The sequence below is a fragment of the Gracilinanus agilis genome, chromosome 2 (assembly GCF_016433145.1).
Source record: "Gracilinanus agilis isolate LMUSP501 chromosome 2, AgileGrace, whole genome shotgun sequence".
NCBI classification, from domain to species: Eukaryota; Metazoa; Chordata; class Mammalia; order Didelphimorphia; family Didelphidae; genus Gracilinanus; species Gracilinanus agilis.
Window position 1 is genome coordinate 401,700,614 of NC_058131.1, and position 64,400 is coordinate 401,765,013.

Genomic DNA, 64,400 nt, shown 5'->3' on the forward strand with positions numbered 1-64,400 from the left:
GAATTTTCCTTGCAATCTCCCTTACATATATTGATCCATCCTTCATTTGAAAACCTCCACAAGTGAGTATTTCATTAAGCATCCCATTTGACATTTGAGCAGCTCAAAGTGTTGGAGTGTTTTTCCTTAACTTGAGTCAATAATCAGTACATATAACCTCAGTCTTCACTGTGGTTGTGAGAAAGTAGAAATGGGAGTTAAGAAGATGGGATGTGGAGGGGAAAAGGAGGAGGGAGTTTGACTGGGCTATACATGGTGGAAATTCATGACAGAGAAGACACTCTCTTGAATGCATTAAAGGATTCTTTAACAAGATATCTTATGGAGGGAAGATACCAAGTTAAGAGAAAAAAATCATGGATCATATTCATAAAGGAGATTGATCAAACTCCTGAATCATATGCCTACCTTCTTATTTTTATGTAAAAATTTTGAGAATGAATTACACATATTTTGGATGATATCACAGATGAAAATATGGGAAAGGAACAGTCAAGCACTTGCAAATGACTGTCTATGGAAAAACTGTGACTTTACTGTCATAAAACTGACTGAAATAGTGTAGAGAATACAAGATCTCATAATTGTTTGCTAATTACTAAAAAAAGCATTTGACTCATTAGAACAAAGTGTATCCTTAGAATCTGTCCTTCAAAGAGAAATCTCTAATATATCTGTTGAGATTATATAAGATTTCTTGAGAATCTATTTGCCAAGACAAACATGATTACATCTCTAATATATCTGTTAAGATTATATAAGATTTGGGGGCAGCTGGGTAGCTCAGTGGATTGAGAGACAGGCCTAGAGACAGGATCCTGGTCCTAGGTTCAAATCTGATCTCAGACACTTCCCAGCTGTGTGACTCTGGGCAAGTCACTTGACCCCCATTGCCTAACCTTACCACTCTTCTGCCTTGGAGCCAGTACACAGTGTTGACTCCAAGACAGAAGATAAGGGTTTAAAAATTATATAAGATTTCTTGAGAATCTATTTGCCTAGACAGGCATGATTACAAAACACTTGTCACACAAATAAAGTGAAAGCTAAACAATTAGAGAGATTAATTGCTCATGGATAGGCTGAGCTAATGTAATAAAAATGACAATCCTACCTAAATTAATTTACGTATCAGATCCATATCAATCAAACTACATAAAATTATTTATGGAACTAGAAAAAAATAATAACAAAATTCATCTGGAAGAACAAAAGAGCAAGAATATCCACAGAATTAATGGTAAAAAATGTGAAGGAACGTGGCCTAGCAATACCAGATCTCAAACTGTACTATAAAGCAGTAATCATCAAAACAATTTGGTACTGGCTAAAAAATAGAATGGCAGATCAATGGAGTTGATTGGGGGTAAATCACCTTAGCAATCTAGTATTTGATAAACCCCCAAATCTCAGCTTTTGGGATAGGAATTCACTATTTGACAAAAAAAAAAACTGCTAGAAAAAATGTGAAACAGTATAGCAGAAACTAGGTATAGACCAATATCTCACACCCTATAACAAGATCAGATCAAAATAGATATATGATTTAGACAATAAAGGGTGATATCATAAGTAAATCAGGAGAACATAGAATACTTTACTCATCAGTTCTATGGAGAAGGAAAAAATTTATGGCCAAATAAGAGATAGAGAACATTATAAGATGTAAAATGAATAATTTTGATTGTTAACTTAAACGGTTTATTGTGCAAACAAAACCAATGTAATCAAGATTAGAAGGGAAACAAACTGAGAAAAAATTTTATATCCAATTTCTCTAACAAAGGTTTCATTTCTCAAAATATATAGAGAACTAAGTCAAATGTATAAAGAATACAAGCCATCCCTCAACTGACAAATGTCAAAGGATCTGAACAAGCAGTTTTCCAGTGAAAAAATCAAAACTATCAGTAGTCATATAAAAATATTCTAAATAACTCTTTATTAGAGATATTCAAATTAAAACAACTCTGAGGCACCACCTTATACCTATCAGATTGGCTAATATGATAGAAAAGGAAAGTGATAAGTATTGGAAAGGATGTGGCAAAATTGGGACATTAAACCATTTTTGGTGGAATTCTAAAGTGATCCAATCATTCTGGAGGGCAACTTGGAACTATGCCCAAAGGACTATAAAACTGTGCATACCCTTTGAGTCAGTAATAGTACTAAAAGACCTATATCCCCAAAAGATTTTTAAAAAGAGCAGGGAGTGGCTTACTTGTGAAAAAATATTTATAGCAGCCCTTTTTTTGGTGGTAAAGAATTGGAAATTATGGGGATATCCATCGGTTGAGGAATGGCTGAACAAATTGTGCTTTAAGATGATGATGGAATACTACTGTGCTATAAGAAATGATAAACAAGATGATTTCAGAAAGAGCTGGAAAGACCTAAATGAACTGATGCAGAAGAAGATAAGCAGACCCAAAAGAATATTGTACACAGTGACAGCAATATTGTACAATCATCAACTTTGAAAACTTGGCTACTCTCAGCAGTGCAATGATCCAGGACAACACTGAAGGACTTAAGACAAAGAATGCCATCGACCTCCACAAGAAGAACTTTGGAGTCAGAATGCAGATCAAAGAATACAATTTCTCATGCTAGTTTATTTGTTTTTTTATTTGGGGAGGTTTGATTTTTTATGAGTATTCTCTTACAAAAATGAACAATATGTTTTGCATGATAATACACGTATAACCCAGATCAAATTGCCCACCATCTCTAAGAAGGAGAACAGAATGGAGGGAGGGAGACAATTTGGATCTTGTTACTTTAGAAAATTTATATGGAACATTGTTATTACATGTAATTGGTAAAATAAAATATCTTTAAAATGTTAAACAAGATTTCTTGACATATTAATTAAAAATGTTATCTGTCCAACCATTCTGGAGGGCAATTTGGAATTATGCCCAAAGGGCTTTAAAAGAATGCATACCCTTTGATCCAACCATACCACTGCTGGGTTTATACGCCAAAGAAATAATAAGGAAAAATATTGTACAAAAATATTCATAGCTTCACTCTTTGAGGTGACAAAAAATTGGAAAATGTGGGGGTGTCCATTGATTGGGAAATTGTTGAACAAATTGTGGTATCTGATAGTGATGGAATACTATTGTGCTGAAAGGAATGATGAACTGGAGGAAGGAAAGACCTCTAGGAATTGATGCAGACCCAAAGGAGCAGAACCAGGAGAACACTACACAGAAACTAATGCACTGTGGAACAATCGAATGTAATAGACTTTTCTACTAGCAGCAATGCAATGATCCAGGTCAATTCTGAGAAAGAATGCTGTCCACAACTAGAGAAAGAATTGTGGGAGCAGAAATGCAGAAAGAAAAAAAAACATGATCTATCACGTGGTTCGATGGGGATCTGATTGGGGTATTAGCGCTACAAGATCACTCTCTTGCAAATATGAATAACATGGAAATAGGTTTTGAACAATGATATACCCAGTGGAATTGCTTGTCAGCTCTGGGAGGGGGAAGGGAAGAGGGGTGGGGAAAATCATGAATCACGTAACCATGGAAAAATATTCTAAATAAATAAAATAAAATAAAAATAGTATCTGTTTAATACCTAATTACTAACATCAAATGATACATAAAACAATGAGACATCATACTGGGGAGTGGTGAAACAAAGTGTGGCATGTGTATTTAATTGAATACTATTGAACCATAAGAAAAAAAACAACTATGCAAAATTAAGAGAACCAAAAGAAGACATAAGAACTGAGGTAGGCAGAAGAAAGCAAAACCAAGAAAATAATATGCATAATAACTACAACATAAAATAAAAGCACAATACTGTGAAAGTTTTGTGTTATTATAATGATCAAGTTAAAATCTCATCAAAGATGATAAAATGTATTTCTCTTCTTTCATTGGAGAGGTGGAAGACACAAATTGAGAATATTGCATATGTTGGCAGATAGTGTTTATGTGTTGTTTGGTTATTCTGAAATTTTTTAAATTGTTAAAATGGGAGCTTCTATGGGTAGAGAAAGCATATGATTCAAAATATATTTAATATAAAACAAAACTGAGGCTTTTAAAAATATAGTAGGTACTCAATTAAAAATAAATTTAAAAAGAACACAAAGAAATGTATGCTTCCAAATGCCCAACTGTCAGAGGATATTCTACACAAAATCCATATAAAAGAAGCATTCTTCTTAAAAAAAAGGAAGGTCTTTATATACTTCTATTTTGAGAGAATATTGTGCTGTTTGAATCAAGAACCTGAAAATTACAGTGAGAACCCCACAGTAAGAACCCCCAAATAATCTACCAATCCATACAGGAAAAACTAAATGGATGAAAAGTATCTATTGTTCAGTTATGCAGTTAGATAGCCAGCCAACTCAATGTAATTAGTTTCTTGGGCAGGTAATAGCAATGGATTATAAATTGGCCCTAGGACTGAAGGGAAAGCAGCATTGCATTTTTTTAAACCCTTGTACTTCGGTATATTGTCTCATAGGTGGAAGAGTGGTAAGGGTGGGCAATGGGGGTCAAGTGACTTGCCCAGGGTCACACAGCTGGGAAGTGGCTGAGGCCGGGTTAGCAGCATTGCATTTTGAAAATTATACAGAGCTTTCCTTTGACACTGCAACCACTCTGGTGCAGGCCCCTATAACTGCAGGCCTACACTCTTGTTTATTGGTTGGTCTTCCTCCCTCAAGTTTCTCGTCACTTTAGTACATTCTCCCAACCATTTTCAAATCGATCTTCCTAAAACCCATGTCTGACCATATCACTCCTGGCACCCCCATTCAACAAACTCCAATGTTTCTCTATTATCTTCAGGTTCAACTATACAATCATCTGTTTTTTTCTGTTAACCCTTACTTTCTGAATTAGTAACAAATCTGAGACAGAAGGACAAAGGCTAGGCAAATGGGATTTAGTGACTTTCTCAGGATCATACAACTAGGAAGTAACAGTTTTTAAAGCCCTTTATAAACTTCTTTCTGTCTTTCCAATCTTTCATCTAATTCTTCTCCATGTTTTTTGTGATCTGGTGACACTGATCCCCCTTGCTATTCTTTGAATACGCTTCTCCCTCTCCTGATTCAGAGCATTTTTATTGGCTGCCCTCCATAACTGGAACACTCTCCTCATCTCCACTTCCAACCTCCCCAGCTTCCTTCAAGTCTCAGTTGAAGTTTCATCTTCTGCAAGGACCTATACAAGACTATTCCCTTTTGTTACTCATATGCTATTTCTGCCTTCATGTTGCCTCTCATATCTATCCTTTTCTTTCCACTCACATGGCTCAGTTCAGGCAATCAATACCTCTCCCTGGACTACTGTAGTAGCTTCTACATTGATTTCCTGATTGATTCCAATCTCTCCCCTCTACAATCTATCCTCCAGATAGCTGCCAAAATGATTTTCCTGAAGCAAAGACTTCTATCATGTCACTTGTCTGCTCAGTAAACTCTACTGACTCCTTATCATCTCTGGAACAAAATATCAACTTCTTTGGCACTCAAAACCTTTCATATGCTATCTCTAAATTACCTTTCCAGCTTTTTTGTTTTAAACATGACTCCCTTTCATGTTCTCCATATTCCCCTCCCATTGGCCTTTTCATGATTCCTCTCCCATGCCATTCCATATTCATTTCCATGCCTTTGTAGACTGTTGCTCATATCTGAAATGCTCTTCTCCCTTTGTTTTAGAATCACTAGCTTGCTTCAAAGTTCACTTCAACACTGCTACCTGCACTGGACTTCTGAGGGAGAACAGAATACTATCTGGGCTAACAGCTCATATGACACTAGATAAAAAGAAAGTTCCTGTCTGTATTGTATATAAATATACCTCTTCAGAAAGATAGATAGGACAGAACTTGGACTGAGAAGGGTGACCAAAATTTTGAGAGGATTGGAGACTGTGCCATTCCAGGATCAGCTGGGTTTGTTTAGCCTTAAGAGGAGATGACTTATGGGGACACATAATAGATGTCTTAGGGTAGTTGAAGGACTGTCATAAGGAAAGGAAATAGTTTTATTCTTCTTGACCTCAAAGGGTAGAACTATAAATAATGAGTGGATGATGCAGAGAAGTAGATTTTTGTCTGAAGTCAAATTTGAACCAAGGATCTCTTACCTCTAGGCCTGGCTCTATCCCCAGAGCCACCACCTAGTTGCCTCTGAAGAGATCATTTTTGAGGAGAGACACTAGCAGTTAGTGGATGAGGAAAAATCCAGTGTAGGTAGTAGTGTTGAAGTGAACTTTGAAGAAAGCTAGTGATTCTAAAATAAATGGAGGAGAGCATTCCAGGTATGAGCAACAGTCTACAAAGGCAAAGGCATAGAAATGGAGATGAAATGACATGGGAGAGGAATCATGAAAAGGCCAGTGAGAGGGGAATATGGAGAACATGAAAGGGAGTCATGTTTAAAACAGAAAAGCTGGAAAGGTAGTTTAGAGATAGCATATGAAAGGTTTTGAGTGCCAAAGAAGTTGGTATTTTGTTCCAGAGATGATAAGGAGTCAGTAGAGTTTACTGAGCAGACAAGTGACATGATAGAAGTCTTTGCTTCAGGAAAATCACTTTAGCAGATATCTGGAGGATGGATTGTAATCCAGGAAATCAATGTAGAAGCTACTACAATAGTCCAGGGAGAGGTAATGATTGCCTGAACTGGGCCATGTGAGTGGAGAGAAAAGGATAGATATGAGAGGCAACATGAAGGCAGAAATGACATATATGTGAACAAAATGGAGTACTTCTGGGGCCATAGCTCCTTGCAGAAAAGCCTTCTAGCTGCCCCCTCTTTACCTATAATTTCCAATTTCTTTTTTGTTTGTAATAAGTCAACAAGCATTAATTAAGCACTTATTAAATGACAATCACTTGTGACAAACCACTATGTGCCAATAAGATGTATATGGGGTAAAAAGGAGAAATCAACAGAGGGAAGTCACTGACAATAAGACAAACTAGGGAAAGGCTTCTTGTAGAAGATGGAATCTTAGCTGGGTCTTGAAGGAAATCAAAGAAGTTAGGAGGTAGAAGTACAGAGGGAGAGAATTCCAGATACGAGGCATAGCCAGTGAAATTCTTTGAGTAGGAGGTGGAGTGTTGTATTAGCCAGGAGGCAGGTATCACTGCCTCACAGAGTAAGTGGAGGGGAGAAAGCTGTAAGAAGACTAAGAGGGTGGTTAGGAGTCAAGTCATAAAAGGCTTTAAAGGCAGGGTTGTGGAAATGTCAGATGTTGGGAAGATAATATTGACAGCACTTGGCAATGGACTGAATATGAAAGGGGAGACTGAGAAGTCAAGGATCATAACCAGGTTGTGAGTTATCCTTGGTAGTTGGGAGAATGGTGGTACTCTTTGCAATAATAAGAAAGTTTAGAAGAGGGGAGTGTTTTCAGGGAGAGATAACAAGTTCAGCTTTGGAATTTAAAAAGTCTTTAATTCAGTTTAAGAGTTTACATTTAAGTTCAACAGTTTAACTCTGATTAAGAATTTAAATTTACATCTTTAACTGTATTTTACAGTTTAACTCTGTTTAAGAGTTTAAGAGACATTCAGTTTCAGTTGACCAATAGATATTTGAAGATATGAATCTGGAGATAAAGAGAGAGATGAAGAATGATTAAAGTAGATTTGAGAGGAATCAGTATAGTGATGATAACACAATCCATGGTAAGGATACAACCAATTTATTGAAATAATATAGAAGGAAAAGAGAAGAGAATCCTGGACAGAGAGGCCTGTGGGACACCACACATTTATTCTGCAAATGGCCTGAGCTTTTTTGGTGAAATATGTGGCAGGGTCCTCAGCTGAGAAGATGGGAGTAGTGGGAGTCATGGAAAGTTTGAGGATGGTTGAAAAGGTTTGGAAAAGCTGCTCTGGTGAATATGATCATAAATCCATTAGAGGATTGCCCTGCATCAATGAGATTATGTAACATAAATTTGTCATGGCCCCATTCAGCAGTTTCTTAACTTTGTTTTCAGGTGTATTTTCCTGATTTATCACAGAAATTTGACTCATTGGATTTCCAACTCTGATTATTGGTCAGGTACACTGAGAAAGAAGACAAGTGTTGAGTCACCCCTATGACTGTAAAGTGCAAACCCATCCACCTAGTCCCTGGGAGTCACCCTGGGTTTGTCATTATCTCTCACCTCCCCATCCCATCCCCACCCCATTGCCCCTATATCCAATTTATTGCTAAGGCCTATCAATTTCACCTTTGCATCATCTCTCCTATACATCCTTCTCTCCTCTGACACTGCTACCAATCTAGAGCAGACACTCATCACTGAATACCTGAACTATTGCAATAGCCTGCCAGTGAGTCAGCCTGCTTCAAATCGATCCTGGCTTCAATCCATCCTCCATTCAGCCACTAAAGAGATTTTCCTGAAATGCAGGTCTGACCATGTTATCCTCTAACCCAATAAACTCATGTGGCTCTCTATTGCCTCCAGGATCAAATACAACATGCTTTATTTGACATTTAAAGCTCTTTTTAAACTAGTCCCCTCTTATCTTTCCAGTCTTTTTACACTTTACTCCCCAATACATACTCTTTGATAGACTGACACTGGCCTCCTGACTGTTCCACAAACAAGAAACTTTCTCTTGGCTTTGAGAATATTTTCTGGCTGTTCTCCTTGTCTAGAATCCTCTCCCTCTTCTTCTTAACCTACTGACCTCTCTGGCTTCCTTTTAATCCCAACTAAAATATCCTCTGTCACTGGAATCCTTCCCTAACTCATTTTAATTCTAGTGCTTTTCCTTGATGAAATAGTTCCTATTTATCTTGTATATAGCTTGCTTTATATGCATTTCTTTATATGTTGTCTCCTCTATTAGATTATAATATCTTGAAAGAAGACACTGTCTTTTGCCTTTTTTTAAAATTCAGCACTTAGAACAGTGCTTGGCATATGGTAGAAGTAGGTAGCTTAATTGAAACATTCTTAGGATCACAGGATCATAGAATCCTCAAGCTGAGAGTTGAGATATCATCTCCTTCAATCTCTTCTTTTTACAAATAAGAAGATTGAAATCCAGAAAGAATTGACTTGTCCAAAATCATGCAGATAAATAACACAGCTGGGACTCCACTCTTGGTTCTCTAACTCTATATCCAGGGTTCTTTCCATATAATATACAGTTGTAGAATTACTGATTCAGAGCTGGGAAGGCCTTTAGAGGGTATTCTGGTCCAACTCTTTTTTTAAATTCCTTACCTTCTATTGATTCTAAGGCAGAAATTCAGCAAGGGCCACAGAATTGAGGTTAAATGAATTGCCCAGAGACATATAAGTAGGATGTGTCTGAGGCCAGATTTGAACTGACTCCAAGCCTAGAACTCTATGGTTCAACTCTTTAGCTTTATTGATGGGGAAACTAACAGCAAAAAAAGTTTCTAGGCAAGAGATCTTGTGTAGAGTTACAGAGGAAGTAGTAGAACTAAGAATCAAACCCAGGATGTTAGATTCTAACTCCCTTCTTTCCATTTTATATCAGCCAACTATAATTCAGTGTTTAGGTCAAAAGGCATAAAGGTTTGATGTAACTTCTTTCCAGAAACATCTAGAAAGTCCCATCATTTCATTTTGAGACTCGTTTTTGTTATTCAACCAGTGAAACTTTGTTCAATGACACCATATTTACAGTGTCTGGGGGAACCTCAGATATATTTAACATGACCAGATAGTTCCTCTCCATTCCTTGGAAGAAAATGAGACCTAGGTGGAAGCAGCTACCTCTTGGAAGTCATCATGGAGTCCACTGAAGCAATGATTTGGCCTAATGAACTACAAGGACAAATGCAGCTCCTAGAAATCCATGTTAGGTGAACAAACTGAACTATTGCTATAAAATATATCTGGCTTAGTTTGCAATGTCCCACTCTTATGGAGAGGAAATGGAAGTGCTGGGGAACTGGACCAGTGTCTGCTGGACCTATTAATGCCTAAAGCTTTATTCCTCAGAATTCATTCCCAGGGAGTCATGGATGTGTAGAAAAAAATTCTATTTAACATGATATCAAGAGATTAGAAAATGGGGGTGGGGATGATGGAGGAAAGATTACCGAGTAATCTTTCTGAAATCCATGTTAAGCAGCTACCCTGTAATTCAGTGATTAAATTCTAATCTTTCTTATTTGAGTAGTCGAGTGTGTCAGATTGTTTGGAGTCAAAATCTGTTAAAAGTGGACAACACCACCATATTCTTTTTTGCTACCTTCATTCCACAAAAAAAAAAAAATCAACCAAACATATACCTATTTATAATGATTTTTTTTAATTTGTAAGAATGGGTTAAGCCAGGCACCAATATATTATGAACAGTTAGATTATTGTTCCTAATCTATAGGGAATTTTAGTGTTCCTAAGCCATAAGGGAAGGGGAAGGAAGGCAAAGGGAACAAGTATTTATATAACACTTACTACGGGCTAGGCATTCTGCTAAGTGCTTTATATATATATCAACTTGTTATGTCCTCATTAACACTGAAAGGTAGGTGTAGTTATTATCTCCATTTTATAGTTGAAGAAACTGAGGCAATCAGAAGTTAAATGACTTGCCCAGGGTCACATAGCTAGGAAGTCTCTGAAGCTGGCTTTGAATTTATGTCTTCCTGACTTCAGACCCTGTATTTTGTCCGCTGCATCACTTTGATCCTTCACAAACACATACACACACACACATTTCCATCTATATATATTTATATAGACACACATGTATATATTTATATATACACACCTATATATATTAATACCTATGTATGTGTATATATCCATTTATGTATGTATGTGTCTATATAAAATATATATAAATATGATTATATTTATATACCTATTTGTATATATGTGATTATATATAGATATATAATTGTATTATTCATATACATATACTTTGCCTCCAGAATCAACTGCAAAAATACTGTCTGGCTTTCAAAGTTCTTTATAATTTTGGCTCCCTCCTATTTTTTATATCTTCTTTTACTGTCTTCTTCAACAGATGTTCTTTGGTTCAGAGATAAATATTCACAATTCATTGATGCACATTTGCAATCAGTATACCCTGATTCAGAACACACACATACCGGTGTCTACATCTATAACTGTATATGTTCATATTTATAGATATATAGCTATAGATATGAGTGTGTATGTGTATATGTGTTGGCCTGAGGCATTTAGAGGCTGAGGGAAAGGCATTTTTTTTCAAGGGTCAAACAGCTAATAAGCATCAGAGGCAGGATTTGAATTCAGCTAATGATTACTAAACAAATTGAATGATTTCACTTTCACGAACCTCTGAAGCTCAAGTGTATTTCAGACCTTAATATAAAAACACAACTTTTAACTTTATTACTAAAGATCTCTTTTCTTTTTTTTAATTGATTAATTAAGAAATTTTGCCATGGTTACATGATTGATGTTTTGTTTATATAATTTTCATAGGAAAAAGCCAGATAAGGCAATTAACTCACTGTTAAGAGATTTTTTTTTATTAAGTTCTCCTTTTTTCTATATAAGAGGAAAAGGAGCAATAAGATTTCTGAGTAAGAGACCCTGAGCTGTGAAGGTTGTCAGTTGATGACTCCCTGCTGTGCAGGTTGGCAGTTGGTGACAGTTAGAAGGGAGTGGCTGAGTACAGTTAGTAAGTTTCAGACTGCTGGAAGGGGCATTTTTTCTCTGGGTCTCTTGGAAAAGGAGTGTGTGACTTCTCTCTCTGGTTGGAGACAGAGAAATGGAATTAAGGTCTTAACAGCTTTATTGATTATCAATTAACTTGGGTAGATAGGTAGATAGATAGTGGGTATATTATTAGATAGACAGAGTAGAAGAGTAGACTAGGCTTCGGCCTAGCAGAAGACATTGCCCTTGAAGGCAGATAGATTAAGGGTTTTTAGAAAAATTTTATTCAGGATTGGGATCTTAGGTATAGTTATAAACTATCATAAGATTTCTCTTTTTCTTTCCATTTCCTATCCATATTTTCCTAATAATAAACTAAGTGTTTTGTGTTTAAGAAACTGCTCTCCTGACTTTTGTTTTTTGTTTAAACTCTTACCCCAAAAATTTAACCCTTCACATCATCTACCTTAGAAATTAAGGCAGTTAGGTAGCATGGTGGCTAGTTTTGGACTCAGAATCAGGAAGATCTCCCATCAAATCCAGCTTTAGATCATTTACTATCGGTGTGACCTGAGGCAAGTGGTTTAACCTCTCTCAGCCTGATGTGGATAACAATAGCAACAAACTCACTGTGGGGGAGGGGAGGTGTCTGAGGACCAAATAGGATAACATATAATTGCTTTGCAATCTTTTAAGTGGTATATAAGTAACAGTTATTATTATTTTTGTTATTATTACCACAGGAGAACTTTAGAGTTAAAAAAAACTGAAGAATCATGACCCAAAGGTGTCTGGTGATTACTGAGAAACTGGTCATTGTCTGGTTATGACCTAGTCTACTTTAATGCAAATTAGGAAAATATTCTAGTCACATTAAGTTAGAATAAGGTCTCTCACCAAGAGGACCCAGTCTTGAATCCATTAAGAATTGGTGAAAGGAAAGGCTAGACCTTTGGTTCTCCCATCTCCTGCCTAGGATCCTGGTGGCAAGCATCAGAGCTGAGGCTCAGAATTTGTTGAAAAGGCTTCTTCTATGCTTAGGCTAAGGAAATTCTCCTCTTTCTGAAATAAACTGAAGGTGAGATAACAAAAAAGTAATTAACTTTAACGTTCAATAACTCTCCTTAATTATAAGGGGCTGTTTCCCATAGGTGAGATATCAAACACAGCTTTCAAAATTTATTTTAAAAATCACAAGCTACTTTCTTTAGGTTCATTTTATCTCCTGGTTTACAGAATCTTGAAGTTATCACATACGTAGAGGAATTCCTTGACTCCTTTAAAATAGTAAAATTTTACAAAAGTAAAATTAAATTTGACTAGTCTAAAATCTAGAATTTGGCTAGTACTGCTAAATGGGAATAGAAACTGGACTTGTGATTTCATTGGCATAAACATTCATGAGGAAACTCCATCACTGCAAAGTCAACACCTTTTCTAGGTACATAGAGTACTAAAAACTTAAGTGATTTGCCCAGGGTCATAATATACCCAAGAAGCATCAGAAGAAGGACTTGAATTCATGTCTTTTTGACTCTCTAGCTCTTAATACTATTGCACAATGGCTCTATAAATTGCTGCTAAAGAGGAGTATTTTTCATTCTGCCTTAGCTATGGTACATATATGATTCCATTCCTTCAGCTTTATCAGTCTATATGACATTGAACAAAATATAGTAAAAAGCAATCTGAATTTCTGCTTATTTTCAGAAATTCAAATTCATTTGCTATAAAAACTCAGTTAAGAGAGATCATCTTTACCATACAAAAGAGCACTGTCTCTGGATTCAGAGAACCTAGGTTCAAATCCTGCTTCTGATATCTGTGTGGCCTTGGGCAAATCATCTAATCTCTGAGCCTCAGGATCCTGATTTGTAAAATGAACAGGTTGGAGTAGATGAGCTCTAAGCTGTGAATCTAATATTCTTTAATATTAACTTTAAAATTTCTGATAATAGTATGATTATGATTTTTGAATGCACCTCTTACAATTTCATTCAACCAGTACTAATTAAGCATCTACTACTACATGCTCAGTTCAAGGGATTACAAAATCAGAAATGAAATAGTCCCTGCTCTCAAGGAACTTATATATCTGCTGGGAAGCTTATGTGCCACCTTTGTAGAATTGTATGGGACATAAGTTGGTGATCCATGAGAGTGATTCTCTCTCTCCCTTCCTCCCTTCCTCCCTCCCTCCCCCCTCTCTCTATCTCTCTCTCTCTCCCTCTTTCTCCTTCTCTCTCTCTTCTCCTTCCTCTCCTTCCTTTCCTCCCTCTCCCCCCTCTATACAGACACACACACACACACACACACACACACACATGCACGTGTACACATATACCTTCCCCAAAAAAGTCTAGTCACTTTGCCACATATTTATAATTACAAGTTTGGAAAAGTTCTCAAGAACTTTTGAAACATAACATGATCTGTACATGCCAACAATGAACAATTATGGGCTTCATCACTAGGGCCATTCTAGCCAAGTTCAGATTGTCTCCTGGGTAGAAGAAAAAACTTTATTTGGTCATCATTTGAACTAGAAAATGTTTTTAAAGGTTAGTTATCCATCAAATCTCTTAGTAACCAGGAATGGGAATTATACTAATGACTCTGGCTGGAGCCACTAATAGCAGATGAAAACTAGGGAAACCATTGGTTGCTATGGTGATGGTGGCAGAGATGTGACAGCCCTGTGGGGAAGAGCTGGAGGAAAGGCCACTAAGCTGACAAAAACATCTATTATTCTGATGGAACAATTAAAAAAGAGCCAGGCCAGAAAAACTTGGTGGTAGCTGTAAATAGGATATGTGGTATTGGAACTTAGTGTAGGGAAAATACAAGGAACTCTAAATTGGTTGGCATTACAAGAAAAAAAAGAAGAAAGAAGAGTGATACCTATATATGTTGTTGGTCTGGGACCTTATTAACTGTTTGGAAAGGTAGTGGGAACACTCTCAGGCTATTTCCATATGCTTTTTTTTTTTAAACCCTTGTACTTTGGTGTATTTTCTCATAGGTGGAAGATTGGTAAGGGTGGGCAATGGGGGTCAAGTGACTTGCCCAGGGTCACACAGCTGGGAAGTGGCTGAGGCCGGGTTTGAACCTAGGACCTCCTGTCTCTAGGCCTGACTCTCACTCCACTGAGCTACCCAGCTGCCCTCCATATGCTTTTAAAAAAGAAGCAAGAGAATATGAAGCATTTTAAAAAATATTTCTCTCTGGGGGCAGCTGGGTAGCTCAGTGGATTGAGAGCCAGGCCTAGAGATGGGAGGTCCTAGGTTCAAATCTGACCTCAGACACTTCCCAGCTGTGTGACCCTGGGCAAGTCACTTGACTCCCATTGCCTACCCTTACCACTCTTCTGCCTTGGAGCCACTCCAAGACAGTAGGTAAGGGTTTAAAAAAAAAGGAAAAAAATATTTCTCTATTTTAAAATATAACAGCTTTTAACCAGACTATCAGGTGAAATGTTAAAACCCGCAATTAAATATAATATGAAAACAGATTCAAGTGGAAGTCCACTAAAATGTAAAAATAAAAATAATTTTAAAAACTATAAAAAAGGCAGATTCTTAAAGTTGCATGAAATTGGGCTGCAAGAATTTTCAAGGGTGAGGCAAAGGTAATGGGGTGAGTATAGATTTCAAGTTCTATTTTGTTCCTGTGGGACCACCATAAGGTATATCCTAAAGGAGAAAAGGGAAAGAGACATGGGAGAGAAGGAAAATAAAGAATTCAGCTCTGCCCCAGTCTCAATAAAAGTTCAGAACCTTTGATCTAGAGGAGAGGAAAACTCTGAAACCTTTCTTTCATAAAAATTCACTGAAAGGAATATTAGGCCAATTTTCAGAATGGTTCCTTGTAGCTCAGTGGTTCTCAGAATATGATCCTGTGATCCCTGGGGATCCCAAGACCTTTTCAGGGTGTCCACAAGGTCAAGACTATTTTCCATAATAAGACTTAAATGTTCTTATTTCTAATATGACAGATATCAATAGAAATAATCCACATAAACAAAAGCTCGTGGGTATGGGTTCCCAATAATTTTAAAGAATGTAATGGAGACTTAAGACCAGAAGATTTAAGAACCCTTATTGCACCCCAGCAGCATTGCTCTTTCCTTTTCTCCCTCACCAGAGAACAGTCCTATATAAAAGTGTACAATAAGAGCCAACATTTACTCAGTTTCTTTCCCCTCCTAGCTGCATTTCTGACTCTCCAGGCTGTATCTGGGTGATGTAGATATCTTATCTCCCCTACTCTTTCACATTTTGATTTCCTTTTTTCCCCTCTTGGTTTCCATTCTACTAGAACATAAACTCCTTGAACATAGGGACTATCTTTGTTTTTGCTTGTATTTGTATTCTCACTGTAATTTAGCACAGTGCCTAGTTAAGTGCTTAATAAATACTTTTAGCCTTCCTGTCTTTAATTAGTAGTAGTAGCCCAACATTCTATTCTTTGTTGCTAAGATCCTTGCCTTTTTTTGGATTCTGAGTGTGGGAAGCTATTATATTGGGCACCAGGGGCACAGTTTGAATATGCCAACTTGTCTGATTTCAGGTATCTTTTTGGGCTAGCATTCATAGATTTATTATAATAACACAACTAAGTAGACATTAGGAATATCTCTATACCACCAATTTCTCATTTTACCTCCTTTATTCTATTATTATTCTATTCTGTTCTATTTTTAAATAAGAATTCTGTTGATTTTTTTCATGCCATCTTTTAAATTAAAAGCCCTGAGTCACTAGCATGGTGTAATCTATAATTTTGAATAAAATATCTTAGAGGTTCAAATGTTGAATTCTAAATGGAAAAATTTTCAGCCAAATTATTAGTAGATATCCACCCAATTTATGAAGAGTTTTGGGCTGTTTGTTGAGTAGAAAATTATGATTACACTATTTATTATAAGCAATAAATATAACCAGCTCTTTACTCTTGCCATTAATTGCATATATGATTTGAATATAAATTAAAACTGAATTTGTCTGCTAACAATGTGACCCTGACCAAGTTATTTAATTTCTACGTACCTTTGTTCCTTTTTTTAGAATAATAATAATAACTCAAATATGTATCAGTTGCCACAATACAATACAATATCTTACTTTATCCCCAAAACATTATTTATAAGTGTCCTGCCAAGGAACTGAGGGAAAAGGATACTATTCGATTAAGTTTCCAGTCTGGTCTATCACCTTAGGGCTAGGAGAGTAATAGCATTCATTCTTCTACAATTACTTGTTCCCTCACCTGAACTGCCCAAGGCTTTGAAAAGACCCTATCCTGAGGCTAAAATCTTAGAAATTAAATATCTGTCATTATAGATAGAAATTAAAAAATAAATATAAAAATGTCCTTTAATTACTAGCAAATCCCCATCCCATTCACCATATTGTCCCCATCACAAAGATTCTGAATATAGGTCATGATTAGATCATTGTTCAAAACACCTGTCAAAACCTGTTATATAGTCCCACTCCCCTCCTCCATGGTCTCACTCCAAAGCAACCTACTCCTTCCACTATACCCTCTGGAATGTCTGCTCTATAGGCAACAAACTTGCTTTCATCTTAAATCTCTACCTTTCCCACTCCTTACATCTTTGGCTCTCACTGAGACCTCCAAATGACAGCTTCCCTGATTACTCTTTCCAGCAATGGGCTGTACTTTGAGTCCTTCCCTCCTCCCTCCTCACTGATCAAGGTAGAAGAAGTGGAATTCTCTTTAATTCCCATTACTACTCTCCTATACCATTATTATTCAGAATACTCTCCTTGGTTGAGGTTCAACCTACCACTCAATCAAAATTCTGGTACCTATTGCTACCATCTTCTAGGGCACTCCTCTTCCTTCCTCAATAAATTCAGTGTTTGACTGACAATCTTTCTTTCCTCCTCAACTCCTGCTCTCATACTAGGGGACTTCAACATACATTTTTTTTTAAAGTTTTTTTTTTCTTTTTTTTTTTTTAACCCTTGTACTTCGGTGTATTGTCTGATAGGTAGAAGAGTGGTAAGGGTGGGCAATGGGGGTCAAGTGACTTGCCCAGGGTCACACAGCTCGGAAGTGGCTGAGGCCGGGTTTGAACCTAGGACCTCCTGTCTCTAGGCCTGACTCTCACTCCACTGAGCTACCCAGTTGCCCGCAACATACATTTTTGTATTTCCTCTAACACCCTAACTCTCTGTCTCCTAATATACTCATTTCCCATAACCTATTCCTCAATCCCACCTCAACCACATGCAAAAGACAGTAATACTCGATTTTGCTATCTATTTCAAATACACCACTTCCATGTTCATGAACCCTGAACTTATTTGATAATAATCTCTTGGCATTCTATCTTTCCCTCTGCCTTCCAAAACCAAATCTTTGTTTATACCATAACCTCCAATCTCAACCCCTAACTTCTCTCCCAGGCTATCCTCCCTTCATTGGCTACATTCCTTTTTCTCATCTTGAATTCTTGAAAGTGAACCACTTCAATGTTCTTCTTCTGAATCCTTTGCCTCTTTATCTTATCAAGGATCATTCCCTGCCAAGTCTCTGCCTTGTATCATCCTCTACCTTTGCTTCTATGCAAAATGAAGAAGAAAAACATGCAATCATACCAACTGGGGCCACTACAAATTTATATTACATAAACTCAATTGTTGCAAGAAAATACTTTTATATATGCCTAATTGATTCATTATCCCACTCACCATAATAGCTTTTCCAAACCTTTTATCTATTCTCAAATTTCTCCATGGATTGTGCTATGCTCATCCTCTCAGGTGAGAATATTTTATTGAAAATTGAGGGCATTCACCAAGAGTTCCCTCTTCTCTCCTGTTTATCATTTCTCATCACTCAAATGTGTTTTGTCACTATATCCTCCTTCACTCTAATCTCATGTGATCAAGTGATCCTTCTCCTTGCCAAGGCAAAGTGATGCCATTCCATCCTGTCTTTGCCAAGAAACTGCCTCCTCTATCATCCTCACCCCTTTCGCTTATCTTCTATTTCTCCCTGTCTATTGGCTAGCTTTTGTCTTAATGCCTAAAGGCATTCACATCTCTAGCATCTTCAAAATATCCTAACTTGATCCACTCACCTCTGCTGTCTTTCCATATCTCTTCTTCCTTTTGTGACTAAGTTCCTTGAGAAGGCCATCTACAATCAGTGCTTCCCTTCCTTTTTTCTCATTCTCTTAACTTTCTATTGTCTGGTTTATGACCTCATCATTCTATTGAAGTTGCTCTTTCTAAAGTTACCAATGATTTATTAATTGCCAATTCTAATGGTCCTTCTCATTCCTCATTCTTCTTTACCTCTCTGTATCCTTGATACTGTCAGTCAGTCACCTTTCTTTGATTATTTCCTCTCTTTGGGTTTTTGGGACACCACTATATTCTCTCCTGTTCCTGACCACTCTTTCTTAGTCTCCTTTGTTGGCTCATTCTCCAGGTCATGCTTAATGAGAGGTATCCCATAAGGCTCTTTCTTGGGCTCTCTTCCTTTCTCTTTCTTTACTAATTCACTCGATTATCTCATCAGCTCCCATGGATTCAATTATTGTCTCTATACTGATGATTCTCAAATCTACTAATCCATCCCTAACCTCTTCAGTTACCTCCAGGCTTATATTTACAACTGTCTATTCAATACCTTGAGTTGGATGTCAACATATCCAAAACTCGAACTAATTATTTTTCCCTTTAAACCTTCCCCCTTTCTAAATCTCAGTTATTGTCTAGGACACCACCACCCTCCCAGTCCCCCAGGCTCACAACCATGGTGTCTTCCTTTCTTCATTCTCTTTCACTCCTCATATCCAATGTGTTGTTGAGCCTATCAATTTTACTTTTGCTACATCTCTAAAATATAGTTCCTTCTCTCCTCTGACACTAACACCACTCTAGTGCAGGTCTTCATTATCTCACACCCAGACAATGGTAATAGTCTAATGATTAGTTTCTCTGCCACAAGTGTCTCCCTACTCCAGTCCTCAACTCAATTGTCAAAGTGAATTTCCTAAAGCCTAGGTCTGACCTCATCATCATTACCAAGCTTGATAAACTTCTATCACCTCCAGGATCAAATATAAACCCCTCTATTTGACTTTTAAAGTCTTTCATCATAATCTGACCCTTCAACCCCTGCTTCCAGTCTTCTTATTATGCCTTATATATAGTCTTCAACTCAGTGATATTAACCTCCTTGCTGTTCCTTGAACAGGACACTTCACTTCCCAACTCCAACTGTTTTCATTGGCTGTTCCCCATACTTTGAATGCTCTCCTCTTTTATCTCCACATTCTGAATTCCTTGGCTTTCTTCAAGTCCTAGCTAAAATTGTACCTTCTAAAAGGAGAGCTTTCCCAATTCCTCTTAATTCTGGCACTGTCTCCCTATTGATTTATTTCCTAATTACCTTATTTGTAGTTTGTTTGTACAGAATTGTTGGTACTTGCCTCCCGCATTAGATTAGGAACTCTTCCATGGCTGGGATTGTCCTTTTTCTTTCTATCCTAAGCACAGGGCCTAGAACCTATTGTTTAATTTCACTTCAGTCATGCCCCACTCTTTGTAACCCCATTTGTTTTTTTTTTTGTTGTTGTTGTTGTTGTTTTTTTTGGCAAAGATACTAGAGTGGTTTGTCATTTCCTTTTCTAGATCATTTGGCACATGAGGAAACTGAGGCAAACAGGATTAAGTGATTTGCCCAGGGTTACATAGACTACAATTGACATCAGATCTTCTTGACCCCAGGCCTGCTGCTCTATCTACTGCATCAACCAGTTGCTGGTGCCTAGAAGTTAGAAGACACTTAACAAATGTTTCTTTATTTTTTACTAAGTAGCTCTGTGATATAGGTATTGACTATATATATATCATGTATTGGTTTCAAGGCAGAAAAGTGGTAAGGGCTAGGTAATGGGGGTCAAGTGGTTTGCCCAGGGTCATGCAGCTAGGAATTGTCTTGACATTTTCAGATGAATAAACTGAGGTGAAGAGACATTAAGTGATTTGCTAAGGTTGCACAATTAGTAAGGAGCCAAACTGGGACTAAAGCTCAAATTCTCTCTTTCCAAAATTGAAGTGCTTTAAAAAAAATAACCCATACTCCTTCTAGATAGTATAAATAAGGCAAAAAAATGTAATCTTAACCAAAACTAACCTTTAAATTTCTAAACAAGCAAATGTGTATTATTCTGGCAAGTAATATTTAAATGAATTTAAGTTTCCTCAACCCCTATAACCATCAAAGATGCAAAATTAGTATCTCCTTTTGTAGAATTTTGGAAAAATTATTTTGTCCAGTGAAACAAGGGCATTGCATGGGAAGCCAAAGCACAATATGACTTTCCAGTAATTCCTACAGATCCAGTTTAAAAACAACAACAACAAACCTTTCCTTCTGTCTTAGAATTAACACTAAATATTTGTTCAAAGGCAGAAGAGTGGTAAGAGCTAGACAACTGAGGTTAAATGATTTGTCCAAGGCCATTCAGCTAGGAAATATCTGACGCTACATTTGAACCTAGGACTTCCCATCTCTGGGCCTGACTCTATCCACTGAGCCACTTAGTTGTCCCCAGATCCAATTTTAAAGGGCTAAAGAAGATTATTCAGTTATGAGCAGCTCTTCAGATAGAATGCTAATCTCTGAAGATCTCTTATCTATGAACTTTCTTCAGCATTACTCTCATAAGTTATACAAAAAGAAAGAGGAGTGATAGTTCCAGCTTTAGGAGTCAAGAAGGATAGATACCTAAGGGAAAGTGTGCTTGATATAGTTGTGGAAATGCTATCAATAGCAATAAGACCAGAGAAAGAAAAAAGCTATAAAGAGAGATAAAGAGGACATCAAAATTATCCCTATTTGCTGATAATATGATGGTGTACTTAGAAAATCCTAGGGAATCAGCAAAGGCAATAGCTTCAGAGAAGCAAGTTGAACCTTCAGAATCAACACTAAAAAATCAATAGCATTTCTCCAAAGTAATGACAAAATCCCAAAGGCAATACTAGAAAAATCCCATTCCAAATAACAAAAAAATTCCATAAAGTATGTGATCAATCTACCAAAACTCACAAAAGACTTTTGTACATTCAGTTACAATGTGCTTTTAAAGACATTAAATGAATGAAAGGTAATATTCAGTGCTCATGGCTGGACCATGCCAATATAATAAAAATGACTATGTTACCAAAGTTAATATGTAATTTTAATGTCAAACCAATCAAATTATCAAAGTGATACTTTATAGTACTTGATAAAATAATGACGGTATTAATTTGGAGAAACGAGATCTATAATATCGATGAAAACAATGAAAAGAGGTAGGAATAAAGGGAGAATAGCACTTTCACACTTCAAACTATATTATAAAGCAGTAATATAAAGTTCCTGTAATATTGGTTAAAAACATAGAGAGGTAAATCAGTGGTACAGACTAGATAACAGAGAATCAGAAACAATGGAGTTCAATAACCCATCATTTGATAAAGTGAGGGGAAAAAGTTTAGGTAAAAGCTCCTGGTTTGATAAAAAGCTGATGGGAAAACTGGGAAGCAATCTGGCACAAATTAAGTTCAGGCCAACATACATCATATTCCATGATACATTCTGAGTGGATACATGATCTTGATATTGAAGATCACACTATAAAAATTAAAAGAGAAGCAGATTATATACCTATTATATATGGGTATTATTAATTAAATTTATTGTTTATTATATTATATTCACCAAATAAAGAAAAGACACAATTAAAAAAATAAAATAGACAAAATTACATGAAACTGAAAAGCTTCCACATGGACAAAATTAATTCAGATAAGATAAGGGAAACTATAGAATGGGGTAAAAAAAAAACCTGTCTACTGGCTGTTGCTTTACTGCCTAAAAACAAACCCATGCCTCCTCCATCTTCAATACACTTTCTCTTGATCCATCCACTTCTGCTAGCTATCACCCCACATTTCTCCTGACTTCTGTGGCTAAACCTCTTCAGAAGGCCACCTACAGGTGATACAAACTATTAACTACCACATGAAAGGATATTCTGAATCACTAATTATAAAATATGCATATCAAAACAACCTTAAGATTTTACTTTATACCCTGCAAATCCATGACAAAAAGAGGCCCCAAAAATGGCAATAGACAGTGTTTGAAGGGTTGTGGCAAAATAGGCATACTGGTGCCTTGCTGATGAAGCTGAGAATCAGTACAACCATTTTGGAAAGCAACTTGGAATTATGCACATAAAGAGTCTGAAATGTCCATTCTCTTTTGACCCAGGAATTCTATGGGATTATTATATCCTAAAGAGGTTATTGATAGGAAGAAAATATCCTTATAGCCCAAAATATTTTTAACAGCACTTTTTGTGATAGAAAAGAATTTGAAACAAAGTAAATATTCTTCAACTGGGGTATGATCAAACAAATTGCAGTCTGATGATGGAATAATAATGTGCTGTGAGAAAGTATGAATGTAATGAATATAGAAAAATATGTAAAGATCTCCATGAACTGATGCAAAATGAAGAAAGTGGAGCCATATATATATATGTGTGTGTGTGTGTGTGTGTGTATACAACAATTAAAGGAGGAAAAATGAGTATAACAATTAAAGGAGGAAAAAATCACACATACAATAAAAAATTAACATTGCAAAATTATAAAGAATAAGTATGGCTTGGGAGAAGATATGAGAAAACACCCTCACCTCACCTTTTCACAGAAGTGAAAGAACCAAAATTGTTGCACATTGTGTATATTTCCAGGCTTTCTCAATATACTGATCAGTTATGCTGATTTTAAAATCTTTTTGTCTTTAAAAATGTCATTTTAAATATAGAATGGCTCTCTTGGAGGAGAAGAGGAAGAATGCTGAAGGAAATTATGGTCTAAAAAATTAAGACATTAGCAAAAATTAATTTAAAAAAAGAGAAAGTGTCCTATTTCTGAGTTGTCTAGAAGGGGAAAAAATACTTTCCATTAAGGGGCAACTCTGCTAAGCTTTCAAATGATCAATGAAAAGTAAAGAAAAGAGTAAAACAATGTCAAGAAGAAGGAAAAAGTATTACTATCTTTCTGTTAGAGAAGGTAGGATATGTCCATTGTCATATTACAATAGTAAAAAATAATAACATAAGAATAAATAAAAGAATGAAATTAACTACCAAAAAAAGTTACTGGAAGTGTCTAAATCTCTTTTTCCAATAGAAAAAAAAAGTTAAGGATAAATAGTTTGATTTTGCTTAATCCTAACTGCAGTATTATGTAGTTATGTAGACAAGCAGCCTCTCTTTCTTTAACTCATCTAAAACGTCAGATTAGACTAGTACTAACAGATAAATATTTTTAGAAAAAGAAATGTTATGGAAGTGTGGCAAATAGTTCATCCTCAAACCCTGGGTAGAAATCAAGTATATGAGAAACAGGAAAGCATTTTATCATTAAACACCTTGAGCATCTTCTACATCCTCTGCGAAAAATGGAAAGATTGTTGACTATCTTTTAGAATTTTAGTTAAAAAGTCACTGTCTTACAACCAGAACAAAAGAAACGAGGAAGGAAAAGGGAAAGGGAAAGAGAGTGTTGCAGAAAAGATAGTACAGTTTTCCAAATTAAGGGCAAGAAAAGCTTTACTTAGTGATTTCTGTGGTTCATACTTTGCAATGGAATGAAAGACGGAGAACCACTTGCTGGGGTGTATTTAATGACGTATCTAATTGTTAGTCAGTAAGAATTCTCAGTGGTGGAGAAAAACAATTACAAAGACCTGTGTTTGATCTTAGAACAAACAAGAACCTCACCTTAGAAGGAGAGTTCTGGTCCCTGAGTTCTGGCAGACCACCAACCTTGGAGTTGATTTCAGCAGCCAGGTTACCCTTCAAGTCTGTTGGGTCCGTTTTCAGAAAAGTGAATTCGCTCTGTCCTGGATCCGAAGTAAGGCACACCTCGTAGGAATATGGCAAGGGCAACGTCCCATTGATGCATTTACTAGTGACTCTGGGACCCAGGCTAGAATAAAGATCAGTGGGAAGAGAATCCAATACTAAATGCTGTTTGGGTTTTCGGCACTTAAAAACAACCGCAAACACTGCGGTCAAGAGGAATACAAAAGATACTAAAGCCAATGCAATGACTAGAAAAAAGTTAACTTTCCATTGCGTGGGTAGATTTTCCGAGCCCTCCTCCTTCATCTCAGGCAACGCCTCCTGCAGACTGTCTGCAAAGACTAGATGCAGAGCCACAGTGGCCGACAGAGGGGGCTGGCCTCCATCCTGCACGGAGACCAGAAGGCGGTGCCGAGCTGCATCTCGGTCAGTCAAAGCCCTCGCAGTCCTGATCTCGCCTGTGCGCAGCCCCAGGCTGAAGAGCCCGGGATCCGTGGCCTGCAGCACGCGGTAGGCCAACCAGGCGTTGTGTCCAGAGTCTGCGTCCACTGCCACCACCTTGCTGACCAAGTATCCTGGCTCTGCAGATCGAGGAACCATGTCGAAGAGGGCCGATCTGTCAGGTCCCAGGGCGGGGTAGAGGATGTTCGGGGCGTTGTCATTGCGGTCCAAGATGAACACTCGCAGGGTGACGTTGGCACAAAGGGCTGGGGAGCCCGAGTCACAGGCCTGCAGCGTCAGTTCGAAGGTTCGGACCTGCTCGTAGTCGAAGGAGCGCTGAGCGAAGATGTCTCCGCTGTGGCCATTGACAGACACGCAGGAGGACAGAGGCAGAGGGGCCAAGTCACTGCCGAGGATGGAATAGGACACTCGGCCATTCTCTTCCAGGTCCGAGTCAGAGGCTGAGACCTTCGCGATGGAGGCTCCAGAAGGGTTGTTCTCAGGGACGTAAACAACGTAGGAAGGTTGAAGGAAAACCGGAGGATTGTCATTGACGTCAGCTACGTGCAGGGTGAAGGTTTTGCTGGTGTACAAAGGAGGGTTTCCCTTGTCTGTGGCAGTCAATGTGATATTATACTCTGGGGTCTGCTCGCGATCCAGGGCTCCGTCTGTCAGTAGCTTGTAGTAATTCTTGGAAGAGGACTCTATTCTGAAAGGAATGGAATATGATTGCATATAACAAGATATTTCTCCATTGCTCCCAGAATCTATGTCACGTGTTTTGAAGAGGGCAATCACTGTGCCAGGTTCGGAGTCTTCCAGGACAGAACTGACTAGAGATGTTAATATTATTTCAGGTGCGTTGTCATTCTCGTCTTGTATGTCTATGACAACTTTACACTGTGTGGAAAGACCTCCCCCATCCTTAGCCTCTATATCCATTGTAAACTTTTTTGTGTCCTCAAAATCCAGGGAAATTTTGGTTCTGATTTCACCTGTGTTTGGATCCAGGGAGAACATCTGCCGGGCATTCTGGGTAACACCGGTGAAGGAGAAAGTGATTTCCGAATTTACTCCTTCATCTTTATCGGTAGCAGTCAGGCGAAGTACGGAGGAGCCCGGGGGTAAATTCTCCAGTAGATTAGCTCTATAGAGGCCCTGACTGAAGACTGGTGGATTATCATTGGCATCGGTGACATTTATCTTGATTTGAGTGGTGCCACTGCGAGGAGGATCTCCCCCATCCATAGCTGTTAGAACCAAATAATGAGAACTTTGCATTTCTCGATCGAGAGGTTTCTCCAATACTAATTCTGGGTATTTTCCACCACCTGGATTTTCTCTTACCACCAATGAGAAATATTGGCCAATACTTAGATAGTAATTGTTGAGTGAATAGACAGTTATATCGGGATCATTGGCTGATTCAAGAATCCATCTCGCACCTGGCAAAGTGGACTCAATAATTTCTAAATTTATTTCATTCTGACTGAATTGTGGAGCATGATCATTAATATCCTCAATCGCCACAGTGATGTGAAAAATATTTAAGGGATTTTCAACCATAGCTTCCAACTGTAGTTCACATACTGTTCTTTCCTTACATATCTCCTCCCGATCTATTCTGTCGCTGACCAATAATTCCCCGCTCTCCTTGCTCACGCTAAAGTATTCCCTCTCTGCACTCACCCGCAGCTTCCGAGTCGGCAAGTCCTGGACCTCCAGCCCAAGATCCTTGGCGAGGTTCCCCACCACCGATCCTTTCGCCATCTCCTCAGGAATTGAGTAGCTGATGTGCTCGGAAAGCGTCCGGCAGAACAAAGACGCCCAGAAGGCACAGAGTACTTGCAGTTTAGGGGGTTGTCTTCTCTCTGCCGAGTTCCTTCCCATCCTAACTTCCTTTTCGCCGTCTTTCCAGCCCTGCCAAACAGCTGTTTATACCACTGCAGCAATCCTTCAGAAATATGAGACTGGGCCCCCACTATATTCCTCTGAAGTGAGAGTTTCTCAGAGAAGGGTCTATGGCGCAGCGAACGCGACTGAGTCTGTGCTGCTCTTCTCTCTGCTGTATCTTATGACGGAGCAGGAAATCACCCTCAGGAAGCTCCAGGAGCAATCGTGTTTCAGCTCTAATTCCGTACTGGCCAGCAGCGGCACCCAGAGTTTCATTCCCAAATTGCAACATTATTTCGCTTCCTAAAACCAATCTTTGCAACTCAAGAGCTTGATGATTTTTCTCCATGTGAGAGCTCCGATTTATAAACATTCAATGGGTTTGAATTATTTGATTTGTATGTGCATGGATTACTCTGCACGTTATCACACTTCATGTATGAAAAACGATTATACTTCATGTATCCTATCAGTCTAATTAGTATGGGGGGTTTTATGGTTTACTGAGGTTTATATTACAAACCCAGTGCTGTTGCAAAGGCGGACAACTTTACAAATTTGAAGAACAGAAAAAATACAAGAAATGTCGTACTTTGCCCACCCATTGACAAGGCCAGTGTGGTAATGATCTCAAAGACATTTTGGAGAGGGGAAGGGGACAGACAGACAAACAGAGACACAAAGACAGATTGTCAGAGAGAGAGACAGACAGACCGACATGGATGGGATAGTTTCCTTTCGTGACAGCTAGTAGTGTGAAATCAAGGTTTACAAAAACCATCAATAGTTATAATTTTCTTATAATGAAAACATAATTTTATTAATTTGTTGATAAATCTTTGAGTTGAAATTATCTACAACGATTGTTTAAAAAGGCACATTAAAAATCGTTTTCAGATAGATTAGAATCCATCTTTCAGATTCCCACAACGATTGGGTGGGGGGGAGGGAAATCTAACTGATTATGATGAACATCATTCTCACCAATGATAATCCAGTACAAAGAATTGCTGATTTTAAAACCTGCCATTAACAACATTATTTTGAAAAGGAACATAAAAGCTTGTGACCCTGGGAAAGTCACTTAACCCTCATTGCCTAGCTCTTACAGCTCTTCTGCCTTGGAACCAATATACAGTATTGGTACTAAGATGGAAAGTAAGGGCTAAAATGTTTTAAAAATAAAGAAATAAGCTATTCCTGTTCACTTTAATGGACATTTTTGTTTCAGTTTGGCTTTAATGATCATGATCCTTTTCTTTAAAATCCTAGAAGACATCCAGCACTTCCTTATCTGTTGAAAAGCTATTTACCTCAATTCAAACCCTTAGAGAACCCATTTTCGTTCCTATGTTTAGGGTTAGGAGAATTGTTTTGGAAACAGGACAGTGAGCAGAATAATGATTCTGAACCGTTTCTTTAGGAGTGTGCTTGAATTTGTATCGAGAAAGAATTAAGCATAAAAAAAGAATTGAAGAACATTCAAGTGTCTTACAAATTCATCATTCACCGTCTGAATTATGAAATTAGATTCCTTTGGGAAGTCCAGGGAAGGATACTAAGCTTACCATGTATTATTATGAATTTTCAAGTCAAAGCACAATTGGAAGAATAACAAAAGTAGGTAAAACTTAGGAAACTCTGTTTTTATAAAAGGTGATATCATAAGTAAATTAGGAAAGCATGGAAAAAATATACCTGTCAGATGTATGGATAAGGGAAGAATTTATGACCAAATGAGATAGAGAGGTTTATTGGAAGTAACATGAATAGTTTTGATTACATGAAAATAAAAGGGTTTTGCACAAAGAAAACCAATGCAGCAAAAATTAGAAGAAAAATAGGAAACTGGGGGGAAATTTTGTAGCAAATTTTTTTATAAAGGGCTCATTCCTCAAATGTATGGGAAACCAAGCCAAATTTATAAAAAATATGAACCATTCCCCAACTGACAAATGATCAAATGATATGAGCAGGTAGTTTTCAGAACAAGACATTAAAACTATTAAAAGTCACTTGAAAAAATGCTCTAAATCACTAATTTGAAAAAAACAAACCAAAATGATTTTGAGATGCCACCTCACATTTATAGTATTGGCTAATATGACAGAAAAGGAAAATGACATGTTAGAGGGGATGTAGAAAAATTGGGGCACCAATGCACTGTAGGTAGAGTTGTGAAATAGTTAAACCATTTTAGAGAACAATTTGGAACTACACGCAAAGGGCTATAAAACTGTACATACCGATTGACCCAACAATACCATGTCTAGGTCTGAATCCTAAAGAGATCAAATGAAAAGGAGAAGACCTTATTGGTATAAAAATATTTAGAGCAGCTCTTTTTGTAGTGACAAGGAACTGGAAATGGAGGGGATGCCCATCAATTAAAGAATGGCTTGACAAGCTGTAGTATGTGATTGTGATGGGATAATATTGTGCTCTAAGAAATGAGAAGTGGGATGTTTCAGAAAAACACGGTGAGACTTAAATGAAGAGAAAGCCCAAATCACTTATTACAAATTGGACTACATTCTCCATGGGGCATCTCTCTCCTACATCTCTATTGATTCTGAGATTGGCATCCTCTATGTTCTGCTCTCTTTTTACTATGAAGAGAACCAGGAGAACATTGTACACATTGACAGCAATATTGTAGCGATGATCAACTGGGACTTATCTACTCTGATCAAGACAATGATCCAAGACTTCCTAAGTACCCGTGATGAAAAATGCTATTTCCAGGAAAAGAATTGATGAACTCTGAGTACAGAATGAAGCATACTTATAAAACATTCTTTCTTTCTTTGCCTGTGTGCTTTCTTTTGCAACATGGATAATATAGAAATTTTTTTGCATGACTTCACATGTAAAATGAATATCATCTTGCTTGCCTTCTCAAGGGGTGGGGAAAGAAAGAGAAGAAGAGAATTTGGAAGTTAAAAAATTTAAAAATGAATGTTAAAATTTTTTGCAGGTAACTGGGAAATTATTAATGCAATGAATAAAAATATATGAAAAAAAAGCTCCCTGATGAAATTCTTTAATTATAGCCTCGTTCTATAAGATCTCTGGTTTTTAAATAGAATATCTTCAATACCATTATTTGGTGATGAATCTATAGTTTAATCCTCAGTAAGACATACGTTGTGTTTTACTCTAGAGTGCATATACTATTCTATCACCCTCTTTCCTGAACAATAAACTACAAAGGAGAGGCCAGATATGTCATAAAAGGATAACAAATTTCACTTGGGTGATAGAATATGCTAAATGAAAACCTAAAGACTTAAATGCTAAGATTCCTTGCCCAGAAGAAAGCCTGAGTTGGTCAGAAGAAGATGAGTTTGCCCTAAGTCCAGGAGAGAGCAGATGATAGCTAAAACATCAATATCCATAACTTTCTATGAGCATTTTCAGACTAAGACAATGAACTTTTTGAACCAGCAAAAAAAAAAAAAATGGGTGTTTGTCTAGTGCTAACTTAGGAACCTCTTTAGCAGTATTCTAACCAATCAGAAAGAATCAATTGTCTACACAAATATAACAGTTCAAATGTCAGGAAGTTAAATGAAGAGTATCACTCAGAGTAGAATAATAGATATTGCATTAAGCCATTAGTTGAATGAAGACAAATAAAGGAATGTCATATTTTAGCAACCTAGCAATGATCAGATAAAAATAAATTTAAATTTCATAAATGAATTATTCTATCATCTTTGTAGAAAATGAAAAACAAACATAATAGATAATGAAGAAATAAGATAATTATTGATAAGGTGAAAGAAACTCACAGAAATGAGAGCAGGATCTCTGGCAGAAAACCTTGAATCCTCTGGTATTAATAAGGGCTCCTTTTTCTCACAACTCTGCTGACTAATTAAAGTATCTGCATAATTGGGCTGGGGGAAAAGCAATTGGCTTTTCCTAGAATCCATGGTGAGGGAAACCTCATGGGAATAAGTCTGGAGAAAAGCCTGAACTCCTTCAAGACCCATAAACTGGGAAGGTGGGCCACTGGAGGACTGTAACAGCTGTGAATTTCGCCAGGACCTTAACTTGATCACCAATAAGACAATGATGAAGACAAAGAACAGAGAAGACACCACAGCCACTGCAATTACAAGATAAAGAGTGAGATTTGCGTCTTCCAGGTCTCCTGGAGTCTCCGGATTGCTGAGATCTGAGAGGATCTCGGGGATGCTGTCAGCCACAGCCACTGTGACACTAACTGTTGCAGATAAAGGAGGTTCCCCATTGTCAGAGACTGCCACCGTTAGAATCTGTTTGAGGGAGTCTTTGTCATGGAAAGTTCGGGCTGTCCTGATCTCACCTGTGTGCAGATCCACTGAGAAAAGCCCAGGCTCTGTTACTTTCAGCAGACGGTAGGATAGCCAGGCATTCTGGCCAGAGTCTGCATCCACTACCACTACCTTGGTCACCAGGTAGCCTGGCTCTGCAGAGCGAGGAGCCAACTCCACTCCTGTGGAGCCATCAGTGGGGAAAGTGGGGTACAGGATTTCTGGGGCATTATCATTTTGATCCAGGATGAACAGAGTTAGAGACACGTTGCTGCTGAGAGGTGGATCGCCCCAGTCCTTGGCAGTTACTTGAAGCTGCAAATCCCGAAATTGTTCGTAATCAAAAGAGCACAGAGCATAGAGGACGCCAGTCTCAGAGTTAATAGAGATGTAGGAGGAGAGAGAGGCCCCATAGAAAATATAATCCGTAATGGAGTAAGTGATTCGGGCGTTCTCTTCAGTGTCAGAGTCACTAGCGGTCACTGAATAAATGGAAGAGCCTCTTGGATTATTTTCAGGTATGTAGGCAGAATAGGACTTCTGACTGAAGCTGGGAGGGTTGTCGTTGGTGTCTTCTACTTGTAGGGAGATGTGAATGTTTGTAGATAACAATGGAGTTCCTTGGTCTATGGCTGTTACTGTGACATTGTACATGGATGTCTGTTCCCTGTCTAGAGTTCTGTCAGTCACTAAACTGTAATAATTTGCATATGATTTTTCTAATTTAAAAGGCAAGTGACCATGAATGGAACACATAATGTGACCATTATTCCCAGAGTCTCGGTCATGCACCTTTAAAAGGGCAATCACAGTTCCTGGAGGTGAGTTTTCAGGGATTGAACTGGCAGAAGAAGTGACCGTCACCTCCGGAGGATTATCATTCACATCTAGTACCCTGACCAGTACCTTTGCACTAGTTAGAAGACCACCACCATCCTGCCCTTGAATTTCCATTTCATAGATTTTCGATTCCTCATAATCCAGTGATTCTTCAAGTATTAGTTCCCCTGTCCGGGAATTTAGCTGGAAAATCTCTGAAGCTTTGTCGTCGATGTTCCGAAAAGAATAAGTTACTTCTCCGTTGACTCCCTCATCCGAATCCGTAGCGTTCACTGCTAGCAGCAGCTTCCCCTTGGGCACGTTTTCTCGAACACTCACGCTGTACAAGGACTGAGTAAATACTGGGGCGTTGTCGTTCGCGTCTAGGACCAACACGCGGATTCGAGCAGTTCCAGACAGGCCTGGATCTCCTCCATCCAAGGCCTTGAGGATAAGCTGGTGAACAGATTCTTCCTCCCGGTCCAGGGCCCGTTCCAACACCAGTTCCGGGTACTTGGCCCCATCGATCCCACTTAGCACATTCAGAGAAAAGTGATTGTTCTGACTTAGCTGGTAGCTCTGGAGGGAATTTACTCCTATGTCTGGATCCCTCGCACTGGGAAGCCCAAAACGTATACCCGGGGCCGCGTTTTCATTAATTTTTATTTCCACTTCATCTGTCCGGAAGCGTGGAGCGTTATCATTAATGTCCGTCACTTCTATTTCTAAGCCATAAATTTTCACTTTGTCCTCCATTAAAATTTCCACATTTAAAAGACAACTAGAAATTCCAAGACAAATTTTCTCTCTGTCTATTCTGTCCGCGGTGATTAAGCTGCCGCTTCTGACATTGAGAGCGAAATGTTGCTTACCTCCGGAAACTATGCGGGCTCCTCGCTCTGACAGCTTGTGGGGCTCCAGACCCAGGTCCTTGGCGATGTCACCCACGAAAGAGCCCTTCTCCATCTCCTCGGGAATAGAGTAATGGATATGCACAGCCCGGGTCTCCCACAGCGATCCCAGGAGACAGCAAAGCAGGATTCTCCCTCTGTAGTGCCAAAGCTTCTGCGGAGAGATCATCACTGCATCCCCAGCTGAATGGTTTGGATTTCCTATTTTTTCCGGTTATCTCTGAACTGATTCTTGTTTTTCCTCAAGACATCGGGAATATTGACATTCACTGAAGGAGTCCGAAAGGCTCTGGGGCTCTTGATCTGGGTCTCCGTGAAAATCAGCAATGAGCCTTTCGGTTCTGTGGTCTTTGTATTGTGAGAGAAAAGACAGGCAGGCGGGATCTCGCAGAACCTTTTTCTTCCGGATTGGTGAACAGCGACGCCCAGAGCCTTAATCAATTATTGCATCCTTTTAGGTAAACTTCGTAGATTAACAAAATATTAACGATGTATGTGATTTTCTTGTTTTTGTTTTACATGCATTTCTTTAAGAGAAGGCAACAGTGATTGTATGCAGTTTTCGGTTAGTTACGCAAACATGAATGCTCCTTGTAGCTTTAAATTTCAATTACCTTTTCCCATTACACCCTTGGAATACTAGGATTTCATTACTAGGGATTCTTATAAGATGAAAAAAATCAATGAAGTAACTTAATTGTGTTTAAAATGTGAATACATTTTAGGAGTGAATTCTCATCTCCAAAAAGTTCCAGCATTTGTTTTATCCTTTTATTTTAAAGAAAACATTCCCCATATAATTTGTCGTGTATAACCCTCAAAGTTTTACCTAATTAGCCCAAAATGCCAAAATGGACTCTATAAGAACAAGAATATATTGAGTTCTCATTTTAAAACGAGTATGTAAGAAAATAACTTTAATAAAAGAAGTAACTTTTTTTTTATCATTCTTAAGGGTAAGAAAATGATGAGAAATAGTCTAAACCACATTGAAAAGATTATTCCAATTTACCATTCTAATTCTGTTGATAAAATTCATCAGAAACCATAGTGGATATAATGTTACCACATATAATTAAAGATTCAGGTTGATGGACATGTTAAACAATGCTAATGGGAGTGAAAATTCTTTTACTTTATCTCATACCTATGTAGAACTAAGGAGGGAATTATATTATTATGCATCTACCGCCACCACCTTGGTGACCAGATGGCCAGGCTCAGCTGATCCAGGGATCATGTCAAAGAGGGCTGAGCTGTCAGGGTCCAGTAGTGGATATTATTATGCCATAGGCATAGAACTATATCAATCAACCAAAAATAAAGCATTTTTAGATCAAATATATAGCTATAATGATTTGCATATGGTTTTAGGTAGAAGATGTTAGTGAAGTTCAATATTTGGTAATATATTTAGTAGAACCCTACCTGTCCAAGAGTGTTGGAATGACAATTGACATCACCATTTAAGTTATTCTTGAATAACATGGAAGCAATATTTGTGTTGAAAAGTTCTGGAGGACACTGGTCAGTTGATTTCAGGTAATTAAATTCTGTATGTCCTGGATCTGGTGCTACACACAGATTATAGGAATAAGGCAAAGTTCCTTCACTGTAGTTTGGGGGGATATTGAGTTCAGATTTAGAGTGAAGATCCCCCCGGAAACAGCTCCATACTCTAGGATCAGAGGATCTCTGAAGGTGCAGAGCAATGGCCAATGTCACAGTCACGAGAAATAGTAGAGATATTAGGGCCAGAGCCACAACCAAGTAAAACTGTATCTCAGATTGGGATTCGGAGGTGGTTGTACGCTCCTCCTTCATCTCAGGCAATGCCTCCTGCAGACTGTCTGCAAAGACTAGATGCAGAGCCACAGTGGCCGACAGAGGGGGCTGGCCTCCATCCTGCACGGAGACCAGAAGGCGGTGCCGAGCTGCATCTCGGTCAGTCAAAGCCCTCGCAGTCCTGATCTCGCCTGTGCGCAGCCCCAGGCTGAAGAGCCCGGGATCCGTGGCCTGCAGCACGCGGTAGGCCAACCAGGCGTTGTGTCCAGAGTCTGCGTCCACTGCCACCACCTTGGTGACCAGATGGCCAGGCTCAGCTGATCGAGGGATCATGTCAAAGAGGGCTGAGCTGTCGGGGTCCAGTGGTGGATAGAGGATGTTTGGGGCATTGTCATTGCTGTCCAAGATAAACACTTGTAAGGTGACATTGGTACAGAGGGAGGGAGAACCTGCATCCTGGGCCTGCACAATCAGTTCAAAGGTATGAACTTGCTCATAGTCAAAGGAACGCTGAGCAAATAAGTCCCCACTGTTACCATTAACAGACACATAGGAGGATAGAGGCAGGAAGGGTAAGTTGCTACTGAGGATGGAGTAGGACACCTGGCCATTTTTTTCCAGGTCTGGGTCAGTGGCTGAGATTTGGGCTATGGAGGCTCCAGAGGGATTGTTCTCAGGTACATAAATGACATATGAGGTTTGGAGGAAAGTGGGGGGATTGTCATTGATGTCTGCAATGTACAGGGAAATTATTTTGCTGGTGGACAGAGCAGGATTCCCCTTGTCTGTGGCTGTCACAGTAATGTTATATTCCAAGGTTTGCTCCCGATCCAGGGCCCCATCTGTCAATAACTTGTAGTAATTCCTGGAAGAGGACTCTATTTTAAAGGGAACAGTTCCTTCTATACCACACACAATCTCTCCATTCTCTCCAGTATCTCTATCATCTGTTTTAATCAGAGCAATTACTGTCCCAGGCACTGTGTCCTCAGGGATAGGATTAGACAGAGACGTTAATGTTATTTCGGGAACATTGTCATTTTCATCCCTAACTTCTAAAACAACTTTGCATTGTGCAACCAGAGAGCCAGCATCCTTGGCTTCTACATCCATGGTATATACCTTTGTTTCTTCAAAGTCTAGAGTCTCCTTAATAACGATTTCTCCAGTGGTTGGATCCAGTCTAAACTTGTGTGAAGCATCTTTGGTGATGCTTGTGAAGGAGAAGGTGATCTCTGCATTAACCCCCTCGTCTTTATCCGTGGCTGTCACTTGCAGTACCGAGGATCCAGAGGGCAAGTTCTCTGACACGCTTGCTCGGTAGACATCTTGACTGAAGACAGGCGGATTGTCATTAGCATCCGTGACTCTGATCCTGATCTGAGCGGTGCTACTTCGGATGGGATCGCCCCCATCAACTGCGGTCAAGATTAAGTGGAGGGAATTCTGGATTTCTCGATCGAGGGATTTCTCCACCACCATTTCTGGATATTTACTGCCATCAGGATTATCTTTCACTCTCAGAGAAAAATAGGGGTTCGAATTTATCTGGTAAAATTGCAAAGAATTGAGCCCAACATCTGGATCGTCAGCTGATTCAAGAATTAATCTAGTACCTGGCAGTATAGACTCACTGATTTCTAAATTTAATTCATTTCGACTGAATCGAGGCTCGTGATCGTTAATATCCTGAATCGTCACAACCACATGGAAGATATTTAAGGGATTTTCCACTACTATTTCCAACTGTAATTCACAGGCCTGATTTTTTCTGCATATGTATTCTCGATCTATTCTGTCACTGACCAGCAGATCCCCATTGTCTGCGTCCACGGAAAAGTATTTCTTCTCCCCAGTAACTCGCATTTTCCTGGCGGGCAAGACCCGGATACCGATCCCCAGATCTTTGGCGAGATTCCCCACCACTGACCCTTTCTCCATTTCCTCTGGAATGGAGTACCGGACCTGCTCGGAAAGCACGCAGCAGAACAAAGAAGTCAAGAAGGGAAACAGTACTTGCCTCCTCATTGTTATTCCTGGTTCCCGGGAGCGGCGCCGCATTTTTTGTCCTCAGCTCGGCAGCCCTCAGCAATCCCGAGAAACTGTAGTTTAAATCAACGTTCTAATAGTCCGCAGATAAGGAAAATCAGCCAACGCCTCAGCTTCGCGGCTCTAACGCCCCTTGTTTTGGGGTCAAGATCTGCGCAGCAAAGGGACTAGTCTCTGTGCACTGAGTCTCCTCTCTGCTGCCAGCCTAACGCCTATGCAGGAAATTTCTTTGCAGGAAGTTACAGGATGTGACTTAGCTGTCTCTCCGCCCTGGCCAACAGCGGCGCTCCGAGGTTTTATTAGGAACTGCAAGGCTACGTGGATTTCTAGAATCAATCTTCCTAGCGCAAAATTTTGTATAGTCTCTTGGAAAGACTCCGCCTATGATAGCCAAATACTTTAACTCTTTTCTCTTAGAGACAGCTTCAAAAGATATTTTAAAGCCTATCCCCACCCCACCCCCGATTTCCTTATAAGTCCCGAGAAGTAATACTACACCACAATTCTCTTATTTATGCTTTTATCCAAATCCTTTCAAAATTTAGACTTCTACAAAAAAAGTTTAAAGAGGCCATTTTTATGCAACTCGTTTTTTTTGGCTCAATAGAATCCTCATTTACTTTAAAGCTGGACGGTAACAAATGTTGAGTAAGAGAACAAACCAACCAAATGAAATTACCAAAATTATCACCATGAATCAGTCCTTCCCCAGTTATTATCAGTCCCTTCGATGTTGATTTTCAAATTTCCCAGAGCCATTAAAAAAGAATGAGTTGGGGAAGAGGGAGTGGACTAATTTATTTGAATAGGTCTTTTTTTTTTTCAAGCTCAGAGATCGATTAGTCTTTTTCTTAAAGGGAAGCAGTCTTGGGTGAACTTAACATTTTGATTGGCTATTCTGGAAAGGAAATTGATTACCTAAACTCTATGTTCTAGGACCTGTTCCTTCCTTGGCTCAAAGTTTAGGAAAATGAATTGGAGGAACAAGAAGAAACATCCTTTTCGAAAATGTTCTTCCAGGACTATCTTGAACTCTTGTTGAATGAGTACCAACCATGAAAAAGAAAGCAAGAGTTCTAGTGTCAATATTTCAGTGCTTCAAGACTACATGGCTTCAAACCTGCTGAAATTCTCTTTAAGTGGGCAGGATTGAAATCATTCTACCACTTAAGAGAGCCTTTGAAATTTGCCACAAAACTAATCACCTGTTGATTTGTCTCTCCAAATTTAGAGTAGTTCATGGATTATAGAGGTAGTATTTGTCAGTAGTCTATACTTTAACTTTTTCCTTCTTTACAGGAACTTCCAAAGTTTGTTTTACTAGAGTAGTCTTCTAGGTCCCAGAGACACCTTTACTTCAGATGAAGTATCTATGTTGGATCTTTGACATTCATTGAGAAATTAAGGTTGTTAAAGAGTCTCAGAAGGAAGGTCAAAGTATCAGTTGACAGGAAATTGAAATGAATAAAAACAAAAGAATTTGGACCATCCTTTTTATATGATTAATGAATATACAACTTAAAAAAACCCTAGTTTTTCCCCCCTAGGAAGATTACCAAGTACCATTTGTTTAGGAGGTCATGGACAGGAGTTGTATTTTTTTTTTATTAAGGACTATGTATTTTGCTCAATAAAGTTAAGAAAAAAAAATCTTTACATTTCGTCTTAGTATCAATTCTAAGACAGAAAAGTGACAAGGGTGAGGCAACTGGGGTTAAGTGGATTGCCCAGGATCATACACACAGTAAGGAAGTATCTGAATCCAGATCTGAATCCAGGTCCTCCCAACTCCAGGTCTTGGTCTCTATTTACTGTGCTACCTACCTGCCCCTGCTCAATGAACTTTTTCATCAGCTTCCTCTTTCAAAAAATAGCAATTTTGGAGGCAGCTGGGTGGCTCAGTATATGGGTCCAAATCTGACCTCAGATACTTCCTAGCTGTATGACCCTGGGCAAGTCACTTAACCCCCTTTGCCTAGCCCTTACCACTCTTCTGTCATGGAGCCAATACGCAGTATTTATTCTAAGACAGAAGGTAAGGGTTTTTTAAAAATACTAATTTTAAAGGAGGTATCTTGTATAGCCATAAGCCTTTGGATCATGTGACCACAATATGAATAGTATCATTTGGGAGGATTCAGCTGTTGACTCTGACCTCATTAACCTGGCTTTTTAATAAATTTTGATGATTAATGGGATAAACTATTGTTTTCACTAGGATAAGAATTAAAATTTAAATGTTATACTTAAATGCCTAAATAATTATTATATGGAGCACAATATCAGATGGATGAGGTAGATATGACATAGTCCATTTCAATAACATGACAATTTCAATAAAAGCTAAATAGGAATTGAGGAAACCTTATTGAATTCTTATTAAAATTCTTATTATTCCAAACCCAACCTAACACTATTAGATCATGAAGAAATAAGAGTAAAATAGACAAGGACACAAACTCACGGGAACCAAAGGAGGATCACGAGTGGAACACTTTGAATCTTCTGCTACTAAGAGTGGCTCCGTTTTTTCACAGCTGTGCTGACTTAAGAGGGTATCAGCATAATTAGGTTGGGGAAATATCAAATGGCTCTTCCGAGAGTCAGTGGTGAGAGAAACCTCATGGGAATAAGTCTGGAGAAAAGCTTGAACCCCATCAATGCCCAAGAAGTGAGAGGCAGGGACAACACCTAAATGGTTACTACCTGAACCTAAGAGCTGGGAGGTCCGCCACCTCCATATCCTGAGTGCCAGCAAGACAATGATGAAGGCAAAAAACAAGCAAGAAACTGAAGCTACAGCTATAACGAGGTAGAGTGTGAGGCTAGAATCTTTGAGGTGGGAGGAGGCCTCTTGGCTGCTAAGATCCGAGAGGATTTCAGGGATGCTGTCAGCCACTGCAACTGTGACACTGATCGTGGAAGACAGAGGCGGTTCCCCTTTGTCAGAGACCACCACCACTAGACTCTGTTTGAGAGCGTCTTTGTCCATGAAAGCTCTGGCAGTCCTGATTTCTCCAGTGTGCAGATCCACAGAGAAGAGTCCAGGTTCTGTAACCTTGAGTAGACGATAGGACAACCAGGCGTTCTGGCCAGAGTCTTTATCCACCGCCACCACCTTGGTCACCAGGTACCCTGGTTCTGCAGAGCGAGGAGCCAACTCCATTCCTGTGGAGCCATCGGTGGGGATGACGGGATACAAGATTTCTGGGGCATTGTCATTTTGATCCAGGATGAACAGAGTCAGAGACACATTGCTACTGAGAGGTGGATTCCCTGAGTCCCGGGCAGTCACTTGTAGCTGCAAGTCCCGGAACTGTTCGTAATCAAGGGATTGAAGAGAATAGAGGATGCCATTCTCTGAATTAATGGAGATGTAGGAGGATAGAGGTGCCCCTTGGAAGATGTCCTCTTCAATAGAGTAGGTGACACGAGAGTTTTCTTCGCTGTCAGGATCACAGGCTGTCACAGAATAAATGGAAGCTCCTCTAACGTTATTTTCCTTGATGTAGGCAGTGTAGGATGCCTGACCAAAGATGGGAGGGTTGTCGTTGATGTCTGCCACCTGCAGGGAGATGTAAATGTCTGTGGAAAGGGGTGGGGAACCCTGGTCTATAGCTGTTACGGTGATATTGTACACAGAAATCTTCTCTCTATCTAGAGTTCTATCTGTCACCAAACGATGATAACTGTCAATTGACTTGTCTAGTTTAAAAGGCAGATTCTCCGAGATAGAGCACGTGACTAAGCCATTCTCCCCAGAATCTTGGTCATGTACATTTAAAAGGGCAATTACAGTCCCTGGGGGAGAATCTTCGGTCACTGGGCTAAATAGAGAAGTGACAGTCACTTCCGGGCTATTATCATTTAAATCCAATATCGTAACCAGCACTTTAGCGCTTGCTAAAAAAGCACCACCATCCTCAGCTTGTATTTCTATTTCGTAGAAATTCGATTTCTCATAGTCTAAATCTCCAGATGTTGTTATTTCTCCACTTCTCGAGTTAACCTGGAATATCTGTAGATTTTTTTCACTTTGTCTCCGGAATGAATAGGCCACGTCCCCATTGACTCCCTCATCTGGATCAGTAGCGTTCACAGTGAGCAGCAGTGTCCCCTTAGGCACGTTCTCGGGAACATTCACGCTATATATCAACTGAGTAAACACTGGTGGGTTGTCATTGACATCGAGCACCACCACGCGGACTTGAGCTGAGCCAGAACGCACTGGGTCTCCCCCATCCGAGGCCGTGAGGATGAGGTGGTGAACAGGCTCCTCCTCTCGGTCCAGGGCCCGCTCCAGCACCAACTGTGGGTACTTGGCCCCGTCACCTCGGCTTTGCACAAGCAGAGAGAAGTGGTGATTGGAGCTCAGCTTATAGTCCTGAAGGGAATTCACCCCCACATCCGGATCAAATGCTTCCGGAAGAGGAAATCGCATTCCAGGTGCTGCGGTTTCAGTGATTTTAACTCCTACTTGTTCTACTTGGAATTTCGGGACATTATCATTAATATCTGTTATTTCCACTTCTACCGCAAAGAGTTTTACGTTATCCTCTACTAGCACATTGAAATTCAGCCGGCACTGGGCCTTCTGAGCGCAGAGCTCCTCCCTGTCTATTCTGTCCGCGGTGACTAAGCTGCCGCTTCTGACATTGAGAGAGAAATGTTGCTTCTTACCTCTGGAGACGATGCGGACTCTGCGCTCCGACAGTTCCCACGACTGCAGGCCCAGGTCCTTGGCGATATCGCCCACGAACGAGCCCTTCTCCATCTCCTCCGGCACTGAGTAGCGGATCTGAGTGGCCCCAGAGTCCCACATCCCCAGGAGAAAACAAAGCAGGATTTGTCCAGCGTAGTCCCGGCGCCTCTGAAAAGCAGCCATTGCTTTCTTGCTGCCAAATTATCGAGTTTTCCAATAATGCAGACTGTGCCTAGATCAATTCTTGTATCCTCTGTATCTTAAGCTATCGGCAGCCAAAGATTGAGATGCAAGCTTGGAGAGCTGGGTGGCTGAGTCTCCGTGCAGCCCAGACTGTGTATATCTGATATTCTGGGGCTTTGTGCTTTTGAGTTGTGAGTCGTGCCGGATCTCTCCACGCAGTTTTCTTCCCGATTGGTGAACAGCGGCGCCCAGAGTCCTAATCAATTACTGCATTCACGCACACATTTTGGGAAAAAAGGAAAACTGCCTAACATTTGTTATATACTTTATTTCTTGCTACATAACATTGTTCCCCATTTTCTCCTTACTATATTCTGTGGGAAGCTATTCCTTGTTTTTTTTTCCCGCAAGTGGGAGGGACAAAGAGAGATAAAGTTCAATAGTACAATTAAATGTTAGATTCCAATAGAATGTTTGTTAGTCTTAATTTAAACTTTATTATGTTTACATTTGGCAGATTTTCCTGAATGCCCTTGGAAACCGAGCTCTTTTTCATCTTATGTATTTCATAAGGCAGGAAATAATTTTACTTTAATTTCCGTCTCTTTTAGAAGTAGCAATTTAAATACTCCAACTCTTTTTAGTGTTTTCAGTCCTAGAATGACTGTATAAAAACATATGACTTCTTAAATATATTAAATTTATATATAGTATATATATTAAATATGTAACATCACACGCTTGTACGTTAGGATTTCATTTAACCAGCACTGCTGGAGATTAATCTTTCGTGGAAGACAGCTTTCCTATGACTTTCATTTTTCTTGAGATTACTGGGATGGTGTAAGAAATAGAAGATATGAAGATATCAATAAAACTATTTTTTTACAGGAAGAAAAAGACCTACGGGTTCCAACGCTATTGCTACCTTTTTTTTTTAACCCTTAACTTCTGTGTATTGACTTATAGGTGGAAGAGTGGTAAGGGTAGGCAATGGGGGTCAAGTGACTTGCCCAGGGTCACATAGCTGGGAAGTGTCTGAGGCTGGATTTGAACCTAGGACCTCCAGTCTCTAGGCCTGGCTCTTAATCCACTGAGCTACCCAGCTGCCCCCTATTGCTATCTTTTAAGAATGTGCAGTATAGACTTTATTTTCTATTGAGATAACTATTGAAAATATGTGTTCTAATTTTAGGTACTTCATAAGAAAGCCAAGAGCCAGAATCTCTACTAAGCTCATCGAGCAGAAAATAAAACAAAACAAACAAAAACCCCCTAATAAATAGGGAGCCTTATCATAAAAGGAAGGTTGAAGATGACATTGGGTCTGTTTTAGAAATGAAGGCAGGAAACATGGCCATAACTAATCTAGTCCCAGGGGCTAAGGTTTCCAAGCAACAAGATACTAATATTTATTTTTAAAAACTCTGCTTATGGAATGAATGCAAAAATGGATATGAGGGTAGGGAATTGTACATATTGGTGGAAACATAACCCTTTTCCCCTTCATACAAATATTCTTCTCTAGCATATAAGTAAAATCAAACCCAGAAAACACATTGATTTTGACTAGGAGAAAACTAGAATGCATTTTGCACGAAGTAAACTTGAACAGAAAGCTGGCATAGATTCAGCAGGTGAGAACAAAAAAAAAAAAAAATAAAATCTCTTTCTGAAGTTACCAAAAGCATAGAAAGGAAAAGGAGCTAAAAGAGAAGAAAGAGAAATAATGTATCTTAGCTTTTGCTTTAAACTTCCCGTCTCCACAATCTACTTGGATGCATATTTGTTTTAAAATAACTAGCTATTCTCTTCCTCTCCTCTTTAGCAAGGTTTGGTGAATCCAGGAGCAGGAGGGAGCTACCTTTCAGGATCTCAGGACAAGTATTACTACATTTCTTGAATTTGTCAAACCACCCACACTCTGATGGCCGTGTTTCTAAAATACACGGGAAGTTTTGGCACGGTGAATAAAACACTTTGAAGATTGAAACGACAAAACCAGGATTACTAGATTACAGCTTTGTGATAGGCTATGTCTTTCCTGCAATGAATCACAAACTATAGTATTGATATGTATTTTTGAGGAAACATGGAAATCGAACACAACAATGAAAAAGAAAAGATACTCAAAGGAAAGCTCACCATATCTAGTTTCTCAGGGTACGAAGCTGAATCACTGATGCCAAAGGGTGGATATGAAGATCGAGATGAATCAAAGGAAAGGAGATCCTGTCCTGCGTTTAACGGACCATTGCATTTGGGGGCATTAAACCCTGGCTTTCCCTGGTCTGTGGCCACACAGAGATTGTAGGAATAAGGCAAAGTACCCTCCCCGTAGTTTGCGGGAAGGCCAGATCCAGACTTAGAGCAAAGATTTGGTCGGAAACATCCCCATTCTTCGGAACTGGAGGATTTTCGAAGGCGCATTGCGATGACCAGAATCACCGTGACCAGAAATAGCACTGAGACTAGAGCCAAAGCGATTACCAAATAAAACTGTAACTCAGATTGTGGGTCTAATGTATCAGCGCGCTCCTCCCGCATCTCTGGCAGCGCCTCCTGAAGACTGTCGGCGAAAACCATATGCAGAGCCACAGTGGCCGAGAGAGGCGGCTGTCCATCATCCTGCACGGAGACCAGCAGGCGGTGCCGGGTAGAATCACGTTCGGTTAAGGCCCTAGCAGTCCGGACTTCGCCTGTGCGTAGCCCCAGGCTGAAGAGCCCCGGATCCGTGGCCTGCAGCACGTGGTAGGCCAACCAGGCATTGTGTCCCGAATCTGCATCTACTGCCACTACCTTGGTGATCAGGTATCCTGGCTCCGCCAAGCGAGGGACCATATCAAAGAGAACTGAGTTGTCGGGGCTCAAGGTGGGATAGAGGATGTTCGGTGCGTTATCATTTCCGTCCAAGATAAACACTTGCAGAGTAGCATTGGTGCAGAGGGCTGGGGAGCCTGAGTCACAAGCTTGAAGAATCACCTCGAATGTGCGGACTTGTTCATAGTCGAAGGAGCGCTGAGAGAAGATGTCCCCGTTGTGGCCACTGACAGACACATGGGAAGATCCTGGCGCACGATCGAGGTCACTCCTGATGATGGAATAGGACACCCGGCCATTCTCTCCTAGGTCCAGATCAGAGGCCGAGACTCTAGCAATAGAGGCTCCAGAGGGGTTATTCTCAGGGACATAAATGACATAAGAAGAGAGTAGGAAAACAGGAGGGTTATCATTAACGTCACCCACAACCAGGGTGAGGATTTTGCTGGTGGACAGAGAGGGATTTCCTTTGTCTGTGGCAATCACTGTGATGTTATATTCTGGGATCCGTTCTCTGTCCAGGGGTCCATCTGTCATTAACTTGTAAGAATTTTTTGACGAAGACGATATTTTAAATGGGACATTTCCTTTTATTTCACAAGAGACCTCTCCATTGTGTCCAGAGTCTTTATCACGAGTTTTGATCAATGCAATCACGGTTCTGGGCAAAATGTCCTCTGGAATTACGGAGGGTATGGATTGTAATAGAACCTCTGGGGCATTGTCATTTACGTCTAAAACTTCAATTTCAATTGTGCACTGTGTAACAAGTCCACCTCCATCCCTAGCTTCCAACACTAAAGAGTAGTCTTTGTTCTTTTCAAAATCGATACTCGCTGCAGTTGTAATCTCTCCGCTATTAGCATCCAGATCGAATACGTGCCAAAAGTCTTGACCTGTACTTCGGAAAGAAAAGGTGATTTCTGCGTTGACAAGCTCATCTTTGTCGGTGGCTGTCACCTGAAGCACTGGGGAGCCCCGGGGAAGGTTCTCGGGAAGACTGACCCTGTAGACGTCCTGGCTGAACACTGGGGCATTATCATTAGCGTCTGTGATATTTATACGGATCTGAGCCGTGCTGCTTCGAGCAGGGTCCCCACCATCCACGGCAGTCAGGAACAACTGATGAGAACTCTGTGTCTCCCGATCTAGGGACTTCTCCAACACCAATTCTGGATATTTATTGCCATCTTTATTATGCTTATTCACTAGTGAGAAGTCAGTGCTGGGACTGAGTTGGTATTTTCGCAGAGAATTGATGCCGACATCTGCATCTTGTGCTGAAAGTAGGATAAACCTAGCCCCTGGCAGTGTAGACTCGCTGATTTGCAAATCAAATGTATCTTGACTGAATTGTGGCGAATGGTCATTAATATCCTCTATCTCCACAGTTATGTGAAAAAAATTTAGTGGATTTTCAGCAACTGTTTCAAAATCGAGGACACACACAGGCTTTTTCCCGCAAAGCTGCTCTCGGTCTATTCTTTCTTTGATCACTAGTTCCCCAGTCTCTGTGCTCACAGCAAAGTATTCCCTATCTCCACTAACCCGCAGTTTCCGAGACTGCAAATCACGGATCTCCAGACCTAGATGTTTAGCGAGATTCCCAACTACAGACCCTTTCACCATTTCTTCTGGAATAGAATAGCGGATTGGCTCTGGAAGTGCCAGGCGGAACAAAGACAAGAAGAAAGAAAACAGTACCTGCGATCTCAGTGCTCTCCCCCTCAGGTTAGAGTTTTTTCCCATTCTTCTTACTCTATCCAGCTTTCTGTCCAACGCAGAGAAGTCTGGTTTAGCGTTTCCAATCGTCAGTGGAATCCTAAAAGTTTTCTGAGATTAAGGTGAGTACTCCTACTTTGAGTGGTGACGAATCGGGGTATTTTGGGGCTGTGTATAGCGAGCCCCAGGAAGCGAATGCTGGCTCTTCCCTAGGATGTAATTCGGGTGACTGAGGAGAGAATCGCCCAGCAGGAAGTTCCAATAAGTGGATCCGGCTTTCAGCTCTGCCTCTGCGCTGGACAACAGCGGCACTCCGAGTCTTTATTGGAAACTGCAGCCTTTGCCGCATCAGCATATCCACTAAAAATTATTTTAAGCTTCTGCCCATTAAAGCAATTCAGTGTTTTGGAATGTAGAAGCCCATAATTTCGTGTATATATATATATATATATATTCGTATATATACATAAACTCTTTAAAGAACTTCAGAAGATCCGTAAGTGTTTCCCCCCGGTTAAGGAGTCTCTGATTCCAGTTACAATACATTCATTCCGTAGATTTTTGTTCTTGTTTCAAGGGCGTTTCTTCAGCATGAGCCACCATTTTAATTTTAATTCCACACAGAAGTAATGCACACTTTCTGTAGCGCACCGCCACTGACGAAATCTGTGTTAACCGTGTTAAATTGAAAACCAGAGCATAGATTGGTGAGTTCAAATCTTGTCTCAAGAACTAAACAACTGTGATTGAGCAGAAGCCTCTCCGAATCTGTTTCTTCAAAGGAAGATAATAATGCACTTACCTCACAAAATTGAGAGACTCAAAGTAAAAGCATTCTAGCGCCCCTATCGTATTTATAGTTACCACCTCTGTTTTCCATATTTCGCTGTCTACACATTTTGTTCCCAACCAATTAAGAAAATTACTCCCCTCATGAAGCAGGAAGTAATGTTTGAAAGCACAAATTCTAATATTTCCTAATACTTAAATCAACCCTACAGTGTTTGACCACGGGAAGGCACTTAAATCTTCCAAGTTCCTAGGAAATTTTAGGCACGATGATGTGAACTCACTAAACAAGAATTTAGTAAGCTCCTATTTTTGCCACTGCATAGTGATGTGGACGTTGTACAGAATCAAGATCATTGAAAGTTTATTTCGACTATTTTTACACTCCAGGGAAAGTTATCAGCCTGACTAGTCTGAATTGGGTTAAAAAGAATAGAGGTAATTTGATTGATAAGTTGCCTCCTGCTCCTTGAATATCTTAATTCTGTTTCTTAAAAATTTTATGGAGTTCTTTGGGATTGGGAGTAGAACAGTAGAATATTTTCCTCCTAAGTTTATCTTTTATACTTTTCTCTCAGTTTGTCAGGAATTTCCTAAACCAGGAAAGCTGTCATAACATTTCCCCACAAGTGATACTATCCTCAGCTAATAGAGGTGGTTTGCAATTTTACATTTTTTTGTAAATTTTACATTTTACAGTGAAAGAAAATGGGGAAACTCAGTTATTTTTACATGCAAATTATTAGAAGACCCACAATGGCATTCTTTTGAAGATCATAGGGATAGTTATTTAAAAGCAAATATCTAATGTGGCAGTTATTGAATTCCATGCAAATACTGTATGAATACACTATTAAATGGTTTCAGGGTTTGATTCTTATTTTCATTTATTTGAAGTTATTTGACTAATTCAGCAAAATTCATCCTATTGTTTGGGAAACATGTACATATACAATGAATTTTCTTGTTCAGACTCTATCCCTATCTATATCTATATAGAGATATATTTATCTCTATGCCCCATTTTTCTGAATGGTTTACTCAGATGCTTCTAACTTTCATGCAATTGTAATTCTACTCAGAACAAAAGCTAAACAAGGCATCTCTAATTCCTCATTTAAGAAATAGGTTGTAAAAATCAAGTGACCTTGTACAACATAGGCAGTTTGACATATTCTTGCATGAATTAGTAATTATGTAGACCTATGGACACATTTAATCACTCATTCACTCACAAAGATTGTACATTATGACCAGGTGGGATTTATATTAGAAATGCAGGAATGGTTTGATATTAGGAGAACTATAAAAATAATTGATCACATCAATAACAAAAACAACAAAAATCATATTATTCTGCCAAAAGATGCAGGAAAAGCTTTTGATAAAGAAGAGCACTCATTCTTTTAAAAATCATTAGAAAGCAAAGGAATAAATGGAGCTTTTCCTAAAATGATTAATAGCACCTATCTAAAACCAAGAGTAAGAATTTTTTGTAATGGAAAGAAATTAGAAGTCCTCAATAGCTCAGAGGTGAAGCAAGGATTTCCATTATCACCTTTATTATTCAATATTATACTAGAAATGTTAATTAAAGCAATAAGACAAGAAAAAGAAATTGAAGGAAAGAGAATAGGTAAATAAACAAAACTATTACTCTTTGCAGATGATATGATCTATACTTCGAGAACTATAGAAAATAAACTAAAAAGTAGTTGAAAAAATTAACCATAACAACGTTACAGGATATAAAATAAATCCACATAAATTACCAGCACTTCTCTATATTACCAACAAACTAAGCAGGAAGAGATAGAAAGATGAATTCTATTTAAAAATAACTGCAGGCATTATAAAGCACTTGGGAGTCTACCTACCAACACAAACTCAGGTACTATATGAACACAATTACAAAGAATTTTTTATACAAATAAATACAGGTCTAAACAACTAGAAAAATAATAACTGTTCACAGGTAGGCTTGTAGCTAATACAATAAAAGTGACAATTCTATCTAAAATAATTTGTTTATTCAGTGCCATACCAAATTACTAAAGAATTATTTTATAGAGCTAGAAAAATAATAACAAAACCTACCTTGAAGAACAAAAAGCCAAATATGTCAAGAGAATGAAAAAAAAATTAAGAAAGGCAGTCTAACAGTACCAGATTTAAAACTACATTATGAAGTGATGATCATAAAAAAAACTGGTACTGGATAAGAAATAGGATTGTTGATCAGTGGAATAGATTACATATACAATATGCAAAAGTAAATGGACATTGTAATCTAGAGTTTAATAAACCCAAAGATCCAAGATCTTGGGGTGAGAATTCATTCTTCAACAAAAACTACTGGGAAACCTGGAAAGTGATCTGGCAGAAATTAGGTGCAGCTGGACCTCTCACACCATATAACAAGATATGATCAAAATGGTTGTATGATTCAGACATAAAAGATGATATAAACAAATTAGGTGAGCATGGAAAGAAATTATCTGTCAGATCTAAGGACAGAGGAATATTTTATGACCACACGAGATAGAGAAGATCGCAGGAAGCAAAATGGATAACTTTGATTTTATTAAATTAAGAAGTTTTTGTGCAAACAAAACCAATGCACCCAACATTAGAAGGTTAGCAGGAAATAGGGCAAAAAACTTTTTTTTGGCAGCAAGTTTCTCTGATAAAGGTTTAATTTCTCAAATATATAGGGAACTGAATCAATTTTACAAAAATAAGTTCCATTCCCATTGATAAATGGTTAAGGGATATGAACACAAACTTTTCAGAAGAAATTAAAGCTATCAATAGCTATATAAAATGCTTTAGATCACTAATAATTAGAGAATTGCAAATTAAAACAGCTCTGGGATATCACCTTACACTCATCAGATTGGCTAATGACAGAAAAGGAAAATGATAAATGCTAGAGGGGTTGTAGGACAATAGGTATACTAATGCATTGTTGGTAAAATTTAATCTAATCATCTGGAGAACAATTTGGAACTATGCCCAAAGTGCTATAAAACTTTACATACCCTTTGATCCAGCAATAACACTACTTGGTCTGTATCCCAAAGATATTAAAAAAGGGGAAAGCACCTATAACTACAAAAATATTTATAGCAGCTCTTTTGTAGTGGCAAAGAATTGGACATTGAAGGGATGCACATCTCTTGAGGAATGGCTAAACAAGCTGTGGAATATGACTGCGATGGAACACTATTGTGCTGTAAGAAATGACAAGGAGGATAGTTTGAGAAAAAACGAGAAAATGTATTAACTGATGCAAAGCAAAGTGAGCAAAACCAGGATATCACTGTAAACAGTAACAGCAATATTGTAATGATTATCAATTGTTACTTTGTGACAACATTTGTACAACCCAGTGGAACTGCTTGTCAGCTTTTGGAGAGGGAAGGAAGAAGGGAGGTAAAGAAAATGAATCATGTAAACATGGAAAAATATTTAAAAGTAAATAAAGCAAAAAATTTGACCAATACAATGATCAATGACAATTCCAAAGGAATCATGATGAAAAGTACTATCCGCCTCTGAAGAGAGAACTAATAAACTCTGCCTGAAAATAATCTCTTTCACTTGCTTTATTTTTCCCAATTTTTGGATGGGACGAAACCATGGCTAATGTGGAAATATATTTTGTATGACATTACATGGATAAGGGGTACCATATTTCTTGTCTTCTCAATGAGGGAGAGAGGGCCTAGAGTAAGGGAGGGGACTTGGAACTTGAAATAAAAATGAATATCAAAAATCACTCATTTGTGAATGAAACATGTTTATGTTAATGAATAATTCAAGAAATATGCAAAGACATATAAACTGATGCAAAGTGAGGTAATCAGAAACAGGAATATAATATATATAATGACTACTACAAACCAGATGGAAACCACAAAATAAAAGATGGTTAAATGCCATGTAAGTATAATGACCAAATTTGGCCCTAGAGAAGAATTCAGAAAATGCAACTACCTCCCTTCTTAAAAGAGACTATACATATGGGATGTTACATAAAAGCTTTTTTTAAATGGTTGATAAACTTGCTGGTTTTGTTCAAAAACAAAAACAAAAACAAAAACAAACCAGGTTTTTTTTGGCCTGTGATGATTTGCTAGGGAAGGATGGTGGGGTAAGGAATATATTCATAAACAAATGTGATGTTAAACAAAAGATGTCAATAAAAATGAAAATAAAATAAAATTTAAAATAGTGGAAGTATAGGATAAATAATATGGAAAAATCTCATCCCCAAAGCAAATAAAACCATAAAGGATGACATCCTACAAAGTTCATATTCTAAACAGTAAATCAAACCAAATTCAACATTTTAAAAACATCTTTTAAATGAAAACTTTAACAACCTATATCTAAAAAAACCCAAGCTCAAACCTCAGGAATACAAAATATTTCCCTTCAGAGCCAAGTTTAGGAAAGAATTAACTCACTTGAAGAAAAGTAGATTCATCTTTGCATTCTTGCAACTGTTTGGTTGTTAAAGATTCTTTTTTATCACAGCTCTGAATATTAAGGAGAGTTTCTGCATAGTTGGGTTGGGGAAAGATCAACTGACTCTTTGGAGAATCTGTGCTGAGGGAAATTTGGTGGGAATGCGTCTGAAGAAAAGCTTGAACTCCTTCGATGCCCGCAAACTGAATGTCGGGAACAGCTCCAACACAGTCATTAGTTGATTCCAACAACTGTGATGTCCTACATTGGCACAGTCTGAGGGTCAGTAAGATGATTATGAAAATGAAGAACAAGCAGGATACAGTAGCTACAGCAATGACTAGGTAAAATGTGAGGCTAGAGTCATCTGAAGACTTAGCAGCTTCTAGGTTGCTAAGGTCAGAGAATATCTCTGGGATGCTGTCAGCCACTGCTACTGTGATACTGACTGTGGTAGATAGAGAAGGTTCTCCATTGTCTGTAACTGCAACCAATAGCTTCTGCTTAAGGGTATCTTTGTCTATGAAGGCCCGTAAAGTCCTGATCTCTCCAGTGTGCAGTCCCACAGAAAAGAGCCCAGGTTCAGTGACTTTGATAAGTCTATAAGATAGCCAAGAGTTCTGTCCCGAGTCTCTATCCACTGCCACTACCTTGGTTACCAAATAGCCTGGTTCTGCAGAGCGAGGGGCCAACTCAACTCCAGTAGAGCCATCTGTGGGAAAAGTGGGGTACAGGATTTCGGGGGCATTGTCATTCTGGTCCAAGATGAACAGAGTCAAAGAAACCTTGTGCCTAAGAGAAGGGTCTCCGGAGTCTTGAGCTATTACTTGGAGTTGCAGATCTCGAAACTGTTCATAATCGAAGGATTGAAGAGCATAAAGGACTCCAGTCTCCGAGTTGATGGAGACATAGTTCCTGTGAACATCACCCTCAATGGAGTAAGTGATACGGGAATTTTCTTCGCTGTCTGGGTCATGGGCTGTCATGGAATAGATAGATGAACCTCTGAGGTTGTTCTCTGGAATGTAGGCAGAATACGATGTTTGACTAAAGCTGGGAGGGTTGTCATTAATGTCTGTGACTCTCAGAGAAAGTTGAGTAACTGTAATAAGAGGCGGAGTACCCTGATCAGAGGCTGTAACAGTGATGTTGTATTCAGAGATCTGCTCCCTGTCCAGAACTCCTTCTGTCACCAAACGTTGATAATTATTAAGAGACCTTTGGAGTTTGAAAGGCAGATTAGCCGGGATCGAACAAATGACGTGTCCATTTTCCCCAGAATCTCGATCATGCAAATTGAAAAGGGCAACGATTGTTCCAGGTGGAGAGTTTTCAGGGACTGAGTTGGTGAAATAAGTGATTGTCACTTCTGGGGCATTATCATTCACATCCATGACTTTAACAGCCACTTTGGCGCTCCCAAAGAGCCCTGGTCCATCATTAGCTTGAATTTCTAATTCATAAAGCTTGGCTTTCTCATAATCCAATGACTGCTTAGTTAGTATTTCCCCTTTATGGGACTCTAAGTAAAAAATATCTGAAACTGGTCTTTTAAGATTCTGGAATGAATATGTCACTTCTCCGTTGATTCCTTCATCTTCATCCGTAGCGTTCACCTTGAGTAGCATAGTTCCGACAGGTACATTCTCTGGTACACTCACGTGATAAACAGACTGAGTAAACACTGGAGCATTGTCATTTGAATCCAAGACAATTACTCGGATGCGGGAGGTGCCAGAAAGGGCTGGATTTCCCCCATCTAAGGCCGTGAGGATGAGGTGGTAAACAGGCTCCACTTCTCGATCTAGGGCCTGCTCCAGCACGAGTCTCGGATACTTGGCCCCGTCGTCTCCAGTTCGCACAAGTAGGGAGAAGTGATCACTTGGATTCAATTGGTAATTCTGGAGGGAGTTCACTCCCACATCTGGATCCCATGCACTGGGAAGCCCAAATTGCGTTCCCTGCGCTGCATTTTCATTGATTTTTAAGTCTAATTCTTGTGCCTGGAAACCAGGGGTGTTGTCATTAATATCTTTTATTTCCACTTCTATGGAATACAGATCCATTCTGTCCTCAAACAGAAGCTCAAAGCCTATCAAACATTGTAAGCTCTGGGCGCAGAGCTCTTCCCTGTCTATTCTGTCTGCTGTCACTAAGCTGCCGCTTCTGACATCCAATACAAAAGGTTGAGTCCTACCTCCCGACAAGATCCGCGCTCCTCTTTCCGACAATTCCCGCGGTTCCAGACCGAGGTCCTTGGCGATAGCGCCCACAAAGGAGCCCTTCTCCATCTCCTCGGGTACCGAGTAGAGGATCTGCCTGGCTCCGGTCTCCCAAAACACCCCGAGGAGAAAGAAAAAAAAAACGACTTGCCGTCTGAGGTCGCCGAGCCTCTGATCAGCAGCCATTGTTGTAGCACTGCAGAATTGTTTCGTGTATTCTTTCTAGAGTACTATTTCCAGAGTAGCGATGGTTTCCTCATAGTTGGGGCAATCAGCATTTACTAGTGATTTCTGAGTTCAAAGGACTGGTAGTGGTGGCGGGGGAGCTGAATTTCCGGGCAACACTCTGCTCCTATATGTCTGATTTGCCGGTGTTTTGAGAGTTGGAGGCGGGGATGGTCTCGCAGGATCTCTGAATGTATTTCTTTCCTTGATTGGTGAACAGCGGCGCCCAGAGTCTCAAACGATTACCGCACCGGCAGATAAAGAAAATTGTTTAAAATCTTCGTTCTTTAACAATCCCTTTATTTCTTTTAAACATAATTTAAAAATATATTTATTATCTCGTATCTGAAATTCAGTGAAGATACAAATCATTTTTTGAGTGTCTGTAGCTACTGACTGAGCTTTCTTTTGGTTAAACAAGCTTTGTTTGACAGTGAGCTGTTTAACACTTCTTATTTATGACTTAGGTGACGGCAAGATGTGATAGCATATTTATCAGATTTTTCAGGTGACTTGAAGCTGGAGAAATACCTAATCCACTTTAGAACAGAATAAGGATCCCCAAAGACCTTTATAAAACTAAAGCATTGGGCTTAATCTAGGAAGATAGAAATCAATAAGGTCAAGTGCAAAGTCCTACACGTGATTCAATAATTCAACATCACAGGTGCAAGATGGCTGAGGGAATGATTGAAAAAGATCTAGGTATGCTGCAAGCCCAATGTGCGTTAGCTGTGCATGATGCAACAAGCCAAAACAACCAATGCAATTTTGCACTCCATAAGAGAAATATAACTTCAGGCAATAAGAAGATGATAATTCTTTTGTGCTATTCAGTGCTCAGACCCCATCTGGAATGCTGTCTTCAGTTCTCGGTGTCATAATTTAGGAAGGATATTGACAAATTTCAGAGTATTCAGAAGAGAGTAATGGGGATGAAGAAAGGTTCATAGTCTCAGCTCAGTTGAAATAATTGGAGATATGTAGCCCAGAGAAGAAATAACTCCAGAGAGTATCAAAGATATACTCAAGTAGTTAAAAAACTGTACTATGGAAGAGATATTAGATTGGTTCTATTTGACCCTAGGTGACAGAAGCCAGAGCAATGGGTAGAAGTTGCAAAGAACCAAAATTTAGACATGATTCTAGGAGAAACTTCCTAACCATTAAAGCCATCCTGATGTGGTGTGGGTTACCTTTGGATACAGTGTATTTCTTCCTCGCTGGAGATTTGAAACACTGACTGGATGACCAACAGTGAAATATGTTGTAGTTGGGAATTCTTTTTTTGAATATTTGTTGGATTTGTTGGCTGTTGGAATTGTTTCCAACTCTAAAATTCCCTGGCCTGTGGTTATTTCTATTTTTTTGCCTGGGGGCTTTCATTTTCTTATTTTTCATTAGGAGACTCCATAGAACCATTCAAGAAATTCCCAATGCAAATCAATCTTCCCATATTCTCTTGAAAAAGGAATTAAGTGGCATAGAAACAGTAACATCTCTTCAGGGAGTAGATGTTTATTTGTTTGTTTTCCTGAGGTTTTCATATTACTCTCTGCCCTTATTTGAGAAAAGCTTGGTCATCATGTTTGCTGTTTAATAAAGATCCAGAAATTGGGGAAGGTCTGGATTTGATCCCCCAATGACCATGTGATTTGAGTCCTATTATGATTTCCTTTATACAGTTAAGGAAAGTGATGTAGAAAACAGTTAAGTGACTTGCCCATGCCCACAACTATTAAGTGTCTGAGGTCATATTTGAACTCAGGTATTTCTAATTCTAGGACTAGCACTCTATCCATCTAGCCAGCAGTTGCCACAGTATTTTATTGTGTCAATTGAACTGATACATTTGTATATCTTATGTGAATATATATGCCTTCTTTATCTCGAATCATAAATACACCTACAGTTCTTTAAAATACTATTTTATTTGTTTACTCTGTCTATTCTCATGCCCACTTCCCCATCTTAGAAACTGAAACTGTTATAATAGTCTTTCTGCTTCCAAAATTCAGATATTTTTCAAAAGAAGAAACAGACCCTGGAAATTTCTTTTAAGCCTTAGTAATAGTGACAAAGCTATTCACAAGAAACAGTTTTTGTAATTAGGAGAATTAATAGCTCCATTATTCTTGATAAACGAGAGAATATAAAAAATGTGACATCTACACAATAGACTAGAATGAATCTGTGAGCTATGGATTTCTACACTATGTTAACATAGTCAAAAGACCTGAGAAAATTAGATTTGCTGCTCATATTTCCCAAATATTCAGACTTCTTTATCCTTGTTAGGCACAAACCCAGCATTTCCAACAGTATCTATTCAAAGGGACTTTTTTTGGACCAGAACATGAATAATCACAATACTATTTCCTTATATTGTCTAGAGAATATTTGATCAGGAATTCATTGGGGGAGGGAATGTTGCTATTCCAAGTTGATATACATAATAATTTAAAACATTTAATAAGTTAAGCAATAAACCCAAGCCAACATCCCTGACAAAATTCAAAGTAGAAACCTTGATTGGAAAGGGTTATTTCCCCATCTTGTTTGATTTTCAAGTAGTACATATGCCTGAATAGGGAAAATCCTAGGATATGAAGAGAATACTCTGGTTTCTGAAAATCATTTGTTATTTTGTTGCAAAGAACACATATGAGCCAACATTTCAAAGACTGGTGATTTTCTGCACATAAGTGTTCCTCGTACCCTGGAAGTTAGAAACTTTGTACTTAGAAGTGGAGAGTTGGTGTGGTAAAAAGAAATATTTATGCAAAAGTAGAATCTGAGATAACGCTCTCTGAATTTAACAAGGAACATTTTCTGATAGTACAAATTATCTGACCATACTTGACCATACTTGAAGTTTTCTGGTTGCCACAAGTTATGAAAGACTGTGTTCCTGGAGCATAGCCTTCACAAACCTAATAGCTTTAATGGAGGTGCCAGAATATGCTACATTGTAAGTGGGAGTTGCTAGGTCATACAATTTTTTTTATTTTCAGAGCAGGAGGGATTACACTATTCTAATGTTTAAAACTAGATAATTAAAGTGAAATATTAACATTAAAATAAAAGTGAATGAAGAAACTCACGTGAGAAGAGATAACCAAGTCAGAGATGACCTTTTTGTTTTCATCGCTGGTACTTAAGACCAAGGAGGGATCATTAAAGAGTAAATCTTGCAGGGGAGGCACTTCCCCAGTCAGTTTAAGAAAATTATATTCCATTTTTCCCACTTCTGAAGCTGCACACAAATTGTAAGAATATGGTAAAGTCCCCTCACTGTAGTTTGTGGGGACATTGGAGCCCGACTTAGAACAAAGATCCACTAGAAAACAGCTCAGTATTGGAGGATTTGATGACCTTCTTAACCGAAGGGCAATGGCTAGAGTAATGGTGATGAGGAACAGCACGGAGATGAGAGCCAAAGCTACAACTAAGTAAAATTGTAACTCAGATTGAGATTCTGGGGCAGATGGAAGATCCTCCTCCATCTCCGGCAGTGCCTCTTGTAGGCTGTCAGCAAAGACCAGATGTAGAACCACCGTGGCTGACAGAGGGGGCTGGCCTCCGTCCTGCACAGACACCAGAAGACGGTGCCGGGAAACGTCTCTTTCAGCTAAAGCCCTTGCAGTCTTGACCTCACCCGTGCGAAGCCCTAGGCTGAAGAGTCCCTGATCTGTGGCCTGCAGCACGCGATAGGCCAGCCAGGCATTGTGCCCAGAGTCAGCGTCTACAGCGACTACCTTGGTGACCAGATAGCCTGGATTAGCTGATCGAGGGACCATGTCGAAGAGGGCAGATCTGTCTGGCCCCAGAGCAGGGTAGAGGATATTTGGAGCATTGTCATTGCTGTCTATGATGAACACTTGCATTGTGACATTGGCATTGAGAGAGGGAGAGCCGGCATCCTGGGCCTGTACAGTCAACTCGAAGGTGCGGACCTGCTCATAGTCGAAAGAGCGTTGAGCAAAGATGTGCCCAGTATGACTATTGACAGAAACATAGGAAGAAAGCTGCAGTGGTTCCAGGTCGCTGCTGCTGATAGAATAGGACACTCTGCCGTTCCCCTCCAGGTCCAAGTCAGTGGCTGAGACACAGGCGATAGAGGTTCCGGAGGGGTTGTTCTCGGGGACATAAACTACATAGGAAGATTGGAGGAAAACTGGGTGATTGTCATTGACATCTGTAATGTGCAGGGTGAGAATTTTGCTAGTGGTCAAAGGTGGATTTCCCTTGTCTGTGGCCATTATAGTAATGTTATACTCCGAGATCTCTTCACGGTCCAAGACACCATCTGTAACTAATTTATACAAGTTGTTGGTGGAAGAAGATATTTTAAAAGGGACATTATCTCTTACACGACAGAATATTTCTCCATTTATACCGGAATCTTGGTCCACTGTTTTAATTAGGGCTACTACAGTTCCAGGCAGAGAGTTTTCAGGTATATGATTGGATACTGAGGCAAAAGTCACCTCAGGAGCATTGTCATTCTCATCTAGAATTTCTATTTGAATTTTACTGTAAGCAGTATGACCTCCTCCATCCTTTGCTTCTACTCCAAGAGTGTAGCTCTCTCCTTTTTCAAAATCGAGTATTCCTTTAGTTGTTAGTTCCCCACTTCTACTATCCAGTTTGAACAGGTGTTTCAGTGTCTCTACTGTGCCGAGAGAGTAAGTAATTTCCGCATTGTTCCCTTCGTCCTGGTCCGTGGCGGTCACTTGAAGCACAGAGGACCCGGGGGGCAAGCTCTCTTGCAGACTGACCCTGTAGATTTCCTGGCTGAAGACGGGCCAGTTATCATTGGCATCTGTGACATTGATACGGATTTCTACTGTGCCACTTCGAACTGGAATCCCACTGTCGACAGCCGTCAGGATCAAGCTATAGGAACTCTTTTTTTCCCTGTCCAGAGGCTTTTCCAATACTAATTCTGCATATTTACTGCCATCCGGATTTTCCTTTGGCAGTAACAAGAAATGGGGATCGGGACTTAGAAAATACTGCTGTAGCGAATTCACACCTACGTCTGGATCCTGAGGAGATTCCAGTGTAAACGTTACTCCAGGCAGCGCTATCTCGCTGATTTCCAAGTCAATTATACTTCTACTGAATCGCGGAGGATTGTCATTAATATCCTCTATCTCCACAGTTATACTGTAAAAATTCAAAGGGTTTTCAGCCACCATTTCAAATTCCAGAGCACACACAAGCTTCCTCCCGCAGATCTCCTCCCGGTCTACTCTGTCGCTGACCAGCAAGTTCCCGCTTTCATCGCTCACACTAAAGTATTCCCTCTCTGCACTCACCCGGAGCTTCCGAGTCGGCAAGTCCCCAATCTCCAAGCCCAGATCCTTGGCGATGTTCCCCACCATCGATCCTTTCGCCATCTCCTCGGGAATTGAGTAACTGATGTGCTCGGAAAGCACCCGGCAGAACAAAAACCCCAAGAAGAGAAACAAGGTCTGGCTCCTTTGCTCAGTGATCATTTCCATCTTTCAGTCTCTCAGTTCCACTGCTTCTCAACGCCTTGTTTCAAACACTGAAGTATAAAAGCTCATGAAAAAGAAAGGGAATGTCTCTGTTTCTGTGGGATGGATCAGTGTGTTCCGGGGCAGAATCTATGAGCAGCGAGTCTGAGATGAGCTCCTTCTGACTGCAAAAAAACAACTCTGGGAGGCTTCAGGGTGCTCTTTTATTTCTGAGTTGGCATTGGCCGACAGCGGCGCCCTGTGCCTGTTCAGAGAACTTCAGCAAGTTGCAGGTGAATAAAACTCATTTTGAGCCTGATCGCGTAGAAAAAGTGCAGGCCTCCGAATCAGGAGAAGCATGGGTTGACATCTTGCTTTTGCGTCTTATTAGCTACAGGCAAGTCATGGGGGATAGATAATAGTTTTATAAATTTGGAATTGGAAGGAATCTTTGAGAGGTTTTTTTACCTAAACCTCTCCTTTTACAGATAAGGAAGCCCAGAAAGATTAATAACTTGTCCACAGTCATGCGCCTGGCAAGAGAGAGCTATGATTTAAACCTAGATCGTCTGAACCCAAAACCATCCGTCTTTCCACTGAATCATGCTGCCTGTAATCACAATCTTTCAGACTTTCAGTTTTATTGTTTTGTGAACTGTGGTTAGTAATACCAAGAATATCTACCTCATAGGATCCCTGTGAAGATAAAATAAAATAAGGCATGTATTTGAGATTGGATCTGTGATTTCTTTGGTAAAGATCGTAGGAACTAGGTGAGGAAATTCTTTCAAATAATACAGGTCCCTACTTTCTTTGAAACTTATGGTCTTAGAGAGTTACTTAGAGCACTGAGAAGTTAAATGATCTGTCTATAGCTAGCATATCTCAGAGGTGGTACTTGAACTCAGGTCTTCTTGGCTTGGAGTCCAGCTCTTTCTAGCCACCAACCAGGATGCCTCTCAATGTACATATCAAAAGATGCAGTTTGGAAGAGCTACTTTTAACAATTTTGAAAATCTTACCTTTACTCAATGGATTTATTTTAGAAATTTTTAGATTGATGTGTTTGTTTGAAAGTATGTTTTCAGAACTTGTTCCCTTTATATAGAGGAGGTTAAGTTTTGTCAACTCTTTTGTTTTTTATTTCCTTCTTTTACTCATTCTACTAATTGATTCTTTCATCCATATGTTTGCCAAATATCATGTAGAAAATACAAACTTTAATTGATCACTATTTCCATTAATGCTATATATGTTATGCTCCTTAATCAATACATGAATGTCTCTTTAAGTTTATTGCCATGAGGGTTCCTTTCTAATGATACATGAATATTCAGTTTTAAATATAATTCACAATATAATTTTCTAGATGTGATCCAGTCCTAAATAGTTTGGATTTCTATAAAATGTCAGTCTCTGATGCCTCTTCTAGATATGTGTTCTGATGGATTATATCAGTGGGCTGCCCATACTAATTCTTCACATAGTAAATGTGCATTCTGCATCCACTTCCCCATGTGAATAGGTTGGCCAGTCTCTTTTTAATGATTGTGGATCTCATCCTCCATGGAAATCCTACACCAAAGCCTCATTGTGGTATGGAGATGACTCTGGGTTCTTAAAGGCTTTAACAATGAAGCTAAAACACTGACAGATTCTACAACCTGGGCCGGTTTTGAATATGTGCCCATTGGTAAACCATATCTATTGCCCAAGAAAAGCTCTAGCTAAATATGGAGAGGCAATTAATCAGTAGGTTGGCCACTGAGTGATGAATTTTTTGGCTCTAGCAATCTTTGAAACAATGAAAAAAAAAGTGGCTTTCAGTCATGGGTGGACTTCCTTCTGCTTCTTCAGTGACTGGTACAGTACCAGAAAAAAGATGCAGAGAATAGTGATAATTAAGCAGTTTATAGATCAACTGTAAAGATGAATTGAATTTTCAGAACCTGGAAATATGATATTTCAGTACAATGATAAAAACTGATAACATTAGATGAACTATAACATGAATATTGATATTTTCATTACATATGAAAACAGAAGACAAAAAATAGAAGAGGGTATACCTCTTCTTTGGAGAATAAAATAAAAGAGTTATGGAAGTGGATTCATAGTGCATTCACAGGCAAAAATTGTTTCTTTCTTTAAAAAAATTTTTTAAACTTAACTTCCCCCTTAGAATCAATACAGTGTATAAAGGCAGAAGAGTGGTAAAGTCTAGGCAATGGGGGTTAAGTGACTTGCCCAGGGTCACACAGCTAGGAAGTGTCTGAGGCCAGATTTGAACTCAGGATCTCCCATCTCCGAGCCTGTCTCTTAATCCACTGAGCCACCCAGCTGCCTCCCATAAAAATAATTTCAAAGGAGTTTTAGTCACTTCACCTCAGTATGGGAATCAGAGAAAATACTGCCATGGATATGATTGTAATTTGTGTATAAACATCTGTTGCATAAGATGATGATATATAAAGAAATTCTATTAAGGACTTGACAAGATTTTTCAGATCAAGGCAGCATATATGTAGTGATTTAAATGCAAAGGGGGAAATAGGAAAGAATGGCAAAAAAGAAAAAATATGATTTTAAATTAAGAAACAATAGCTGCTAAGTGGGCCAGTGAATTGAGTGCAATACCTAAAGATGGGAGGTATTGGGTTCAAATTTGACCTCAGACACTTCCTAGTTGTGTGATCCTGGCCAAGTCACTTAACCACAATTGCCTAGACCTTTTGACTTAGAACCAATACTCAGTATTGACTCTTTTTAAAAATATTTTTTATTATGAGTTTGACAAACATGAAAACTTCCATATGCAAAGAACAGAAAAAGACAACTCCATGTGATGACCATCACTATGTATAGCTTTTAAGATAAGAATTAAATTTAAAAGTGCATTTACAACCTGCCCTTCTAAATGTCCTCTTACTCTCTTTTGTACATTTTCTAAGTGATTTATCAATGTTCTTTAAAATACTTTAAAAATATTTTCCAATTACATGTAATTGCAATTTTCAAATACATTTCCTGAAATTATAAGATTCAAATTATCTCACTTTCTCCTTTCCCTCCCCTTTCAGTATTGATTCTAAGAAGGTGAGGGCTTAAAAACAATAGACACAAAATGCTCGTAAACTACCCAGAAAACTTAGGTTTACACATGAATACTTTCTTCTAGGACAAAGTACGTGGAGTAGGTATATATTGGAAAATAATTGTGGAATAAAAAAAAGATCAGTAAAATAGACAAATTTAAAGAAGAATCAGAAAGCAATATACATGGAAGTCATTTTTAAAAAACCGACAATCTTAAGATATTAAAAATGATAGCTTCCTATTGTGGGAAGTGTTTCGGAATAATATGAGTGAAGTTAGATCACTTATTAGAACAAAAGTCACAATCGACACCAAATTAGAAGAACAATAAGATAAGAAATAAAAACTATGTAATTGCAACAATTAAAATCTGACTTGTTAAAACAAGTTATTGGATTGAAAATTAGAAATGGATAAAGACAAAGACATAGACTAGGATTATTACCATTTTGCAAGTTCAACCTATGTAAAACAATGCAGCAACAGGAAGCCCAAGAGAATGCATAACTTGGTTCAAAAAGCAAATATCTTATCTCTTTTCCAAACAAAATGGCAGTCAATAACACCATGCTTTATAATATATTATGTTATAATCTGGAGGACTTTTTTTGTCATTTATATGAGAAATTGTTTAATTTAGAAAACCTGAACCACCTTGACCATCAGCATCTATTTGAACATTAGCGACATTAGCAATGCTCAGTTCAAGGAATCAATAAACTGCACTGTGATTCCAAAAATAAGTCAAAGACCACATAAAGAGTATAGTAAAATATAAAATCAGTGTCATAATTTGCTCTACTTAATGAAGGCCATCAACAGAGATGAATTAATACTTTGAAACTATACTAAAACAAGTTATAGTAATGTTATTGCCTTAGTTTCCCAAAACTTAACTTGGACATACTCAAGCAAACAAAAGCGTTGCAGACTAAGGAATTTTCCACAAGTATTCCCAATCCTACAGGGAACTTAATATAAGATGGTAGATGCTGAAATTGTTATATTCTTTTTAGTAGACATAAATTTCTTAAATAGTAACAACATTATGTTAAATAAACTAATGGCTGGTCATTATAATCCAATTCACATACACAGCATCTGCCATGGGCAAGGCTCTGTATTAGGGGATAGGAACATGAAAACAAAAATGGAAGAGTTCCTAATATTAAAGAACTTATATTCAATCAAGGATATTTCTTATGGTAAGAAATTATGATTATTACAATGAATGACTGGCAAAAGTATTATTTGTTTCTAAGAATCACAAAGGTATATTTAAAAGTTTCATTATAAAGAGTTCAGTTTCACAATACCAGTAAATCTCTGGAGCAAACTAACTAACCCTTCCCACATTGCAAAGTTGATTTTCTGAAACCAAATGTAAGACTAACTTTATCCTATTTAAATTTCACGTTATTATATTTGGCTCAATATTCTAGAACATTTAGATTATTATGAATCCTGATTCTGTCATGCACTGTGTTAGTTATCTCCTTCAGCCTGCTGTCTCCTGCAAATTTAACAGGCCTGCCATTTATCCAAGTATTTTTAAAAGTGTTCAACAGCACAAGGTCATGTACAGGTACCTAGGACATTCTACTGGAAAGTATCTTTCAAGCAGAGTTCAAAACAGTGACTATTTTGTGGGGGAATTTAGCCATTCAATTAATTTCAAATGTATCTAACTGTGCTATCATCCCATCATCTTCTCCATAAGAGAACCCTAAGAATTGTTTAAGAAGAATCTTTATCAAATATTTGGCTAAACTACAGGTGGACTATATCTACAGGATTCTTTCAATCTACCAGTAAAGTCCAACAGAAAGAAAGGAGGAGAGGAAAAAAGAAGGAAGGATGGAAGAAAGAAAGAAAGAAAGAAAGAAAGAAAGAAAGAAAGAAAGAAAGAAAGA

At 38.9% G+C, this 64,400-nt stretch overlaps 7 protein-coding genes across 7 annotated transcripts; all 7 read right to left on the bottom strand.

Moving 5' to 3' along the window:
• Nucleotides 1-24,405: 24,405 nt before the first annotated feature.
• LOC123233834 (protocadherin gamma-B7-like) lies at nucleotides 24,406-26,901 on the bottom strand. The gene has a single exon (XM_044659874.1). It carries the CDS (start codon nucleotides 26,899-26,901, stop codon nucleotides 24,406-24,408), a length of 2,496 nt encoding a protein of 831 aa, XP_044515809.1.
• A 91-nt stretch (nucleotides 26,902-26,992) lies between these two features.
• Nucleotides 26,993-33,104, bottom strand: LOC123233835 (protocadherin gamma-A12-like). The gene is made up of 2 exons (XM_044659875.1): nucleotides 30,699-33,104; nucleotides 26,993-27,151 (listed from the first exon to the last, which is right to left on the bottom strand). The coding sequence occupies exons 1-2, from the start codon at nucleotides 33,102-33,104 to the stop codon at nucleotides 26,993-26,995; spliced, it is 2,565 nt and encodes an 854-aa protein (XP_044515810.1).
• A 32-nt stretch (nucleotides 33,105-33,136) lies between these two features.
• On the bottom strand, nucleotides 33,137-36,781 carry LOC123233836 (protocadherin gamma-B7-like). The gene is made up of 2 exons (XM_044659877.1): nucleotides 34,364-36,781; nucleotides 33,137-33,283 (listed from the first exon to the last, which is right to left on the bottom strand). Exons 1-2 carry the CDS (start codon nucleotides 36,779-36,781, stop codon nucleotides 33,137-33,139), a joined length of 2,565 nt encoding a protein of 854 aa, XP_044515812.1.
• A 1,595-nt stretch (nucleotides 36,782-38,376) lies between these two features.
• On the bottom strand, nucleotides 38,377-41,654 carry LOC123233837 (protocadherin gamma-A10-like). Its single transcript, XM_044659878.1, has 2 exons — nucleotides 39,224-41,654; nucleotides 38,377-38,420 (listed from the first exon to the last, which is right to left on the bottom strand). Exons 1-2 carry the CDS (start codon nucleotides 41,652-41,654, stop codon nucleotides 38,377-38,379), a joined length of 2,475 nt encoding a protein of 824 aa, XP_044515813.1.
• A 54-nt stretch (nucleotides 41,655-41,708) lies between these two features.
• Nucleotides 41,709-46,223, bottom strand: LOC123233838 (protocadherin gamma-B5-like). Its single transcript, XM_044659879.1, has 2 exons — nucleotides 43,765-46,223; nucleotides 41,709-41,910 (listed from the first exon to the last, which is right to left on the bottom strand). The coding sequence occupies exons 1-2, from the start codon at nucleotides 46,221-46,223 to the stop codon at nucleotides 41,709-41,711; spliced, it is 2,661 nt and encodes an 886-aa protein (XP_044515814.1).
• A 5,225-nt stretch (nucleotides 46,224-51,448) lies between these two features.
• LOC123235632 (protocadherin gamma-A5-like) lies at nucleotides 51,449-53,866 on the bottom strand. Its single transcript, XM_044661823.1, has one exon. The coding sequence runs from the start codon at nucleotides 53,864-53,866 to the stop codon at nucleotides 51,449-51,451; it is 2,418 nt and encodes an 805-aa protein (XP_044517758.1).
• A 3,095-nt stretch (nucleotides 53,867-56,961) lies between these two features.
• Nucleotides 56,962-59,415, bottom strand: LOC123233839 (protocadherin gamma-B1-like). Its single transcript, XM_044659880.1, has one exon. It carries the CDS (start codon nucleotides 59,413-59,415, stop codon nucleotides 56,962-56,964), a length of 2,454 nt encoding a protein of 817 aa, XP_044515815.1.
• Between the last annotated feature and the right edge of the window lie 4,985 nt (nucleotides 59,416-64,400).

Excerpts from the sequence above, each read along its gene's own strand:
- LOC123233834 (XM_044659874.1), bottom strand. The coding sequence starts at position 26,901 with ATGGGAAGGAACTCGGCAGAGAGAAGACAACCCCCTAAACTGCAAGTA.
- LOC123233835 (XM_044659875.1), bottom strand. The coding sequence starts at position 33,104 with ATGATCTCTCCGCAGAAGCTTTGGCACTACAGAGGGAGAATCCTGCTT. Across the intron at positions 27,152-30,698 it reads GAGATCCTGCTCTCATTTCT|TACGGAATTAGAGCTGAAAC; the intron begins GTGAGTTTCTTT and ends GCTGCTGGCCAG.
- LOC123233836 (XM_044659877.1), bottom strand. The coding sequence starts at position 36,781 with ATGCGGCGCCGCTCCCGGGAACCAGGAATAACAATGAGGAGGCAAGTA. Across the intron at positions 33,284-34,363 it reads ATTCCAACACTCTTGGACAG|ACCACAGAACCGAAAGGCTC; the intron begins GTAGGGTTCTAC and ends CACAATACAAAG.
- LOC123233837 (XM_044659878.1), bottom strand. The coding sequence starts at position 41,654 with ATGGCTGCTTTTCAGAGGCGCCGGGACTACGCTGGACAAATCCTGCTT. Across the intron at positions 38,421-39,223 it reads TTTGGTTCCCGTGAGTTTGT|ATTTTTTTTTCTTAACTTTA; the intron begins GTCCTTGTCTAT and ends CGAAATGTAAAG.
- LOC123233838 (XM_044659879.1), bottom strand. The coding sequence starts at position 46,223 with ATGGGAAAAAACTCTAACCTGAGGGGGAGAGCACTGAGATCGCAGGTA. Across the intron at positions 41,911-43,764 it reads AGTATCTTTTCTTTTTCATT|GACTCTGGGCGCCGCTGTTC; the intron begins GTTGTGTTCGAT and ends GTAATTGATTAG.
- LOC123235632 (XM_044661823.1), bottom strand. The coding sequence starts at position 53,866 with ATGGCTGCTGATCAGAGGCTCGGCGACCTCAGACGGCAAGTCGTTTTT.
- LOC123233839 (XM_044659880.1), bottom strand. The coding sequence starts at position 59,415 with ATGGAAATGATCACTGAGCAAAGGAGCCAGACCTTGTTTCTCTTCTTG.